Source organism: Vicia villosa, linkage group LG4 (genome assembly GCF_029867415.1).
Source record: "Vicia villosa cultivar HV-30 ecotype Madison, WI linkage group LG4, Vvil1.0, whole genome shotgun sequence".
NCBI lineage: Eukaryota > Viridiplantae > Streptophyta > Magnoliopsida > Fabales > Fabaceae > Vicia > Vicia villosa.
This window is the reverse complement of record NC_081183.1, coordinates 195,152,138-195,224,226: the sequence shown is the minus strand read 5'-3', so window position 1 is coordinate 195,224,226 and position 72,089 is coordinate 195,152,138. Positions and strand designations below refer to the sequence as shown.

At 32.7% G+C, this 72,089-nt stretch overlaps 2 protein-coding genes across 2 annotated transcripts; one reads left to right on the top strand and one right to left on the bottom strand.

The window, feature by feature from the left end:
- Positions 1-39,308: 39,308 nt before the first annotated feature.
- On the top strand, positions 39,309-41,252 carry LOC131596638 (protein EXPRESSION OF TERPENOIDS 1-like). Its single transcript, XM_058869360.1, has 2 exons — positions 39,309-40,161; positions 40,591-41,252. Exons 1-2 carry the CDS (start codon positions 39,519-39,521, stop codon positions 40,950-40,952), a joined length of 1,005 nt encoding a protein of 334 aa, XP_058725343.1. The 5' UTR covers positions 39,309-39,518; the 3' UTR covers positions 40,953-41,252.
- Positions 41,253-64,185: 22,933 nt separating this feature from the next.
- On the bottom strand, positions 64,186-66,791 carry LOC131596637 (cysteine proteinase 15A). The gene is made up of 4 exons (XM_058869359.1): positions 66,282-66,791; positions 66,046-66,165; positions 64,858-65,101; positions 64,186-64,726 (listed from the first exon to the last, which is right to left on the bottom strand). The coding sequence occupies exons 1-4, from the start codon at positions 66,729-66,731 to the stop codon at positions 64,449-64,451; spliced, it is 1,092 nt and encodes a 363-aa protein (XP_058725342.1). The 5' UTR covers positions 66,732-66,791; the 3' UTR covers positions 64,186-64,448.
- Between the last annotated feature and the right edge of the window lie 5,298 nt (positions 66,792-72,089).

Here is a 72,089-nt window from a genome sequence, read left to right as displayed (position 1 = left end):
TTGAGTCAGTGTTGAGTACATTGTATAAGTGTTGCACTTATGTTGATTGTTGTTTGTGTGTTGTTGGATGAGAATGCTACATATGTTTGTGTGAATTTGATCAACGCGTATTTTGTTGTTAAGTGATAATCTACTTCTGCTTGGTTTCACCGTTAATTATTGAAGTGTATTCTCACCCCTTTTCCTATAATGTTGTCCATCATGGACAACTTGTAGATACTCAGAGTAGCATTGCTGAAGTAACTAAAAGATAGCTCTTGGAGTTACTTCTTTAGTTTATCGTTTTGACTAGTAATTCCTTTCTATAATAATATAACATCGGGTTGGGGAAGAACGCTTGATTTGATTCTTATGTCATTTATGTTGGAGTTAAAGACTATTTTGTTTTATTGAGATTTATAAGTTGTTTTGAATTGAGTGTCACAACTCATTTTGCTTATGTTATGAAGTTAATGTTTATTAGACTAAATGTCACGAAGTGAAATATTGTCCTTAATTGCTTTAATAATGATTTTGTTGCGATGATACCCTAAGTGAATGTGAGCATGCGATGCCAGGTTAAATGTTTTATTTTATAAGTATGTATTACATATCATATGAGTTGATATCGTGTAAACATCCTAGGTGCAAATATGTGTATTAAATATTCTGTTGTAGCTCGTGTTACGCAACATGTTACGTTTTGTTGTGTATGAAACCCTAAGTGGTTCCAGTTTATATGATTAAATTCTTCGTTAATTTATGTGATGGATTTACGGTGTTACAAAAGTGATAAGAGGAGGATGATGGTTGTATTAATGGTAGTTTGGTGGTTTAGGCGTGGAAGAGAAAGATGCTTTCACGGTGAAGGAAGTTATAAAATGAAGAGGTGGCATCGAAGTGAGTATTGTGGTGATTTTCTTTGGTGGTTTACATGGTGGAGGCTGAGGGAGTACGTGAAAGTAGTGAGAAACACTAAGAGATAAGAAGAAAATATTTTTTCTTTTTTGGCTTTTTATTTTCTCAAATTTGTGATCCGCTTGGTGATTGGTGCATGGCAAAGTGTGTGTGTGTGTGTGCGTGTGTGTGTGAGAGAGAGAGAGAGAGTAATCAGATTTTTTTAAGCGGCTGTTATTAGTTTATCTCAAATTCTACAACTTGACTTTAAATACTGTAAAAGTAAAACTTAGGGTTTAGGTTCAATGAAAATTTCATTTTTACCCCTAAAGAGTATAGATATTTTGCATGATATTTTCTAATCAACTAAAGACAAAAATAACTATAAATCAAATAAACATTATTTTTTATCTTTTTTTTCTAATTGAATGAAAAATAACTAAAAAAAAACTAACTTGACTATTTAAAACTATTTTTTATTTTGAAAATTATATCGAAAAATTAAAAGCACACATCTTTTATGACATTTTAAAATGCTGAACAAACGTAATAAAAAGCGAATAAATCAAATATCCAAATAAGAATGTGAATGTGTGCAATATGCAAAGACATAAATGAAAGTTAATTTTTTTTGTTGACTTTAATAAAAGTCGATTTTTGAAATATGCAAAATGTGACGATTAAATGGAGAATGCATTAGACTAAAATACGACATGTCCCGATGAATGAAATAACAAAATGTCAGATAATGAATGAAATGCATTAAACAAAATTAGGGTATGACAATATTGTACAAATATCATATGTTCACTTGTATCGTCCATTTTCTTCCTTATGTCCTCAAGTACATGTCTATAGCACAAAGATCTAAACTCTCTCAGATGCTTAAGTGATTGTTTCCTCCTTTTTCAAACCCCCAAGAACATTTTCTAGTTGTTTGATAGGTAATCTATGGAGAAAAAATTTGATGTGGATACAACTTTAACCCATAATGTGCTTGGTAGTTTCTTCTCATTGAGAATACTCCTTGTCATATAAAGAAGAGTTGTTTTTTTAATACAAGTAAATTGTGTTATGGTGTATAAGGAGCAACCACTTCATGCACTATGCCATTTTATTCATTATAGTATTTAAATTTCTTTGAGGTGTATTCATCTCCACCATTTGTTATAAGAATTTTCATAGTTTTGTCACATTGCTTCTCTGCTAGAACTTTGAATTTCTTGATCATTGCAAATGATTCACTCTTAAATTTGATCAAGAACAACCAAATTTTTCTCCTAAACTCATCCACAAATGTGATGTAGTACCAATGTCCATAGAAATAACAAACTTCAAGCGGACCACACACATTTGAATCTATAACATATAGCATGTCAACCAATCTATATGGTATATGTGATTTAAATGCATTCTTAGACCATTTTCCAACCAAACATATTTCACAAGCCTTTTCAGGTATGTTTATTTTAAGAAAGCCAAATGAAAATTCCTTATCAACTTATTGATCAAAATTTATAATATCCCAAAAAACCAATTCTCAGATGCCATAATCAGTTATCCCGAGTGGACATTGTTGTATAGAAACACTTCATGTTGTCTGCTCTCATGGATGTTTAAAAATTTATTTTCTTTGACATTAATGACTTCAATACTAATCTTTTGTTCTTGTTAAACAATTTCAATGCATTATTCTACATTATCACCGAATAGCCTTTTTGCATCAGCTGACAACCATATAGAAAGTTGCATAGCATACTAGGAAAATATATCATATCTTTAATATCAGACCTTAAATATATTAAAGAACTAAAGTGTTGATAAGAAAAATAAAGGCGGAATTAATTGGTAAGGGTAAACACTTTAAATATGATGAAATGTTCAATGTGTTGACAGGTTACTTGAGTACAAGTAACATGGTAAGTTTGGGGTTGTGATGACAGTTAGTATTACGTGTTTTTTTAATAGCAAATTCGGATGAAAGCATTGAAATGATAAGCAAAACTAAAGTCAAAGTGTGAAGAATAGAGCAAAAAACTAAAAAGATTGGAAGAATTGGGACTTAGAGAAATTCTGAAGAAAAAGAGAAGAACAAAGAAACTTTCACTGCTATGGAAAACACCTTTCGTCAAACAATATTACAACGACCTTTCTTTAACCACGGTGGAAACACGTTTTGGACATTTTTTTGGTTTTTACTAAAAGGTATTTCACTGCGACCTTTGTTAAACTCTATAGTAAAATATACCAGGAGTTACGGGATTCGAATCCAAATTCCTTCATCATCTTAGCTCCTTATATACCATTATGGTTATTATTTTCAACCGTGGTGTAAAGTCTAATCATTGCATCACGGTTCTTCTTGTCAACCGTGATGAAAAGTGATATTTTTTTAAATATATATAAGCGTAAGTGATTGTCGCCCAGTACATAACAACAATTTCTCTCTAAAGAAAATCCTAACATATTTTATTCTTCTCTCTCAAAACATAACTCTAACATCCATGTCACTATTCACACAAACTGCAAACTTTAAATTCATTTTCACCTAATGCTACCTTGAGGTTCATTCATTAAAACTATGCTCCAATTTCATTTATGTTTCTTGTTAAAAATGGGTTCTTATTTTTTCATTTGGTGAATGTTCTCACTTTTTTCTGATTCGTCTTCACCACCTTAACAAAGCGTATACTTTGGCTATGGTATGTATGGTTTGTGTTGCTATGAAAAAAAATACAAGTAGCATGAAGCTATTGTGGAAACTTCATCCACCTTGTATTTCTTTTTCATAACATCATAAACTAGATGATCATCATGATTTGTTCGAGTTTCACGATTAGTTTCAATAAAAGATGTGTTCTTGAAACATTTTATTATATCTTGTGTTGTTGTATGTTGTTAGTGTTTTGTTGCAAAAAGGTATGTTTTTTTATTTTGTTGTATGTATTTGTTGCGTTGTTGTTGGTAAATATTTTCAGAACAAGAATAAAATATTGCTAAGTCACAAGAAAGAGGCTTCTTGTGACTTAGCAATGTTTTGTTCTTTAAATTTTTATGCATGTCGACAGTATATGAAGTTGAGTTTATTTTTAGCTATATAGATTGTTTATTTTACTAACCTTTCAGTGAAAATACATTCATTTAAATTGACATATAAACTTATAATCTGAAAAATAGTTGTATTTGAAAACTAACTTATGTCAATCAATGTTTTCCAAATTGCTTGCGTATCATCGTTCATTTCCCTCTATTTAACATATAGAATATGGTTCAATGACATGATTCCTTTATTACATCAATATCTTATCTTATAGTTTTATTTGAAATAAAATCTAATTATTGGCTAAGTCGACCTCATTGTCGTCACTTATCATTGTGATTGTTTTGATGATAACAATCACGATGATAAGCGACGATGATGAGATAGACTTAGCCAATAAATTGATGTTATTCAAATTAAAATAGAATTTAAGGAATCAATTTCATGAAGGACTTAGACCATTGAACCACACTCTATATGTTAAAGAGCGGGAAATGAATGATCAGACACATGCAATTTAAAATATATTGGCTTGTTTAATTTGGTTTTCAAGAATAGTTTAATTTTGAGGTTATATACTTCTTCATCAATTTGAATGGTTATATTTGTTTAGTGAGGTGTATGGAAAAACAAGAAATATACATACTATATAATAGATAATGGGTACTTTCCACAACGATTATCAATTTTAACCGTGATGAAATGTTATTTATGTTCCAAATAAATTGTTGTTGATGGATTTCGAACCAATTACCTAAATGTATATATCACAATGGTTGGTTAGCGTAACGGTTGTGACACGTAGAACGTGTTATGTCTTATTATCACGGTCTCAAGACCGCGGTGGAAAACACCAGACATACATTCACCCCTTACGTCACAACGGTTAGTCAGGCATCATGGTATCCCTTTTCCAATCGTTCTGGTATTGCTTTTCCGTAGTAGTAGTGTTTAGCTTCTGGATTTCACACGCACGCAATGTATCACATTGTGGCGCGATGCAAGCCTCATCGTGGCGTGATGTTTCCCATTGTGACGCGATACTATGACAATTTGTGACACGTTATACAGCTTTAAATGAGAATGTTGACTACCTTTTGAGAGTTCCATTTTTGATAGAGAACGTGATGGCTTGGAGTACCAGAGTGACAATTTTTAGGGTTTTGAAAGTCATTGAAGACCTTTATCTTCCTTGACAAGATGCAAGAGTTAGAAAGTTTGTTTACTTGGGACACAAACAAGGTGTAAAAGGAGTAGTATTACTTGATCTTAATACTAAAATCATGACTTATTGTAACTTGCTGCATAAGTTACAGCAGTGTAGTGTGCCTTTATTGTGACATGATATTCTAGATAAGTTTTTTTATTATAGTTAGTTAGAGCTGTGAACTGCTATATATAGAAATTTAGTTGAGGTTTCATTTTATTTTGATTTTATAATCATGCAACTAGAAGAATCAAAATTTACATTGTTACATTTGTCATATAGTTTACTTATGCTATGTAAGTTATACTTGAGTCCTTTTACCAGGAGAACTTCCTCAATCTTTAAATTTAGGAACTTACCGATGGTGCCAAAACCTAGAAACCTTTCCTTATTATTATCCCCGTAGGAGTCAGATTTCATATGCTTTGAATAACCACTATCGAAATACCATTTGGTGTTTGAGACTACAAAGCATTCCTCATCGTCTTGATGTTTCGTCATTAAACATATGTTGTTCGTTTCTTCTTCATCGTCTAAAGATTCCATATCGTTATCTTCTCATGTGATATAAGTTTTTTTTTCTTTTTTTGAGTTTTTCTGAATTTTTGATTTGCTTTCTTGAGTATGGGAAAATATGGTTTAACTGAACTTGATTTGCTTTCTTGAATAGCAGCAGTAAATCAAGGAAAAACAAAATAGCGGAGCAAGTAAACAAGGATGTGTTGAAGGGATTCAGTGTTCAAATGAAAAACAACTGGTAGATCCATTTACAAATGTTTCCAAGCTTGATACAATTGTGAAGTTTTAAAAAAATGAATTGGTGTGATATCTCTAAATAATTTGAATTAAGGGAGGATGTTGACATTTCTTGTAACTCAAATGAAGTTTGAATTTTTGTTAGTTAGGTAGTTAGAAGAGGTATTTAACTTGTGTTAGTTTGTTGATAACCAATATGAGACTCCGATTGCTCGTATATTTTTTCTTTGCTCGGATAATCTTATACAAAATTTGTTCACTCACTTATTTTGAATCCGTTTGTTTTGACTTTTTTTTAAAATGATTTTTATAGTGTTTTATTTTGTGTAAAATTTCTTATCAATTTTTAAAATAGTTGTGATTTTGATTAGGTTTTGATTTTCGATAATGTATGTTTATGTTATAGAATGTCAAAACTAGCATTTCCTTTTAGAAAAAACGAATATAAAAAAACATATAATATTTTAAAAAACAGTTTTATATAATCTTTTTTTAAAAATATAAAAAAAATTATTTTTTAAAGCTAAAACAAATAGGTCCTTTATTATTTTTCACTTTTAAGAGTACTACTGTTAAGAAGTGTGGTTGGGCCTAACTCATCCCTACAAAAACGGCTGGTAGGGTGAAGATTGCCCCCACTTATAAGAACATGTTCAGGCCATATATTGTCCGATGTGAGACTCTTAACACACCCCCTCACGCCCAGGACTAGACAACTGGAGCATGGAAATAAATGGTGGGTGGCCCGATAGCGGAAACCATAGAAGGTGGCCCACCGGATCTTAAACCAGGCTCTTGATACCATGTTAAGAAATGTGGTTGGGCCTAACTCAACCCTATAAAACTGGCTTGTAAGGTGAGAATTGTCTCCACTTATAAAACCAGGCTCTGATACCATGTTAAGAAGTGTGGTTGGGCCTAACTCATTCCTACAAGCCGGTTTTGTAAGGTTGAGTTAGGCCCAATCACATTTCTTAACATGGTATCAAGAGTCTCGTTTAAAATCCGGTGGGCCACCTTCTATGGTTTCCGCTATCGAACCACCCACCATTTATTTCCACGCTCCAGTTGTCTAGTCCTGGGCGTGAGGAGGTGTGTTAAGAGTCCCACATCGGACAATATATAGCTTGAACATGTCCTTATAAGTGGGGGCAATCCTCACCCTACAAACCGATTTTGTAGGGTTAAATTAGGCCCAATCACATTTCTTAACAACTACTAATACGATTAATCAATATTAATCAATAGTTTCTCCTAATGAAGAGTGGCGAGCATGCAGGGCCGGCCCAAGCCTAAGGCCAGTAAGACAAGGGCCTTAGGCCTCATCTTTTTTACAGTAAAATAGGCCTCAAATATTGAAAAAGTAGGCCTCAAATATTTTTCAAAGTATGTTAAAACAAATTGAATGGTTCAAGCTGCAAAGATTTGTTCCCCTATGGTATTGGACTTCAGTTTGATTCCATCCACTATAATTTCCCCATTTTAAAAATATTTTCATTTCAACAACTAATAGCGTTGGTTTTAAATTCTCTATAATTGTTGACACACCTCAAAATTAACATTAATGATAGTAAAAAATAATTATTTTAAAAGTTTTTTATTTTTAATTAAATATTTTTATTAAAAATATATTAAATCAAGTTCCGCGTTAGGCCTCTAAACGCGTTGGGCCGACCCTGCGAGCATGAGCACGAGCATGAACATGTGAGCACCTAATAATTATTTCAAAATTTAAACTTTAACTATAGATTTGAATACTTTTATTGGGTGTTGCTGCATCATCTTCAAAATTTTAGCAAAGAAATACACACTTAGAATTTCATGTTCAAAGCATTGCGGAAGCTAATCTATGGGATGACATCATATCAAAATGTGGACGTATGTTTTCTAACAACTTTAAAACTTTTATGTTCTCTTTCTAAGTTGGCTTCATCACTAACTAATTTTCATGTCTTTACTTTTACTTTTTCTCTGTTGTTGTACAAACGAGTTTTAATTTATTAATTAAAATAAAATACTAATGTAGAACAATTTTACATCATCATTTAATTTAGAATGACTGATTTTGACACATATGAAATAAAAAATTAAAAAAAAATTATAATTAAATTATTTTAATAACTATTTTTATATGTTAAATTTATTTAGAAATAAGCCAATGAAATTATCCATGCTCTTTCTAAGGTGACTTCATCGCTAATTAATTTTCATGTCTTTACTTTTCTATGTGGTCGTACAAGCGAGTTTTAATTTATTAATTGGAATAAACTATTAGTGTAAGATAATTTTACACCATCATTTAATTAGAGTGTGATTTTGACACATAAGTATAAAATGAAAAATAAAATAAAAAATTATATTTAAATCATTTTAGTAACTACTTTTATGTTAAATTCATTTAAAGATAAGCCAATAAAATTATCCATACTCTTTCTAAGGTGGCCTCATTGCTAACTAATTTCCATGTCTTTATTAATCTTTATTCTCTTATCAATAAAATAAAAAGGAACTTTCAATCATAATATCAAAATCATAAAAAATGACTTAAAAATCAATATTAATATTAATATTAAAGGTGAAACTACAACTTTCAATCAATTTTCAGAATAATATTTGAAAAGACTACCAAAATATGATGATTTTATATTACTAATGGTACTACCTTTTGTTTATCAGATTCTTTAGGGAAGAATGCCAAAACTCAAGTCTAACAGATGATATCTTATTAAAAGTTAAATCCATCACAAACATGATAGAGAATAAAAGGGTAGTTAAAAATTAATAATAAAATAAAAATAAAACAAGAAAATAAATTAAGAAAACAAACCAGTAATAAATTTAATCGATTAAATTGATAATGATGTCTACTTAAATAAGCTATTTCATTGGGCCAGCCCAAACCGACCTTAGAATTAGTCTTCCATTCAATCATGATATGGACCAAATTGGGAAGATGAAATCCTGCATTAGAGAAAATGCCACGACTTCGTCTAACTAATTGAAAAGGAAATTTTCATTTGTTTTTAACCAAAAGGAAGATTTTCTTTTTTACTTCTTTCATTTTTAAATTTATATGTATTAATTAATTTGATAATATGGTTTTAATTGAACCCCATATATATATATATATATATATATATATATATATATATATATATATATATATATATATATATATATATATATATATATATATATATATATATATATATATATATATATATATATATATAGGGATGTATCAAGTAGGAGGAATTTTAAATAAGAGATAGGAGGATTCATTAATAACTATTGGATTTGATATATATATATATATATATATATATATATATATATATATATATATATATATATATATATATATATATATATATATATATATATATATATATACATATATATATATATATACATATATATATATATATACATATATATATATATATACATATATATATATATACATATATATATATATATATATATATATATATATATATATATATATATATATATATATATATATATATATATATATATAAAAGAATGCTTAGATACAATTTTTTAGAGCACTTGCAATGGGCGTGTTAAAAATGTTTTTCAATAATTGAATATTTGCATGGATGGTTGAAAGAGGTGTTGAAAGTGACATAAATTAATTTGTGTTGAAAATATTCAACATGTTGAATGAGAAATGAGTCGAGGCCACTTATGATCTTTGCAAAATCTTATTGGTTGTTGTGATTGTTTATATTTTTATCTCACCTTAATTATTTGGAGTCAATTATTTTATAGAAAATCAGTTATTTATTTATTTTTATTTTCACCAAAATTCATCATTTTTTTGTCTATAAATAGAGCCTTGGTTCATTAGATTTGGACAAAGGAAAAAAAATTCATTTTTTCTCTCTAATTTTTCTATTTTTCAATAAATTCTTATTTGTGAGATGAGTCTATTGTACTAATTATGTTATGTGTTTCATTTTAGGTGTGTTGTGTGTTTAGTGTATTGTATTGTATTTTAAATTTTATGTAATTTTAATAATGACTATCCTATATCTCGTCTTTATTACTTGCAAAAAAAAATTAAGAATATAAAATTAGAAAAATAAAATAATAAATTAGAAAATTAGAAAATAATTAAAATAAAATATTTAAGTCTTAATTATTTTAATTTATATTCAATCGATAATTGTTATTAATATATATAATCACAAAAACATAAAAGAAAATAAAAATATGAAATAAAAGTGATGGGGTAGAGTGTTGAATTTTATTAAACAAAAATTATTGTAGTGAGTAAAAGTTGAATGAGTGTTGAATTATTAAGGAAAAGAGAGATAATATGATGTGGAGTGTAAAAAGTAAAAAAAGGAAAATGTTGAATATGTAAAACATTGTAGATAGTCTTAGGTGTGATTTGTACTATTTTCTAATGAAAATATGACAAGTGTATAATTTTCTTTTACACATATGCAATTTTCTTCTATTTTCACTCATTAAATGATGTTAAAATACATTTGTCATATTTTATTTGAAAACTTAAGAAATTATAGGTAAGTTTTCTCATATATATATATATATATATATATATATATATATATATATATATATATATATATATATATATATATATATATATATATATATATATATATATATATACACACTAAAGTCATTTATTTTATTTGTTTTTTTGTAAATGATGAATTAGATCAAAGTAAGTTGAATTTATAAAATTATTAAGAACATAAATATATTAAATTTGATACTATTTAATGTCCAACCCATAATCAACCGTGGTACAACAGTACCTCAAATGAAATAGCCATCAGCCTATGATTCTCATGTGCTTCACCATTGGTTCTGATTAATTTAGTCTAATCATCATTTGCGTCTAGGTCTTCATCTAAACTATTTTTGTCTATTTAAAAAAGAATACACTTGAAAATATTTTGTTGTCATTCTTAAAAGGTAATGTTGACCTTCTTCACACTTCATCATGCTACGAAAACGCACACAATCATAGATTCAGAGGAGTATCACTTTCACTTGAGCCACTTGGTCTTTTCATATTTTTATTGATTTGAGTCTTGGACAGCATCTAAATCACATAGAGAACAGACAATAACATGCGGCCAAAAGTTACTAAAAGAAAAATTATAGGAACATGTTAATAATGCCTCTCTCTATTTACAAAAGTGTTGATTTAAAAGATCAAATATAGTTAATCTAATGAATTATATATATGATGTCTAGGGTTTGACCTCTCTTATTAATGACATTTATTTTTTGATTGAAAATATTATAACATTAATACATAAAAGTTAAATTATTATTTTTGTATAAATAAAAGAACTTGACGGTGATGATTATATGAGATAGTGGAAAATAAGGGGCGGTCAAATAATAATAATGCATAGTCATAATAATATAGTTGTTGAAAGAGAGATGATTTGGTTTCTCGGGCCCCTAATACTCAAAATACTTTAGGAATGATATATAAATTAATACTAGTAATGGTTGAGGAAAAAAGCTTAAGCATTCCAAGACAGATTATGAGAACGTGCACTTTTGACTCCTGTTACATGGTCTACTTATATTATTGAAATCAATTATTAAACTGGCTTTAATTAATTGCTACTACATTTTTGGGGCGGATCACGTGCTACTCGATAATTAACTATAGACTTTTTAATTTCATTTTGAGTCTTCTGGAAAGTGATTACTCACTGTTTTCTTCCAACACTACCGAATGCTTTTTATTTGAAGATTAATTTATTTGATAATAACTTCTTTTCTTCTTCCATAAATAAAATTTATTTGAAGATGTGTCATTTCTTAGGCTTGTTTGGAGGTTTGGAACTCCAACTAGGCATCGGTTAAATGGTTTTTTTCTTTCAAGGGATAAGTTGAAAGTGTTTAAACTATTTAAAGAATTTTGAATTCTTTCAATTGATTTCGTATATTGTTCTTCATTTTTCATTGCAAGATAATTCTGATGCACAATGATTATGTGAGAAGAAAAAAAATGATTGGAGAAGAAAAGAGAAATTAGGGTCTGAGAGAAAAAAGGAAGAAGAAGAATATTTCTGCAGAGTTTCTCTCCGTTCTCAATTGATATTTTAATATTTTTTCTATGCAATTGCACTATTCCAATGATAGGGTACCTCACTATTTATAGGCGGAGATTGCTTGCACACCAAGAAATCTCCAACTAACCTAACTCAGCTAAAACACCATAAAACTAAGTTTAAATTTCTGTCGAGATACACTTCTTTGACATTTTGACAACTATATAATTTCGACACATAAACCATTTTGACAACAACAGACTTTGTCGAAATGATATTTTGACACAAAGAAATACTTTCTCAACAAACCATCTAATTCATTGTGTCTAAACTATCTACATTCATCATTATTCTTAGTCTTCTGAACACTTCGACCTGCACTACCTTCGTCATGATGTCTGCAATTAGATTCCCAGTTCTGCATTGTTTTAAGTTTCACTTTCCTCTGGATACTTGCTCTCGAAGATAAAAGAACCTCATCTCGATGTGTTTGTTTCTTCCAGATTCTTCGCCAGATTGATAGCTGACATGTTGTCGATCTTCATGGTAATTGCTCCATGATTCTTCCATGTAATCTCTTCGACCAAATTCACCATCCATGTTGTTTGACATGCACAAAGAGAAGCAACTATGTACTCTGCTTCACACAACGAAAATGCTACTATTGGTTCTTTTCTATAGATCCAATCAACTGGTGCACCACCTAGCATAAACACATAATAAACTTTGAATTTTCTATCCTCAGCATCATGATACCAACTCGTGTCAGTGTAACCCACTAGCTTGCATTCTTTCCCTTCATCAGTTGTAGGAAATAAAATGCCATTGTCGAGAGTTCCTTTGAGATACCTTAGTATCCTCTTCGTCGTTGTTAGATGTGATACCTTTGGCTTCTACATGAATCTATTTACCATAACTACAATGTATGCTATATCATGCCTTGTGTGACAAAGTGTCATACCCCAAAATTTGCCTCATATATTTGCAAACGTCATTTTATTTCGAATAATTGACATAGCACAGTCGGTAAGGATTTGAGGTTAAAAGGTACAAGAGTGAGAGGTCCTCGATTCGAATCCCACTTCTGACATTTTTTATTTAGTTTGTCACTAACTTTATTTCTGTTTTAAATCATTTTTAAAAATCACAAAATTGTCTTTTTCTTATTATTTTAAAATTCTTATTTTATTAAATAGAGTAGTTATTTTCAGTTTTTTATACATACTAAAAAATAACCAAAAACTCATAATTAAAAAATTTTAGGTGTTAGTTTTTAATTTCATTTAGTTACGTCATTGTTATAGTATTACCATAAATAAAAAAATAAAAAAATGGAAAGGAAAGTTGTTTTTCACGTAAAGCCAAATACCCATCCTTAGCATAGAATCAAGAACAAATTTCTCTCAATATTGCTTCAAATCTCCAGAACCAATCAAATCTCAATCATAAGATTTATATGGATTTGTTTCAGTTTTGTTAACCTAAACCAATCTCTTATAAATACATGATATTCTCAAAAGCCAGAGGGGGATTTTGGCCGCAAGAGAACTCTGTAAAAAACTCAAAAAAACCGTGACATCCAAGTGAAGCGTCAGTCGAAGTTTGAAGCGATTCAAGGGCTTTTGAAGGATCAACCGTGTTGTTGGAGTCTTGTTGATCGTATCCCAATCAGAATCAAAGCTTGCCGCACCCTGGATCGAAGCCTATTAACTCACGGTTTAGCCAATTTTCTTTAAATTCGATTATCGTCATATAAGCATTATAAATATCAATTGATTGCATATTATGGTTTGTATCAATGTTTAGAACATGTCTGGATAGTTGGATTTGAGTTTTAACGCAGGTGTCATCGTGTGCCATGGCTAGGGTTTCGGTTTCTTGAAATTGGGAACCATGGATATAGGCCAAATTAACCCAAATTGATTGCGTTTTCCTGTTCAGGGGCTCGATTAGGGTCGATCTGGGTTATCGTTTTGTGTTTGGTTGATGAGTGTTTGCAGGTTTCTGATTTGAGTCTACGGCCACGCTCGAAAAACCGTTGCCTAAAGTTGTTGAGTTTCTGAAAATTAACGATGAAGAAGAAGGGACCAAGGGCGGCGCGTATTCAGTTTAAAATCCCAGTAATGTTTTTTTATATATTATGTTTGTCGATTGCATTTCTAACAGCGAACAAATAATGGTCCAGTGGAAGGCACGCACTCTTCCTTTCCCTATAGGCGCAGGTTCGATCCCTGCTGGGGACATTTTGTTCCATAATATTTCTTTAACAATTGTTGTCCACCGATCCAGCGTAGCTTGCCAAGAAACACCTACGATGCACCCTCAGCCTCAACCACAGGATCTTCATGGAATCAGATCCTACGCCCCTGAAGATGCAGACATACCATGGTCCTTCCCAAGCTTGTCACACTGAAACATAAGCTGAGTTTCCTAAATTCATTATTTTTCTAATTGTTATTTATTTTAAGCTATTTAATAAAATCTCTTTTGTACTTTAAAATAAACTTCTTGTAAATTTCTTTTGTTATATATAAAATCTTTATTTTAATAATATTAACTTAATCAATTTAATTTAGTTATTAACATTTTTTAATTTATTTGATTAAATTAATTTAGTTGTTTAATTATTTAGTTAATTACAAATATTCATTAATCAATAAAAATACATATTAGGATTGAGATATTTAATCAAAACCCTATTTTCATCGATTTAATTAATTAGGTTGAAAAACCAATAATTAATTAATTCGAATTTATTTATTCTATTAACCACGATTAACTGGTGCCCTAATCAGGGTTTACGAAGATCATGCCCTACACTGAATACATTTCCTTTTTTTCTGTGCCTTTCCAGGTTTGGCTTTACAAATACCTTCCGACTACGCGCCACGCCCTTCACAAAGCTATGTATTTAATTCATTTTAAAAGTCTATTTTGTTTCCTTTGATTTTAGGGTTTGCCCTTATATTTCTTGAACTATGCATACATTCACCTATTATCTGCCTTTGCCATTTTTAGGGTTACCTTTGAGGCTTCCTCTGACCGCCAACCATATCAGATCAAATTCGAAGCTAAGTGTCCTTTCTCTATTTTACTTTTAATTTCATTAGTCTATTTTTTATGATTAATAAAGTTCGCCTTCGAACCTGATAATGCACTCACCCTCCTTTATTCTTTCTTTTCCAATTTTCAGGGTTTGTCGACTGCCAAAGCTACGTGTATTGGTAACCCTAAACCTTAACTCTAATATTTTCTGTTTTAATTTTTAATTATATCCCGCTGGTTTCAATTCCCCTCTCCTCCGCTGGTTACAATTTCCCTTCCCCATTATTATTTTATATTATTGTGTGGTTAGTAATCTTAGGGAGTGCAAGCCTTAAATCAATGTAGATAATTAATTATAAGATAATTTTCTGAATATAATCACGTGATTGTTGCACACACGCACGCTTTTGGGGTAACCTCTCTGTTGCCTTGTTGCCTGTTGCCTTGTTGCCTGTTGCCTTGTGTTTTTTTGCAGAATAAGCCAAGTCCCTCGAATACGAGGATACCTCAGCCATGTTGCCTCGGTCACGACCCTAAATGATGCTGCCTTCGATACACAAATGACCTCGACCCTCGGAAGTTGCCTACGGAAAAAGGCTGAGGTATCCTCTGGTTGCCTACGAATAAGGCTTATTCTGATCCTTGCCTTAGACTACCTGCCTTCCTATGGCATGGGACAGTCTTATGGCAAAGGATATTTCGATGACCCTTCAACCTCCAAACGAAAGGCTTCCTGCCCTCTTATGGCAAGGATAGACCCTTTCATTCTGAAAGGCTAAAAAGAGACCTATCATCTGAGTTTAAGGTAATTGCCCCTAATTGCCTTGCAATGCTCAAACCTTTTTATTATATTCTTTCTCACAATTTTTCAAAAGGGCAACGCTTATTCACAAGCTAAAGTCCCTATCTCTTTCATCTACATTTTCTAAACAAACGAGCAAGCAAAGCAATTAAGAGCCCATGGAAAACCATGGATGCAAAGGGTGCCTTACACCTTCCCTTTGCATAAATTACCCCCCGAACTCAGATTTCTTAAAAGGTTTTTTTCTGTTTCTTTTTGCCTTTCCGAATATAGTTTGGATAAAATAAAAGTCGGTGGCGACTCTTGCTTACCGCGACATTTCGATAAAAAAGTCAGTTCACCGTGTTACAGAACTGGCGACTCTGCTGGGGAGTCTTTAAGAGGGGTTTACCTTAGGGCTTAGATCACTAATCTGTTTGTTTGATTGTTTTAATTATCATGGTTGCTTGGGTTTTGTGGAAGATGAATCCTATACCCGGATTCGAGTGCACTTTAAGATAGGAGCGGCATAGTCATGGAGACCTCCCTTGTGCATGCTTGGGGTTGGTCAAAATGAAGTTCGCACTTGAGTTAGGCCTCCACTGGTTATTGTGTACCTCTTTTGCATGAGAGAGGTTTATGCATGTATCTTTGGGTGCGTCGGAGCTCAAGGACCTTTAGTCACCTTTAACCCATCTTGGCCTTTAGGAACGTAGTGGGGGGACTACTCTTGATGCATGTTAAGAGCATAGTCGCTACCCGATACTACAACTCAGATAGGTTCTCTCTCAAAGTATCATTGCGTGGTATGCATGTACCATGTTCGAGGGTGCTTTAGAGGGGCTAACAATTCTGAGTAACTTGGTAGAACCCGTTGCTGATATCATCCTTATCCCAAAAAGTACCTTTGGGGAAGGGTAGTCACCTGGTCATACTTCATGCAAGCCTTTAAACTTAAGGACTCTTGTGTGACTTGCTTGTTATCTAACTTTTCTATTTCCTTGCAGGATTTTCTTGTAGGACATCTCGTCCTCATTACCTTATGCTTTAACCTTTTATTTCCTCGCAGGATTTGCCTATAGGACATCTCGTCCTTATTACCTCACGTTTCGTCAAATGCATTGCATCCGCATAACATCATGACATCATGACATCATAACATTGCATGTTCACTAACCCTTTCAAGGATCTTAGGAATTTAGGGCGCACAATTTCAGGTGCTCTTATCAAGAACTGAATTCCTATCTAGGGGCAGAGGATTTATTTTCCTCTGGCCACGTACTTTCCAATCCAGAGACTCGATACCTATCAAGGGGCAAGAGGATTTATTTTCCTCTAGCCATGTACCTTCAAATTCAGAAGTATCCCGAATCAAAGGCGATGACCCACTCGATATGGTGAGCTTGATTCTCAAAGAAGGATGTTCAAAGACAAGAGTCAGAATTCTTCAAACAAATATGCGACCAAATCACTTTCCAATGTTGCTAACTTAACTCCTAAAGATCCTTGAAAATATTGCATTTTCATTCATGACATCGCATATTTCTAACTTTGTTTTCAGGTTCTGCCTCGACAATCATTCCTCTCAGGTATAATCGAGCTGGAGATTCATTCTGACAAGCCCTCTTACATTCCAAAACTTCGTAAAATAACTCATCGACTCTAACAAGCAAGCATTCTCTATCAGATATGGTCTAATGTGCGACCCGTTCCGGTATTCCCTATCAGATATGGTTCAATGTATGACCCGTTCCGGTATCTTCAGTCAGATATGGTCTAATGTATGACTCGTTCTGGCATTATTCATCAGATATGGTCTAATGTATGACTCGGTCTGACATTCCCCTTCAGATATGGTTCAATGAATAACTCGTTCTGATATCCTTCAACAGATATAGTCCAATGTATGACTCGTTCTGACATTCCAACAGATATGGTCTAACGTACGACTCGTTCTGCTATTCCTCAACAGATATAGTCTGATGTATGGCTCGTTCTGATATTCCTCCTCAGATATGGTCTAATGTATGACTCGTTCTGACGCTCCTCTACAGATATGGTCTAAAGCATGACCCGTTCTGGTCTTCTCAATCAGATACACATTCTGGAAGCTCGAACCCCGGATACTCTGAATCTCTACACCAAGTCCCACAACAACGAAGAAAGCCAGATGCACCTAAGCGTCAATTCACCAAAATCCAGAGCCTTCCGCTCAAACATTACGACATTTGTTGAAGATCAGATTAATTACTCGGAGGGATGCCCCTAAGAATTCTAACACCTATGGCTATAAACTCAATGCGAGGTGCGCGTACCGTTCCAACATTCCTGGACATCACAAAAACAATTGCTGGACATTGAGGAATAAGATTCAAGATCTGATCAATGATGGGGAAGTCAAATCCAATCCTCCTGAAACTCCGGTGGTGATCACTTCTCATATGCCTAGTCATGACAAGACTGACTAACGTCTAGACGGACAAACTTTTGGATCATTAGATCTACTTTCATTTGCAAGTTTCTCTTCTGTTTGTTTAAACATTTGACTCATGATAGACATTATTTGTTTTAATAATCATCATCAGTGCATTGCATATGTTTGTCTTGAACGAATTATTTCGCTATCACTCATCTAAATTGCATCTTTACTTTGTATATGTTTTATGATACTCAACTCCTGCTAAAGTTGTACACCTTTTGAGGGAGGATGACGAAAACGATACCGCAACCTCATACAGTATGCTTTTGAACGGACTATGTTGACGATGTACAGGCATTGTTTCAATTCCTAAACAGTGGAGATATAAGGATGATAATCCCTCGTTAACCCCTTTGAGCCTAAGAAGTAGAAGTTCTTTCTTGTACTAATTGAAAACCCTTGATTATAACCTGGGGCAGGGTAGTTCTCAGTTAATTTGGCTGTGCATTCTATTTTAAGAGAACCATTCAGTACACCTTTCAACAAAGGTTTCAATCACAAACGTTCAACCGCACGCATCAAAGAAGTGTTGGAAATGTCAATCAAAAGACAATGACGGTTCATCAATCAAACAAGGCAGTCAATATCTTTCAAAAAAAATGAAAAAACATATATACAAAGAAAAGCCTGCTAAGTCAAAAATCAAAAAGATGACTTAGGCAAAAATCAAGGCATCCCGCTGATTGTAAGCTCAAAAGAGACAGTTCAGGCAAAAGTTAGGGATATCAAAAAGAAGAAAACAAAAAGTCAATAAATTCATGAACAACACAATGTGGTGACTATCAAAAGGAAGAAGTGACTGCCATCTCGAAAGTTCTCTCTACTTGTGAACCATCTCTTGGAACCTGAATGCATAAGTTGAATTAACTGAGCTTAGGACTGAAGAACATCACGAAGAAGGGGATGGGTATAAATAAATTTTGAGCCTTTATCCTTTGTTTCTTAAACCGTGAATCGAGCCACGTTACAACCCTTGAAAGTCCTAACTGAAGCATGGTTAGTTCGAAAACACACTGTCACAACAAAGGTATCCTGACTCCTTAAGGTTTACCATAAATGCCAAGTTGATGTCACGTTTTTACAAACGGTATGTTGTTATAAATATCATGTTCTTACAAATGTCATGTTTTTACATCTCATGCTTTAATGTTTTTCGAAAACTCAAGACAAACGTATGCACTGCATCTCATGAATTCATTATTAAACAAATTTTGCTACATAATTTCAAATGTTAGCAACAGAGAGAATTTGCACAGGATACAACTAATGACTGAAAGTTATCCCGACAGACAATATTACTCCAAGAAGCAATGTCTCCTACGTATACAAGGGGGCATGACACGTTTTTCCCAATCAATCTGGGGCAATCAAGTCAAGATTCCAAGAATCTCTCAAAAAGCCAAAAAGTCAGGGGCATCATCCTAAGTGTACGATTACTAGGGGCATGTCACTTACAATATACACTTCATAAAGTCCTCGCGAGGCGAATCTTTCCAAAGTTCCTGATAACTGGGGCAAATCTATGCAAGTCCAGTTCAACATCTTGATCAATACTCAGTGGCGTGTCCTGAATCAAGTAGTAAGTTACTATGATATTGGGGGCAACTTTCAAGACACTCACATCTCCCCACAGAGCCAGGTTCATAAGATCATATCCCTACAGAGTAATCATTAAAGAAGATATCTTCAAAAGTTCTCGACAAAGATATGGATCCCCAACAGAGTTTACATCTTCAACACTGTCGTTTCTCCAACACTTTGCTCTTCGCCAACATGGTTTATTAATGTCTTTATTCCCAATCAGGGTACATCAAGTTACTGATCATCCCCAAGCAAGAATCATAAATCCCCAGCATAACTCATGACAAGATCGAACGTCAAAATCACAATGATACAGAGATTTATTTTCTCAAGATACTCCAAATAGCATAACTCATGTTCATACATCATATATCATAGTTAATTCATAACATACATACGTCTCATGACATATGCATAACACTCTCATTCTTTTAAAAAAAAAAAAATTACATACATCACGACATTGCATAAAGCTGATGTTTCTTTTGCAGTCTACTTATACATCTTCTAGATATAGTGCAGATATAATCAATTCAACGATTAAATTCTGACACTCATTCAAGACAGAGATTTAGTTCTGACACCTAATTTTGGATACCTTCCAAAAATGGTTCAGATATAATCAAGACAGAGATTTACTTCTGACACTTAATTTTGGATATCTTCCAAAGATAGCTCAGGGATAATCAATACAGAGATTTAATTCTGATACTTAATTCCGGGTATTCTCCAGAGATAGTTCAGAGATAATCAATACAGAGATTTAATTTTGATACTTAATTTTGGGTATTCTCCAGAGATAGTTCAGAGATAATCAAGACAAAGATTTAGTTCTGATACTTAATTCCGGGTATTCTCCAAAGATAGTTCAGAGATAATCAAGACGAAGATTTAATTTTGACACTTACTTTTGGGTATCCTCCAAAGATAGTTCAGAGATAATCAAGACAGAGATTTAATTCTGATACCTAACAGTTCAGAGATAATCAAGATAGTTATTTAATTCTGACACTTACTTTTGGGTATCCTCCAAAGATAGTTCAGAGATAATCAAGATAGAGATTTAATTGTGACAATTATTTCGAAAATAGTTCAGAGATAATCAAGACGACGATTTAGTTCTGATACTTAGTTTCGAGCATCCTCCATGAATATTTCAAAGGATTTAGATCTAATTCAGGCACTACGAACAGTGCTGACACGATCAATCTCCAATAAACTTCCTCTCAAGGCTTCGATGGCATCTTTAATTCCATCTCCGATAAAAGTCTCTACTTCAGCTAGGGCAAATTTCTTGGTATTCTAGTGTTCAATCCTCTTCTACCTTCAGATTCCGACTGGCATACAAACCACTCTACATCTTCAGGTATAAGAAAATTGAACAGGGGCAGCTGTCATACCCCAAAATTTGCCTCATATATTTGCAAACGTCATTTTATTTCGAATAATTGACATAGCACAGTCGGTAAGGATTTGAGGTTAAAAGGTACAAGAGTGAGAGGTCCTCGATTCGAATCCCACTTCTGACATTTTTTATTTAGTTTGTCACTAACTTTATTTCTGTTTTAAATCATTTTTAAAAATCACAAAATTGTCTTTTTCTTATTATTTTAAAATTCTTATTTTATTAAATAGAGTAGTTATTTTCAGTTTTTTATACATACTAAAAAATAACCAAAAACTCATAATTAAAAAATTTTAGGTGTTAGTTTTTAATTTCATTTAGTTACGTCATTGTTATAGTATTACCATAAATAAAAAAATAAAAAAATGGAAAGGAAAGTTGTTTTTCACGTAAAGCCAAATACCCATCCTTAGCATAGAATCAAGAACAAATTTCTCTCAATATTGCTTCAAATCTCCAGAACCAATCAAATCTCAATCATAAGATTTATATGGATTTGTTTCAGTTTTGTTAACCTAAACCAATCTCTTATAAATACATGATATTCTCAAAAGCCAGAGGGGGATTTTGGCCGCAAGAGAACTCTGTAAAAAACTCAAAAAAACCGTGACATCCAAGTGAAGCGTCAGTCGAAGTTTGAAGCGATTCAAGGGCTTTTGAAGGATCAACCGTGTTGTTGGAGTCTTGTTGATCGTATCCCAATCAGAATCAAAGCTTGCCGCACCCTGGATCGAAGCCTATTAACTCACGGTTTAGCCAATTTTCTTTAAATTCGATTATCGTCATATAAGCATTATAAATATCAATTGATTGCATATTATGGTTTGTATCAATGTTTAGAACATGTCTGGATAGTTGGATTTGAGTTTTAACGCAGGTGTCATCGTGTGCCATGGCTAGGGTTTCGGTTTCTTGAAATTGGGAACCATGGATATAGGCCAAATTAACCCAAATTGATTGCGTTTTCCTGTTCAGGGGCTCGATTAGGGTCGATCTGGGTTATCGTTTTGTGTTTGGTTGATGAGTGTTTGCAGGTTTCTGATTTGAGTCTACGGCCACGCTCGAAAAAACCGTTGCCTAAAGTTGTTGAGTTTCTGAAAATTAACGATGAAGAAGAAGGGACCAAGGGCGGCGCGTATTCAGTTTAAAATCCCAGTAATGTTTTTTTATATATTATGTTTGTCGATTGCATTTCTAACAGCGAACAAATAATGGTCCAGTGGAAGGCACGCACTCTTCCTTTCCCTATAGGCGCAGGTTCGATCCCTGCTGGGGACATTTTGTTCCATAATATTTCTTTAACAATTGTTGTCCACCGATCCAGCGTAGCTTGCCAAGAAACACCTACGATGCACCCTCAGCCTCAACCACAGGATCTTCATGGAATCAGATCCTACGCCCCTGAAGATGCAGACATACCATGGTCCTTCCCAAGCTTGTCACACTGAAACATAAGCTGAGTTTCCTAAATTCATTATTTTTCTAATTGTTATTTATTTTAAGCTATTTAATAAAATCTCTTTTGTACTTTAAAATAAACTTCTTGTAAATTTCTTTTGTTATATATAAAATCTTTATTTTAATAATATTAACTTAATCAATTTAATTTAGTTATTAACATTTTTTAATTTATTTGATTAAATTAATTTAGTTGTTTAATTATTTAGTTAATTACAAATATTCATTAATCAATAAAAATACATATTAGGATTGAGATATTTAATCAAAACCCTATTTTCATCGATTTAATTAATTAGGTTGAAAAACCAATAATTAATTAATTCGAATTTATTTATTCTATTAACCACGATTAACTGGTGCCCTAATCAGGGTTTACGAAGATCATGCCCTACACTGAATACATTTCCTTTTTTTCTGTGCCTTTCCAGGTTTGGCTTTACAAATACCTTCCGACTACGCGCCACGCCCTTCACAAAGCTATGTATTTAATTCATTTTAAAAGTCTATTTTGTTTCCTTTGATTTTAGGGTTTGCCCTTATATTTCTTGAACTATGCATACATTCACCTATTATCTGCCTTTGCCATTTTTAGGGTTACCTTTGAGGCTTCCTCTGACCGCCAACCATATCAGATCAAATTCGAAGCTAAGTGTCCTTTCTCTATTTTACTTTTAATTTCATTAGTCTATTTTTTATGATTAATAAAGTTCGCCTTCGAACCTGATAATGCACTCACCCTCCTTTATTCTTTCTTTTCCAATTTTCAGGGTTTGTCGACTGCCAAAGCTACGTGTATTGGTAACCCTAAACCTTAACTCTAATATTTTCTGTTTTAATTTTTAATTATATCCCGCTGGTTTCAATTCCCCTCTCCTCCGCTGGTTACAATTTCCCTTCCCCATTATTATTTTATATTATTGTGTGGTTAGTAATCTTAGGGAGTGCAAGCCTTAAATCAATGTAGATAATTAATTATAAGATAATTTTCTGAATATAATCACGTGATTGTTGCACACACGCACGCTTTTGGGGTAACCTCTCTGTTGCCTTGTTGCCTGTTGCCTTGTTGCCTGTTGCCTTGTGTTTTTTTGCAGAATAAGCCAAGTCCCTCGAATACGAGGATACCTCAGCCATGTTGCCTCGGTCACGACCCTAAATGATGCTGCCTTCGATACACAAATGACCTCGACCCTCGGAAGTTGCCTACGGAAAAAGGCTGAGGTATCCTCTGGTTGCCTACGAATAAGGCTTATTCTGATCCTTGCCTTAGACTACCTGCCTTCCTATGGCATGGGACAGTCTTATGGCAAAGGATATTTCGATGACCCTTCAACCTCCAAACGAAAGGCTTCCTGCCCTCTTATGGCAAGGATAGACCCTTTCATTCTGAAAGGCTAAAAAGAGACCTATCATCTGAGTTTAAGGTAATTGCCCCTAATTGCCTTGCAATGCTCAAACCTTTTTATTATATTCTTTCTCACAATTTTTCAAAAGGGCAACGCTTATTCACAAGCTAAAGTCCCTATCTCTTTCATCTACATTTTCTAAACAAACGAGCAAGCAAAGCAATTAAGAGCCCATGGAAAACCATGGATGCAAAGGGTGCCTTACACCTTCCCTTTGCATAAATTACCCCCCGAACTCAGATTTCTTAAAAGGTTTTTTTCTGTTTCTTTTTGCCTTTCCGAATATAGTTTGGATAAAATAAAAGTCGGTGGCGACTCTTGCTTACCGCGACATTTCGATAAAAAAGTCAGTTCACCGTGTTACACAAAGGTATCTTAATGACCTAATAAATCTTTTGTACTATGTTGGTTCGATATCATCTTCATCTAAGTCTTTCAATAGTTACAGTCTTGGTTCAGCAGGTATCGAAGTTGCATTGCAGTCTTCCATCTCAAATCTTTTGAGTATTTCTCTTTCATATCTTTTTTTATGCATCATTAGACCTCTACTACTTTTGTAGAATTCGATACCAGGGAAGTATGAAATGTTGCCTAGAACCGACATTTTGAATTCCTTGCTAGGATCACCTTTGAAGTCTTTGATCTCTTTCATACAACTACCTGTTATCAATAAGCCATCGACATAGAGACACATTATAAGCAATTCACTCTTGCTTCTTCTTACATATACTCCATACTCTTGGAGCTTGTTTGAGTCCATACATGGCTTTATCCAGCCTCTATGACATGCTTTCTTGGCCTTGTTTCACAAACCAAATTGGTTGTGCAACATAAAATTCTTCATCTAAGAGGCCATTTAGGAATGCACATTTCACAACCATCTGACACATGTGCCAGTTGTTCATGTTTGCTAGACCAACAACCAACCTGATTGTTTTGGTCCTAGAAATAGGAACAAAAACTTCTTGGAAGTTAATTCCTTCTTTTTGAAGAAATCCTTTTGCCACAAGTATTGCCTTATGTCGAGTTACTTCTCCTTTTAAATTCAACTTCACCTTGTATACCCACTTCACATCGATTTCCTTTTTGTCTTCAGGAAATTCGATAAGTGACTAAGTGTGGTTGACTTCGATGGACTTCAGTTCCTCATTCATCGCTTTTATCCACTTCGAATCCTTCAATGTCTCAGCCTCATTGACTTGTTCGACATCTGCATAGAAATCATAGTATATCAGCTCACCTTCATTGTCGACCACATCATCTAACTTAATTACACATTCTTGAAACCTTGCATGCATGTTTCTTGTTATTTGAGGCCTGCTTGTGCTTGCTTGACCTCTAGTTCTTCACATAAGATTCTCACTGAATCCTTCTTTACATTTTTATTCCAGTCTCATTCCTTAAGCTCATCTATGATCACGTTCCTGCTGATCACAACTTGCTTCATCACTGGGTCAGAAAATTTGTATCCACTAGTCGAATGATATCTTATTAGGATCATTTGACTCGACTTGTCATCAAGTTTTCTTCTCAGTTGATCAAGCGCATGTCTATGTGTTATAGATCCAAATACCTTCATATGACTTAAGCTAGGCTTGACACTAGACCAACATTCTTTTGGCGTGATTCCTTCTAGCTTCTTCGTCAGACATCTGTTCAAAATGTATGTTGCAGTCAACACAACTTCTCCCTAATATTCTTTAGATAAGTGCTTGCCTTTCAACATACTTCTCACCATGTTCATGATGGTTCTATTCTTTCTTTATGTAGATCCATTTTACCGTGGAGTGTATGGTGGCCCCATCTCATGCACAAACCCTTCTTTTTTACAAAATGCGTCAAAATCTTTTGACGCATATTCTCCACTACCATCACTCCTCAGAGTCTTGAGCTTTCGATCACTTTGTCTTACAACCATATATTTAAACTTGACAAATACCTCGATCACTTCACTTTTCTTGTTGATCAGGTAAGTCCATGGTTTATGACTGAAATCATCAATGAATGTGGCAAATTATTTGTTACCTCTAGTCGAATCCACATGAATAGGACCACACACATCAGAATATATGATTTCAAGAATTGCCTTCGACTTACTTCATGCATCCTTGCTGAAGTTATTCTTGTGTTGTTTTGCCTGCATTATTCTTCACACACTTAATTTGAAATGTTGATTTCTGGTAATCCTAAAACCATATTTCTTATTTTCAAATCTCTGATGTCCTTGAAGTTGAGAAGGCAAAGTCTATAGTATCATATCCATTCTTCTCTGCTAGCTGCACTTGCAAGGCACTTGTTCTCCATCACACTAAGTTCAATCTTAAAGGTTTTATTCTAAGACACAGGGCCTTCAAAATTAACCTTCCACCTGAGTCGAGAATTCTCACCATCTTATCTTCAATTGACACTTTATAATTCTCTTCAACAAACTGCCATATGCTGAGCAAATTACTTTTCATGTCGGGTATATATAATACATTAGAAATTACTGACCTTTTGCCATCTTTCCTCATAATCAGAACATCACAAATACCTTCAACTATTAGAGTATTGTCATTTGCAAATTTCATCACGTTATTCATCGAGAGTTTTATGTTGACAAACCAATCTTTTCTACCAATCATGTTGTGATCATCAACAACATCTCTTCTTCTTCATGCTTTGCAAGCTTTGCATCATTTCTTTATTCTTTTGTTTTTCAAGACAATCACTAGAATAGTAACCATACTTCTGACAATTGAAACATTGAATGTGACTTTTGTCAGGTTTTTCGTCAACCGTACTCCAATGTGGTTGCTTCGGTATGCGGTTCTTCTTTGATTCGACGAATTTCCTTCTTGATGGTTTCCTCTACCATTAGAATTATTGTAGCCTTCTCTACCTTTGTTGTCGAACCATTTTCCTTTTCTGTTCTTTTCTTTGGCTGATTGCGACGGCAGAGCCACATTACTCTTTGACTTGACTACAACTCTTTCCGACATTCTATGTTCACGAGATTCAAGTGTCCCTTGAAGCTCTTCATTTGTCAATGTTGACAAATATTTCAATTCTTCTATGGCTACTACCACGTGATCAAATTTTGAATTCAATGACCTCAAAATAATTGCAACAAATGATCTTGATGTCAACACTTCTCCACATACCTTAATTTGATTCATCAATTTCGTAAACCTATCTTAAAAATTTTAGGTTAGAAAAACTTCTTTATTTTTAGCCATACGTGCACAGGAAAGAAAGGAGAAAAAAAAATAGTGCGAATGACAAGAGAGGTTTATGTATTTAATTTATTTTAAGATAATTATTTTGAAATAAGTTAATTGCTTTGAGATGAAGAGAGGTTGGAATTTTTCAAGTCAACCTACAAGGTACTACTAGTTGACACGTGAAATAATATTCTGGCATGCAGCTAAACTCTTGGACCATTATTTGAATTTTTGAACAAATAATTAATAAGGCTTGGGACCAGTCAATATATAGGAATAGTTTTCTTGAATGAAACGACAACATGACAATGCGAAACTTTTGATTTTAGAGGCCATTTAAGTAACTTATGCTAAACACACTTATTTTAAGAAAAACAAATGCAACACTTATGTTATTTTATACTGCTTCCGTAATGACTATCGTTTTAAGAAGAAAAAAATTGTTTTAAAATAAATGTTATTTTTACTTTTTAATTTAAAAATAATAATTATTTTTTTAATTACTTTTTTAATTATTATTGTTATACTATTTTTAATATATTGATAAGATTAATCTAATAAAAATATATTATAAGATTTTTTAATCTGTGTAAAAATTTTAAAAGACAATCATATTAAAATTGAAGGAGTTTAAAGTATTTAGATTGACCTCATATCCGCGTCAATGCGACTACGAGATATTGTCTGTTTTTTATATGAGAATATTTAAAACTATTTATTTTAAAAAATGTGTTTCATTAGATTGAAGTGTATGATTTGTGTATATAAATTATTCTACTTGAATTATTTTGACTAGTATAGTACATAAAGTATATATATTAATTTTATAAGTTGATTTTATAAAATTGAGTTGGATCTAACTTAATTCAAAAAATTGTAGAAAAAAAATATTTAATTAAAAAAATAGCTTATGTTAATATATTGGTGACATATAAGTGTGGCAATCAGACATGTCTGATTTGTTTAAAGAAAATTATGATAGCTTCTCATTTGATTTCATTAGGTGTTGATCTATGTACATCTTTTATAGATTACAAATCATCAGGTGCTGCTCTATGCACTAGTCAAGGAAAGCTTAATTTTCTAACTAACGTCCTTTTCCAGTCAACCAAAGTTACAAGTTTTAACAATTTAAAAAGGATTCAATTCTAGTTTCAAACAGATTGAAATATAAAATACTCTTTTTTCTTTCCTTAAACGCGTCAAGTATTTTATTTTTTCTTAAAACGCGTAAGTATCAACTGTTTTACTCGTGATCAAGATCAACTCTCAACCTATCATTTTCATGTTGATACATAGTGATAACATCTGTGACATATTCTTTTGTGAGACAAAAATCCGATTAATTTATTCAGAAAAACCATGAAAGTTAACGGATTTCTGGAAATGATTTAGGCAAGTATGAGTTGGAATAAATTTTTTAAGAAATACTCCTTGCATTATAAAACAGATCACGGGTTCAATTGTCCCAAGTTTATGGCTTCACTTGTTCGTCATGATAGTTTAACTCTTACACACTTAATTGTTGGACATAATAATAAGTGACAATAGATCGAAACAATTGGGATACTAGAGAAGGGTCAACACAATTTGTCCAACTGCAAATCAACGAATGAAATTAAATGACAAATTGTAACAATTGGAAATAGTTTTAGAAAGATTTATGGTCAGATTGTAGGCCCCGATTAAATACTTTTTGCAATTGTTTTGAACTCAAACTATAAATAAGTGGAGATCAAAATGAAACCGAGTTTTGATACGGTATAATGAGTTTTTTGTTCTGCAGAGTGGGGTGGACCTATAAGGGCAACACTCCAACGCCTAAATTAATGAATCAGTGAAAAATAGTATGAGTGCATGAATGAAAGAGTATTTGAAATGGTGTATGTTGAGCGTTATATAATGCTAGCGGTTAGAACCATCTTCGTGAAATCTTACACATCATGTGGATTGTTGTTCGATTAGATTCAATTGTGAAAAATGTGTTGTAGGCCGGAGTCACGTGTCCTCGGCTGAGGAGAAGTTGTTCCACGCGTATTTTTGAGTGATGCCTGTTGTTGGATCTTTCATTGTGGGCCTTGCAAACGACCCTAAACAGTTGTCCCACAGGTTTGTTATGCATGCCTTCAGTTCGGCTTCTAGAAGAAGGAAGTGGAAGAGCCTTAATGGGACATCAATGACATTGGGAACATGCAATTACAAATCTCCCTCATGATTAGCGAATTTTTCGTAGGGGAACTTCCACGCTAGTCCCTATGTTTAACAACAATGATGTCTTCTTGTAATAGGGCATTCAAGTGTTCTAAATAGTTTGAGGTAAGATCTTGACTATTGGGGTTATTGTTTGTGCTTTCCAACATATACTAATGTGGATCTTGTTGAATATGTAATTCTGTGTCAAAGAAATATTCGACGGAGTCTGTATTAACTGTATTCCACAGAGACTCGAGTACAACAAGTAGTTGTCAAAGAAGTGTACTTTAACAGAGTTGGACTTAACAGCTGTTTGCTGAGAAGAAAAAAGATGAATATAAAATTTCTAGTTTAAATCAGAGAGAAAATCTACATACTCTATTTCATCTTCTTCCCCTTTCTCCCAAAATCTTAATTTTCATCTTTCTCCTTTATCTATCAAATTATCTTCCCTCATAATCTTTGCGCATCTAAATCACCTTGCAATAAAGGAATGATTGAAACACTCGAGGGAAGAGTGAAGAACAAGAAGAGTGATCAATAAGAAATATTGATTCTTGTTCATCAAGATTAATTCGGATAATCTCCACGTATGGGGTTAATTCAAGCATCTGGTATCGGAGACTGGATGTGATCCTTGGGAAGCATAGTACGATGAATCATCTGAACATACACTTTTCAGCTAATCTTTCAATCATGAAAGATAAGAATTATGAGAGTTGGTGTAAAAAGATGAATGATGTCTTCTGCTATCAAGATATTTAAGATCTTGTGAAGAATGGAGTAACAACAATTGATGAGAATGCTACATATGAACAAAATTCTACACAAAAAATATTTGAGGAAGAAATATTATAAAGCTCTCTTTATAATTCCTCAATGTGTTGATTCGGACAACTTTGAGAAAGTTGGTAATGTAGACTCGGCGAATGAAGCACGGGGCATTATGGTAAAATTGTTTGGAGGTGCAGAGAAGGTGGAATAGGTGAGCTTACAAAATCGTAAAAGATTGTATGAGTTTGCTTCAGATGAAAGAAATTGAAAGCGTGGCTGATTTCTTCACAAGGGGTATGAAACTAGTAAATCAAATCAAGACGTATGGAGAAGTGTTGACATCAAGATCAATATTTTAAAATATCTTGAGGTCATTGACTCCAAAATTTTATCATGTGGTAGTAGCTATAAAAGAATTGAATATTTGTCAAGTGTGACAAAGGAAGAGCTTCAAAGAATGGTTGAAGATCTCCAAGCAAGACAAAAAGTGATGAAGCTCTACATGGGAAATCAACAAAAGAAAATAAATATAAAGGAAGATAAAATGGCAATAAAGGAAGATGAGGTTACAACAACTCAAATAATAGAGGTAACCAACAAGAAGGAAATCAGTTGAATAAGATAAGAACCTCGAATCCAAGCGATCACAGAGGTGGTGTTGCAGGTAGAGGAAGAGGTGGTAGAAGAAAACCCGATGAGAGTCATATTCAATGTTAAAATTTTCAGAAGTATGGTCACTATTCTAGTGATTGTCCTAAAAACAAAAAGAAATAATCAAGAAAATGATGCAAGGCTTGCAAAACATGAAGAAGAAGAAGAAGAAGAAGAAGAAGAAGAAGAAGAAGAAGAAGAAGAGATGTTCCTAATGGTCACAACGAGATATGAAGAATATTCAAGGACCAATGGTACTTGGGCTCAGGAAGCTCATCACACATGATTGAAAGGAAAGATCGGTTTGTTAGAATGAGTCCCTCAAAGAAGAACACTATGAAATTCGTAAATGACTATACCCTAGTTGTTGAAAGTATTGGTAATCTTTTGATTATGAGGAAAGATGACAAAAAGTTAGTAATTTCCATTGTATTGCACATACCAGGTGTGAAATGTAATTTTCCCACCATAAGGAAACAGACTGAGAATAATTAAAAAATGTTAATAAAAGATAAGATGATGAGATTTCTCGACCCATGTGGTAGATTAATCTTGAAGGCACCAATGTCTCAAAATAGAACCTTCAAGATTAAACTTAATGTGATTGAACACAAGTGTTTGGAAACTGCAGCTAGTGGGGATGAATGGATATGTCACAAGAGACTTGGCCATCTCAACTTCAAAATCATCAGAGATTTGAAGAGAAAAAACATGGTTTCAGGTTTACCCTAAATCGACATTCCAAATGAAGCGTGTGAAGAATGTGTTCAGGCAAAGCAAAAGAAGAATAACTTCAGTAAAAATGCGGGAAGTAAGTAGAAGGCAATCCTTAAAGTGATATACTCTGATGTGTGTGGTCATATCCAGTTATATTCGATTGGAGGTAACATATATATTGTCACGTTCATATATTATTATAGTAAAAAATTATGGACATACCTAATCAAGTAGAAAAGTCATGTGTTTGAGGTATTCACAAAATTTAAATCTATCATGGAGAGATAAAGTGGTCAAAAGCTCAAGACTCTAATAACTTATGGTGGTGGAGAATATGTTCCAAAATATTTTGATGCATTATGTGAGAAAGAAGGGATTGTGCATAAGGTGGTGCCACCCTACACTCCATAACAAAATGGAACTGCAGAGAGGAAGAATAGAACCATCACGAACATGGTGAAAAGTATGTTAAAAGGCAAGCATTTACCTAATGAGTTATGAGGCGTGGTTGTGTCGACTACAACATACACCCTGAATAGATGTCAGACTAAGAAGCTAGAAAGAATAAAACGAAAATAATGTTGGTATGGTGTCAAGCCTAGCTTAAGTCATATGAAGGTGTTTGGAGCCATAACACATAGACATATGCCTGATCAGTATAGAAGAAAACTTGATAACAATTCAAGCCAGATGATTGTTATAGGATATCATCCGGCTGGTGGGTACAATCCCTTGAACAAGCAAGTTGTGATCAATAGAGATGTGATTATAGAGGAGTTGAATGAGTGATATTGAAAAGACAACGTCAAGAAGGATTCAGTGAAAGTCCTGTGTGATGAACCATCTAGTGAAGTTGAAAGAGAAGTTTGACAAGAAGAAGTCAGAGGTCAAGCAGCTACAAGCATACCTTAAAGAACAACAAATATGCCTGCAAGATTGCAAAAATGTGTGATTACATCAAATGATGTGTTCGATGATGAAGGTTGGCTGGTACACTATATTTTCTATGCAGATATTGAATAATTTATTTTCAATCCGTAAACCTATCATTTTCATGTCGATACATAGTGATACTATCTATGATATATTCTTTAGAGAGACAAAAATTGATTAATTTATTTAAAAAAACCATGAAAATTAACGAACTTCTAGAAATAATTTAAGCAAGTATGAGTTGGAACAATTGTCTACAAATTGTGGCTTCACTTGTTCTTCTTGATATTTGTAACCCTTACACACTTAAACTTGTTGGATATAATAAAAAGTGACAATAGATTGTAACAATTGGAATACTATAGTAGGGTTGACACAATTTGTCAAATTGTAAATTAACGAATGAAACAAATGACGAAATTGTAATTAAGAAGGATCTATGGGAAGATATGATAGGCCCCGAGTAAATAGTTTCAGTAATTGTTTTGAACTAAAATTAAAAATATGTAAAGGTCGAATCAGTGAGCTTTTAGTAAGACATAGCGAGAGTAGACCTGCAAGGTAAACATTCTAACATTCAAGTTAGTGAATGAGTAAAAAAGTTGCATGAATGTGTGAATGATATAATACCTAAAATGGGGCATGTTGAGTGTTATATAATGCTAGGGGTTAAACTAATCTTCATGAGATCCAACGCCTTGTGCGGGTTGTCGTCTGATTAGATTCAATGGTGGAAAATATGTTAGAGGTAGAAATCACGTGTCCTCGATTGAGATGAGGTCTCACTTACTCCACGTGTCTTTCTATGTGAGAAACTTGTTGTTGGGTGTTTCATTGTGGGCCTTATGAATGACCCCGAATAGTTACCTCCACAAGCCCTTGTTCTTAATCATAGAGCAATGGCTTGTTACACATTCTTTCAGTATGACTTCTAGTTAAAGGAATTAGAGGATCATTGATGGGAAATCAATGGATTTGGGAACATGCAATTAAATATTTCCCTTGTTATTAGCGATGTTTAACAAAAATGATGTCTTCCCGAACTAGGGAATTCAAGTGTTCTAAAAAATTTAAGGCAAGATATTTACTATTGGGGGTTTATTTCATGTTTCCCAAGAGATATTAATGTGGATCATACAGTCGTCTTCATTGGAGAATATATGAGGAGTCTTGAGGTTACCATGTCACTTTTTACCAATACTGGAACTTGAAAACTTATCTTCTATATTTGTGACTTCTTTCAACTTCGTCAATATCCTCTTACTGATCATCATTTTGATACATGTGCCCTTTCCTGTGGTGGAACAAATAATGTGTGAGTTAGTAAGTTCACATTATTCAAGGAAACACCTAAAAACCTTTCTTTTTTCTATATTTGTTTCAGTTTCTAAGAATTTTGGAGAAGCGATTCACAGAAGGTTTGGAGGAGAATATTGCCATCGATGGTGGAATGTTTGGTGTCGATATTTACTATGAAAATATGATAGGGATTAGATCTTTCTTGTCTTGAACGTTTGAAAAATTCCTTCTCAAAGATTAATTTCGACAAGGATGTGAATCTTAAATTTATATCAATCCTTTTAAAATGGATAACTCTTGTCCCGGAGCGTAAAATATGACACAAGATAACTCAAAAGTGTGGGTAGATAAAGAGATATTGAATATCATTTTTTCCTTCGACAATAAGTGTTGTTTGGATCATGCCTTTATTAAGGCGGTCCTAGTAAACATGCCTTTATAGAGGTTTGAAAAATAATAGTTTAAAACAAAATTTATTTTCCAAATCAGAGTTCAAAGACATTATAACCAAAAAAATTGAATAATAATGCAAATAAAAGGTAAAGAAATTGAGCGGAAAATAAAAGAGATAAGGGTAAAGATAAAACACTAGAGATTTATAGAGGTTAGTTCTTAAAAAAGTGGCCTACTCCTCTCCTCAAGAATTGATCTTAAAAGTATACATTAATTTTTAATAGCTTTTAGAAGGTTAAACCCATGAACCCCCTTATTCAAGAAAAGTAAGTTTCAGGGTGACTTCTAACCAAACTACGAACAAATTTTGAAGTGCTTAGTCTCCAAACAAAAAACTTGTTTGAAGTGGTTAGTCTTCTCGCAAAATAGCAAATAGGCTTGAACTAGTTAGTCTACATACTTTGTCAATGTTGATCTCGAACCAAGATGGAGTTTCGAATTAGCTATCCTTAGAACAGAATCGAGGATTTACACGGACTGGCCACTGACTGAACTAAGATTTTTATCGAGATGATCTCAAACCACTGAGCTTTATATATGCTGAACTCATAAACCAAGTGAAAATTTACACCAGGATTGAGCTCAAAAACTATTGTGAATATTTTTTTTGGTTATTCTTTACGAACCCAAAAGGAGAGCTTTTCTCCAATGGCGAAGCTCGCGAACCAAACATAGATTTATATTTATTCCTAAAACCAAACCAAGAGCTTTTTAAAAATGGTTTAAATCTAAACCAAAATAATTACTTCCAAGGATAAATGATTTACTTAAGAGAAAACTACTCTTGGTAAAGTTACAATAAAACCCTCACCCAAAACAAATTCATCACTTAAACTCTAGAACACTCTTAAAGCACTATGGTTTAAATATGTGAAAAACTGGAATTAATTTAGAGAGTGCGAGAAAGGAAAAGTGAGGTTTTCACCTTTTCTAGATGATTTGACTTGTAGACGATCTCTCTATTTATTGGACAAGAAATAGTGTAAAAAGGAAAACAATCTATGGGCCTTTTAATTGTCCTAATCGATTAAGCCCCAAATTTAATCGATTAGGTACTTTAAATAATCGATTATTATTGTCCAAAATAGAAGGCCTGGATAGAGAGTTGTTACCACTCATTAAGAGACTGTCATAATCAATAATGGACTTGATTTTCACTTATCTAATTGATTAGGTATTTGTTGTAATTGATTAGATAGTTCAAAACCTTGTCATAATCAATTTGACAATTTCCAAGTCAATTGGCTAGGTTCCAAAAACTTTTTCTCGATGTTTTAATAAAAAAAATTGAGAGGCTTCTCTATATTTTAAGTGTGTTGGATTTAGCCACATTACTTACGAAAATGCTTGTGTCTTTACAACACAATGTGCATCTTTGACCATTTGAGTTATCTTTAGTAACTTCTTGACGTTATTCCTTATTATCATCAAAACCACTTCAAGTGTTGTTACTACTTTAGGGGTTGTCATCATTACAACCATCTAGGTTAAAATGTTGCTTCTTAAATATTTGATATCCTTGAGTTTTAACAACTTAGATCACTTCTTGATTATACCCGCAAGCACATGGTTCTACATGTCCTTCTTTATATTATGGGGTATTTCCCTTGAAATAAATAAAATTATATGCAACAAGTATGATGGGTGCGTCATCCCGCTTCATGAATGCTTGTTTTCCTTTACTGGTTTTCATATCCTTTTAATGACTTCGAGGTGGACATTCTAAATCATCTTGAAATTTCTCATTCAAAACTTCACACAGAGAGTTGAGCTTACATAAAAGTCTTCAAGTATTGATGTGAGAACAAGAGAAGTGTATCGAACTTGACACTATTTTCATCTCTTTAGATCCCAATGCAGTTTCACCAATTTGGTGTGGTATTAGAGTATGATTTCCTTAAGGAAGAGTAACAAGATGTTCGAGGTTTATTCTTATAGTGTGAAGAACTTCAAGGAGTGGTATTACCTGGTTACCCCCTTTACAAGGTGTTTCATGCTAACATATGTGACATAGAGTTTAAGTCACCTTTATGATGCTAACTAGTTCAATTGCTCAAAGATGAAGAAACAAAAAATGAAGAATCATTTTCCTATCAAATAAATCTGGTGGAATCCTTCGAAAGAACATACTTGGTAGTTGAACGATATTCGAAAGATTCAACATCAAATGAAGGAACCACATGTTCAAAAAACTATGAAAAGTATGTTCAAGCAATATATTTGAAAGAAGAAAAGGACAAGAGACATCAACCTTCGAGAGAAACATAGAAGAACCTTCTTCCAATGAAGAAGATGGAGTTTGCTTAAAGGCAACCTACGAGGTAGGTAATGTTCAGGTAACTAAACCACCTTATGAACAACTGAGAGAATGTAGCTTAGGTCATAAGGAGTCTTTAAGGTGTCTTGAAATAATAAATAAATCATTCATGATAGAAATAACTAAGATAAATAATTCACGAAAAGAATGTAGGAGTCGTGTCTCCCTGAAAAAGAAAGCACTTGATTTACATGAGACCCTAGGTAAGTTTACCCAAGGGAAAGAAAAACTTTGATCTTATCAAGTGAAATGTCTTTCTTAAACAAAAGTAGACTAGGATTCAAAAAGGATAGAAAACCTAGTAAAGTTATAGATTACCAAAAAAAAGAGCGTCTGGTTTATAAATTCACATTGTAAAATAGTTGGTCATTTAGAGCCATTTTGTTTCGACAAATTCAAAAGATCTAAAGGCAACAACCTTAGATCTTCTAGAATTAATGCTCTAGGGTCCAAGAAGGTATGTGTACCAAAAGTGAAATCTTAGTATTTTGCAGGTGTTCTTTGTAGTTCGAAGGCAGCGAAGAAACAATGACCTTTCTCCATCCTCCTCAAATACCTTCAATCAATATGACACCTTTAAAGTTATATAAGTCTCACATCACCACGTTTCAAAGCATATTTCATTCTTGACTTATCTTCTACCTCAATCACATACTAATCACATACTAACTTGATCGTCCAAATACTTGGATACACTCTCTCAATTATAACTAAAGAAGAGGTTTCTGATCAAATATTACAATTGAAAGATAATTATCATCAACTGACCCATAGTCACGAATATGAACTTGAATTTAAGATGAGAACCATTGTTATTATAAGAATTTTGATACTATCACATAAACTTGATTTGTAAATAAAAATCAAAATCTTAATTTTTATTGAACCACCTTACAATCTAGTATACACACAATGTCCAACTTATTTTCTATTATTACATCTTAAATTGTTTGGGACATTTCCTTTCTATTTTAGTTTAATTAGACACAAAGCTTAATTTAATATATTTTTATCCACCTATGATTATGAATTATAAAAGAGATGGATTGTATAAGTGTGAGCCGTTGGATATAAAGAAGTGTGAGATTTGACGAATGATAGAGACGTAAGAGATAGAATGAGGGACGCAGGTGCATGTGGTGTGAGTGACGCATTTGCTCACTCGGCTACTACTATTGTCAATTACTCCATTTCATAAAAAACCGGAACAAGAAATCAATCTTAATTATAGAGACTTCGCTCAGAAAAAGTACCACCGAGTTTTCCGGTGTAAAGACGAATAAGCAAAAGCCACTGACACGACACGTGGAACAATCTTATCCATTAACAATCAAATCACCAAAGTGATTTATCATCAAACGGCTGTAATTAACTCTAACTCATAGAGATCACTGTAGCGTTACAGGTTTTCATGTTCCCTCACACGAACGCATACGACCAATAATAATAAACACTGTGTGAGTTTGAGTTTGAACTCGAATTCGAATCTCAGCAATAATAGTAGCCACTAGCCAGTGTTTAGAGAGAGAGAAATGGGTTCAGTTATTGTGATTTCAATTCATAAATGGTTTTCTACAGTATAGTAGATGGGTGCAGTTATCATGGCGGCGTAGCAGAGAAAACTAATTCCGTGCCATAATTGCGCCGAGGGAAGGACTTCAACACACAAACCACAGCATAATTACACAAACACAAACATAACACATGCACTTTTATTTTTCTCATTAACTATTCTTAAATTTTATGAGACATTAGCATAACATTGGTACATTTTAAATAATTTTTATGAGCGTATAGTTTTGAATTCCTAACATCACTTAGATAAAATCTTAATCAGATAAAAAAAATGTCTATCTCAAAATTTTAAAAATATCATATTAATTAATTGAGTTCTATTTAGTTACGATTTAATTAAAAATCATATTTAACTATAATTTTATTATGATAGATTATAATTTACTATAATAGTATGTCTTACACTTTTTCAAAGACGGTTTTATTATGATATATTTTGTACACCTTGCATTTTTTCAACTATGGTCTTATGATATAAAATATCAATAACTAATACTTCTTGTGTTTCCAAAATCAATGTCATTTAACACAAGAACATAAGAGCACTGAATTAAAAAGGTAACAGATCTCTTCTAACATCAAATTTGAGGGATTAGTCTTTATAATTCACGCAGAGCATATTGAATTTCAATAAAATATAATAAATTTGTTTAAGATTTTTCATCTAAATTAAAAAATACAATAATATTAACATAAGACATTTTACTTTAATTAAACTAATTTTATTAATTTATTAAAATTGATTACGAGATAATTGTTAAAAATACCGTTGAAAAAAATTTATTTTTACATTAAAAGGTAAAAATTACTTTTATGGATGAAATATTTAAATTAATATTAATTCTTGCCTCTCCTTTTCTTTTACTTTTTGTGATTAAGAAATAGTTTTTCCTCCTCAAAAGCTGAAAAAATAAAAGAAAAGAAAAAGAAAAATCCCCTGACCAGAACTTCACTTACCCCCACACGAACTAGCCACAGTAACAAAGTGAGTGAGAGTCAACAAAAAAAAAAATCTCTCTATTTTAACACAAGAACGAGTGGGTGAAAATTAATAACCAAACCTAAACTAAACAACTTACTTAATTTGGACTTGAAACCAAAGAAAATTACGGTTATAGTCTCTGATCACACACAGAAAACTTTATCAAACACATACTCTCTCTCTCTTGAAAACTAATTTAAGATTCTCGAAGCTTCTTCTTTTCTACTGATATGGATGTTATTGTTATTGTTATAATAATTATAACTGAATTGGTGAACAAGATCATTTCACTTTTCTGTTACAATTCAACATGGCAGGTTTCTTCTCTCTAAGCAGTGGAAGAGGAAAAGAAGAAGCTAGAGAGCAAGAAGAAAATAATAATAACAGTGGAAACACTAATAATAATCAGTTTCTCTTCCGAAACGAAGAGATCTACAACAAAGGATTCGAGATATGGCCGCAACCACAACCACATCAAACTTCTTTTCATCATCAACAAAATCTTAACAACTTTTACTCCTTCGGTGTCGGAGGTGGAGGTAGTACTAGTCGAAGAAACGAAAACAATTTAAACGACGACGTTTCCGTTTCGTTTTCTGATGAATCAACTAGATTTGGATTAACAGTGATGAGGTCTTCCGGCAGTGGTTTAAGCGGCGGCGGAATGAACTGTCAAGATTGCGGCAACCAAGCGAAGAAAGACTGTCCTCATCTTAGATGCAGAACTTGTTGCAAGAGTCGAGGGTTTCAGTGTCAAACTCATGTGAAAAGTACTTGGGTTCCCGCCGCGAAACGCCGTGAACGGCAGCATCAGCTTTCATCTTTGCAGCAACAAAATCAGCAACAGCAACAGTTTCATTCTTCAAGACGACACAGAGAAAATCCAAACGAATCTTCTGCAGCAGGAGCTTCTGGTTCTCTTGCTTGTACTCCAATACCTATCACTACAACAGGTATATATATAAAATATATATAACTGAAAGAGAAAGAGAGAGTTTAGAAAATGAAAATAAAAAAATAATCACGAGTGTTTGAATTTTAGTGTTTAGTTTTATGATATATAGCTAGGTCAGTGAAATTTTTTCAAACTATATAGCTTGTTGATAGAGATCTCGAAGAGAGGAATTCTAGTCTTCTATGATAAATAGGATACCTAATTGGTCTATATAATCTATATATCCATTCCTTTCTTCAGACTCTAATCTATTTTTTTTTTTCATCTTCTTTTTCTCTCTCTATTTTTTTTTAATCATCTGTGAAGATGAAATTGTTAGGTAAATGGTTCTTTCTTTCTTTGATTCCTGAAAATGATAGCTGTATAGAATATTTAGGTTTAATTTTTTGTGATTTTGATGCATAGATTATGATTGTTTTGAAATTAGGGTTGGAGCTGGGGAATTTTCCACCGGAGCTGAATTCACCGGCGGTGTTCCGGTGTGTGAAGGTGAGTGCAATGGATGCACAAGACGAGCGTTACGCTTATCAAACTGCTGTGAACATAGGCGGACGAGTTTTCAAGGGAATTCTCTATGATCAAGGACTTGAAGTTAATTACACTAGTGCAAATGCCGGTGGTGAGGGTTCTTCTGGCGGTGGTGGCGGCGGCGGTGAAGGAAATCAACAGAATCTGATAACAACCACCGCAACAAATGTTAACAATCCATTTGAATACTCATCTCTTTATCCAGCTCCTCTTAATGCTTTCATGGCTGGTACGCAATTCTTCCCACCTCCGAGATCCTAAAGACGTAACGTAATCCTTCTATCTATAATCTATTTCAATAATTATTTGAATTCAAACCATTAAGTATATGTTAATTTTATGTATCAATGTTAATTTCTATGCTTTAATTTTGATCAACATTATGAGCTGTGAAGTAGCAGTATACTAAGCTACTAGCTATATAGAGTACTATAGTTATGTGTTCTTACAAATGATTATAACGATGATGATTATTCAGTGTGCACGAAATTAAAGGGTGCTAGAAGAATGTTTAGTTTGTTTTGTCCAATCCAAAATCTCAGTTCAGATTTTCATGTTATATTTTCTTCTTGATTACGCGGCGCAGACAGCATTTGGATATGTGCAAGTGCAGTTTATATAAAAATTTCTCTGATTTGATTTGTTTATAAAAATTAAAATTAAATTTAGTGCTGAACTCGAAGCTGCTTTTTCCTGATAATCAGTTCCTTTGCCATATGAAAATAGAACTAAATAGGTTTCGTGTTTGGTTGAACAAAGAATTTGAAAAGCACTTTTATTTTTTGCAACTTATCTTTTGCATGATTTCTGGGGATATGGATATGGATTGGAACAGAGGTAACAAAAATAAATAAAAAAGTGTATTATTGTGTAAAAATGGAGAATTAGAAGAAGCACTTACACCAACTACTAGTCTGAAAAACAATGAAAAAAGAGGCATGAGAATAGACAACCATAAACAAAGGATGTCTAAATCTAAATGCTAGAGATGGAAAAGTTATTCTTGTTTGGTTGATAATGTTTAAATGCATCCTCAAAGTATGTGCATGTGAGAGTTGTATTATGTTGCATACAAGTGGGTTACTGGCACATATGATATAGGTCAAGGTACATATGCATATGATATAGGGTTAATGATACTTTCATAGACTTCTGGTTTTAGTTCATGAGCAACAATCACTAACTTTACAAAAATTTCCTTTGTTTTGTAATTAACTGACGCATTACATGTGCTGAGAAATACAACGCCCAACCCTTTCTTTTGATTGAGACATATATAGCTACCAGTCTCTTTCTCTCTTCTTCTTCATTAATTTTCTTTTTTTTTTTATTATCCTTTTTTCTGTCTATGTGTGCCTTTTTCTTGATTCATTTTTACAAGTGTTTGTTTATCATGTTTATGTATCATTAGCAGAAAGGTTGTTTTGTTTTTCATTACTTTGTATCTAGGAAATGAAAAAGAAAAAAAAATTGAAATCCTGTGATCTTCTGCTAACTAAGAATTGATAAATACAGTTGCATGAATGCAAAATCTTATTGGTGAACTTATATATATAATTGAACATAAGATTATGTTTGAAAAGCTGTTCATAGAAAATTAGGAAAAAAAAACATAAATAGTTAGGTTATTGAATAATTAATTGGATTGATGTTACTATGTTTAAGTTCTGTAAGCATTCTCATTTTGAGAAAGGTTAGATGTAGTAGGAATGTTTGTCATGTTCTTAACTTGAGTGTTATGAGAGTTAAGAAATTTTTAATATTAGGATTCATATTGTGAAGTTAGGCATGGTTTGGTTTGTATAACTTTGTTCATTTTAGAAATAATCCACCATATTAATTTTAGTCTACTGCCAATGGCGGAGCTAGCATTCTAATATAGACCTCTAAAGAATGGGCTAAACGTAAACACTTATCATTTTTAGCAAGTTTATAGAAAAATATTACTCCATTTTTATTTTTAAATATATGATAATATTTAATATTTTGTTATGAATGATAAGTATTTCACTTTGACTTTTTTTAAACTTTCAAAAATTTAAACTTAAACAAAAATGAAGTGATGATTTGAATCGAGATTTTACACGACTTGTACTTTGTTCTCATGTGTATTTTTATCTAAATTTCTAACTTTGTGAGAAGATTCAATTACAACACATAAATCAACATATTATATTGACAAGAAACAAAATATAAATTAGAGCAAATTTTAGAAGTCAGAGCAACTTCATCAAGTTTATTCTATAGGTTAACAAACAAAATTTTCTTTCATAAAATAACATTATTACGATTTTTTTAGATAATTCGAAATCATCGTATTCAAAATCATAGTTGTACTTAAGAATACATTCTTACCCTCTTCAAAACCCCAATACACTCAAACAATGCTAACTATTTATTAATAGTTACAAATCTACCAATTTCACCTAAACTAACTACTAATTAGCAGACGCAAACCCATAAAAGACAAACAAATGATCGACTAATAAATCTACATTTCACATCAAATTATAGACTAAATAGTGAATGTAAACCCATAAAAGACAAACTGATCGCAAACTCATAAAAGACAAACAAATGATCGACTAATAAATCTAGCATTTCACATAATTATAGACTAAATAGTGAATGTAAACCCATAAAAGACAAACTGATCGACGAATTCAATCTAATCTGTGCACAAGGCACCCCACCCACTCCATTATGATAAACAAAAATACTATGACTAAAAAGATTCATTCTAGATGTGAGATCTTATTATGCATTTTTGAGAAACTGAATCACCCCATTCGAACTACAATCATCTTCACAAAAAATAGATTAATGAGAAGACTTTAGACAAACTTCACCCAAAAATCACACTTGTTTTCACAACAAACATCTTTATGCATTCGATCAACTAGACTTACCTTGGAAAAGAAAAAGTCTCATTAATTTTCATTTCTCTAAAATGGTAATTAAAACAATATAACTACATACTTAGAGTGGCTTGTAAAATCAAACTACATACTTAGAACTTGAGTTCAATCCAAAAGCTATTAATGGGTAGGTTGTTTCTTAAATTATACAAGTACTTGTATTTGTTTTTGAATGCTTAATCACAATAACCATGATCATGACATGGCGTGCTAGTTTATTAGCAAATAACAATAAGATATCATTGTCAAAATAAATTAGTAAAAGTAATAACATATAAAAAACTTACTTTTATTAGGAATTTTTTTGATGATTAATACGAAAGAAGTTATTCTTCTAACACACTAGCTAGGGTTTTTGCATATAAATAGATAGGAGCCTCTTAGGGCTAGATAAGACTTATGTCTAATCAAATGCACAGTCATACAATTGCATATTCTTTTTCTTTTTATGCTAGCGACATTTTATTCCCTAAATTATGGCTGCACACACTTCGAGATTTCATTTGGATTTTCCAAATTACAAAAATATATATTTTAATTTCATTATTTACCATTGCTTTGTTTTTATTTTACCATTTAAAAAAACATGTATTGATACATGGGTTTTTTTTTACACTTATATGTATGGATATTCGATTAGATGGACACTTTGAAGTCACTCTTACTACTACTCTACTAGTCACTTTGAAATCAAGAAACATCAATAATTGTAGGTTTAATTGTATAAAAGTAACCAAAAAAATAAATAAATTTGTTACATATATTATTATTGCAACAACTTTTTATTAATATCTATAAAATTTATAGACTTTTATAATAAGAGATGGAAGGGTCATTAAAGTTTTGGGGACTATTTAATGAAATAACTATAATTGTAAGCACTAGTGTAGTTTGAGGTAAAATATAGGATACATTTTGTTCAATATATTAAATAGTTGTTATTTGCTCAATTCATTAGTCATTTAGTTGACCGAAAGTTTGTCTAATATAAAATCTCTAAAATAGTTTGAATGTAAATTTATTAATTTTTTTAAGTAAAAATGTGAATTTTAAACCAAATAAAAGGATGTGATATTTTTTTAAAATTGTAAAAAAAAAAAAAAAACTCATCTTTGCATAACAATTTTTGTATTGATCAAATTAGAAGTAAATAGAAATTTTAATTTAATTTAATCGAAAGACGAAATTTAATAACCACGATAAATTCAGACATTATCATAAAACTTTAAATTTGAATCCGAAACATTGTATTTTATTTATTTCTTGACTCAACACTGTATCCAACTTATCAATGTTAACATTTATTAGTTGAGTAAATTAAACAAGTGCTTCCCTTCCAACCAAGATTCACACATTTAGTTTGTCCAGTTGTCTTACAATTGAATTGTTTGTTGTTATATGTCCTATTGAATCTGTGAATATGATGAAATTGACTTCGGTCACGCCAAAATTAATGGTACAGGCAAATATTGATATCAGCCGGACACTTAATTAGGCAGCAATGACAGGAATTTTTTATTTATAGGTCCAAAGATTGCCCAACCTACTTCATATTCAAATCAACATGTACTATTAAAAAACAAAACAATTTTACTCAATCTACATTTCAATAGTAGTACATCACAACAATGAATTCCACGAATCATAGAGATTAGTTTTTACAGTCGCGCGTATTTATCTGATGTATAGAAATAGGGTTGTTGATATTTGAAGGTGAATTGTGATGAATAGTTAAAAGATTTTCCAGATTCTTTGAAGAAAAGAAAAGTGAAGGAAACTAGGGTTTGATATGATGGTCACAGAGAGAGAAAGAGGCTAGGTAGGGTTTGTGCAAAGAATAGATGGGAATATAGGTGTTGGCCCTTAGTATGCCAGCAAGCTGTTTTTTTCCATTGCTTGTTACCTGCTCAGCTACACAGTGGTCCTAAAATAAACAAAGCCAGTCACAGGACTTGTTACTGCAGCTATAGCTTTAAAAACTGCATGTGAGTTGCGCAAATAAGAGACACATAATTTGTGTATTTTGCATAAAATATAATATTTACTATTGTATATATACACTACCTATATATACAGCTTTTAATAAGTAACTATTCATATAGTTTTATTTCACAATTAAATTGTAAATAGATAAGAAGATAGATAGAGGGAGATAGAGTTAAGTGGGATCACTTTTAAGGTAGCATTTGTGGCAGGATTTCAGTGTAAAATTATGCAAATTGGGAGACATTTTGTTTTGTGGAAATCTTGGTTCTTCTTTTAGAAAAATACTTTATCTCACTTTATCCTTGATTTGAGTAATGTACTAACAATATTTTCACAAGATACACAATTTTTTAAGGATGATTTAATATGTAACTAATCGAAAGAGGATTTTATTATTTTTAATTAATTTTAATTAATATTATATCTGTATTTAATTTTTAAGGCGAATTTAATATGAAATTGAATAAAATGTAGATTTTATTATTTTTAATATTTTAATTAATAATCATTTATTTTTTATTGTTATATAATATTTACTCTTTATTAAAAATACTAAGAGACCACCATTTTTAAAGTATTTGTTAGAGAAAACCAGAATGTCTAGATACTAGGGATATAATCGGATCGGATTGAATCGATTTTTAGTAAAAAAAAAAATATATTCGAACCAATTGTTCCTAGTGTGATCTAGGAAACTTTGATATAATTTCTTGTACAATGAAAGGATTGTTTCTCAGGGTGCTATATGTATAGGTCAGTCTAATGTGTATTTAGTTTTCAAGAAATTCGTAACCAGTATGTATATCTTGAATCTTTCCCTTCTTGGTAAGAGCTTTACTTGGTTCCAGTCAAATGGTAGCACAACTAGTCTTATTGACATGATTTTGGTGATAAATGGTTAATAGGATCAGTGGTCAGTGGGCCTACCAAAATGTTGTGTTTGATCAATGTCCTATTATCCTTCGTTATTCAAATGATTTATGGGCCCTAAAACCCTTTAGGTTAAACAACCATTAGCTAGACCTTTATAGTTTTTCGGAGGAGGTTGTATCTTATTGGGAATCATATGTCCTTTGAATAGAAAGAGAAACTTAAAATCCTTACCAAAAAAACCTTGAGTAAAGAGGTTTTTGATAATTTGGTATTTAAGACTGAAGTGATTATGGGAAGGTGAAAGCCTTGGAGCTGCTTGTGGATCAAGGTGGTCTTTCTCAAGATGACATTGATTCGCGATCAAGGGTCAATTCTAGCCTCTGATCCTAACTTAGAGCCCATGTGGCTTTTAGGCGCCACACCCCCTGGGTTTCTTTATGGAAGAAACCTTTTTTTTTTTTTTTTAAATTTTGTTTTGGGACAATCTCATTTTTGTCTTTCCTTTTACACATCCCTTTGCATTTTCACCCTTCTTTATTTTTATTTTTATTTTTTATTAATAAATTTTGGTTTAATTAATTTAGCTTAATTAGATAAAAAGTAATTAGTAGAAATAAATGGAAATAAACTTTTTTAACAAATCAAAAATATTTTTAATTAAATCAATCAAATCACATGATCAACATCAAGTATTTTTTCAATTTAAGTAAAAATACTTCAAAAATATTTTTCACAATAAAACCGGATGAAAAATGATTAGTTGGACATAATATACATCCTAGTCCTTGAGTACTTGGATACAAGCTTTAATAGCTTGTCGTTTGAGTATTCGTCTTATGTTCAAAAATATAATAATTTACCGAACTTAGTCCATTTTTTCATGGATGAAAAAGGAATAGTTGGACGTAATATACATCCTAGTCCTCGAGCATTTGGATAAATCCGTAATAGGTTGTCCTTCGAACGCTTGTCTTCCAATAAAGAATCATGACTTATTTCCTCTCACAAACTTCATAAATAACTTGGACGAAAAATGATTAGTTGGACGTAATATCCATCTTATTTCCCGAGTATTTGGATACAAGCCGTAATAGCTTGTCCTTCGAATATTCGTCTTCTGCCTAAAAAAACTCAACTAATCAAACTATCTTTTCTCGCCTTAGCGCAAGGAAAACCTTTTCACAAACGAGTGATGCTTTGTCAATTTCGACGCAAAACAAACAAACATTTTAGCGTTCAAGTGCGAGCAAGCAATGTTTAACCGCTCAATGCGACCTAAGTCTCACTCTTTAAAAGTAACCAACACACAATTATTTTTTACTAAGAACTACGTAGCTTTGAATTCTCCATCGCATTTGAGGATACATAGGAGCAAGACTCGCAATCTTGTCAAGCACCCTATTAAAAATATAAATTTTTAGTCTCTTTACTCATTTATATAAATATCCTGCATAATAATTAGAAGAAACAAATAACATGAGCTAACGTTCATATTCACAAAATTAACTAATTGGTTCCAGTTAAGTACAATGGATGTGAGGGGTGTTAATATCTTCCCCTCGTATAATCGACTCCTGAATCCTAATTTGGTTGCGACAACTATATTTTTGTTCTTGTATGGTTTTATTGATGTTTTTCCTTATTAAACAAACTTCAGTGGCGACTCTATTGTATTTCGAGCATTCGTTACACTCAGGTATTTTTTGCATTGTGACAATATCCATTCTTTTTGCACCCCTTTTCATTAGTTTGCACCCATTTCTTTAAAAGTACTTAAATCTAAACTATTTTGTTAGTAATAATAATTGTTAATAATAAGCAATTAATAAAGCACTTATTTAGTGACTTAATCATAATTTTCTAATTATTCAACCTCTAAATAGTGTACTACCTCAAGCATTAAGAAACCTTGATAAGACATCCTCCTTTCGAGGGAACTAAAACACAATTTTTTACGCCTTTCTCTATGTGTTTGATACACGAGTTGGTTAAATACATATGATAGATGAATCCATTACAATTTTATCTTCTCAACTTACTAAGAAGTCGGTATATCGTCACAGATCATAAATGTTGGGACCACCCTCAACACTTGTTTTGATCACGATCGTTGATACACACCATCAATGAACATCTTGATCTGCATATGATATGTGAGAAGTCAAAATATTGTAGGATAAATTAAAATGAAAATTTTCTATTTATTTTTAACTCTTAGATGAGTTAAATATATTTTTAGGTTTTATAAAATATTCAGTTTATAACTTTAATCTTTGAAATATTTTTACCAACTTCTAGGCTTATCATTTATAAAAACGAATGGTTTTTCTTCTTAAAATATATAAGGATAACTTAGTTTTGCTTGGTATTTTAGGAAATAGTTCATTGGTATATTCAAGGGATTGTGGGTTAGAAGAAAATGTTATTCATCTTTTCTCTGTATGCGATTTCTTTAAAAATGTATCATTGGCTAAAATTAAATTGTTAGATGTTTCACACGTTCTTCATAATAATACTTGCAATAATGTATGTAAATTTTGTGGGTATCACTTATTCAATAAAGATACTGAAAAATATATTCACATGATTTGGTTGGCACGCAACTGGTGTATTTGGAAGGAAAGAAATAACATGTTGCTTGGAACAAAGATGGGTTGATTGAACATTTGTCCGATAAAATAATGTGCTTGTTTGGGGTGGTTAAAATATAAGAAAAGATATTTGGAAGATGAACCTTAATAGGAATAATTGGTTCTAACTTGGATTCCACGTGAAGTCGAATCGGACACGACAGAAATTTTTTAACTCTATTAAAGAGAAATTGATGGATACGACAAATGAGATATGTTTTGAAAAGTAAAGGGACCTTATTGGCATTTTTAAATTATGGGATCAAAATGAACCTTGAGTATAAGATAAAGGACGCAAAATAGTATTTATATAAATAAATGGAACACTTTAAAACACATAAAGACTTTGTGGCCCAATGGATAATATTTTCTCATGAAACTAGAGATTTTGGGTTCGATCCCCAGCAGAGTTATTTATTTAATTTCCAATATCTTTTACATTAAAGAACTTAATACATTTGAAATGAAAAATAGTATATATTTTCCCATATCTTTATTATTATAGTATAAAATTTAGAGAGTAAAAAAAAAATTTTAAAAAAAAGTAAAATTTAGAGAGTCAATTATTCACCTCATTGTTAATTTTGGTTCTATACATTGGTAATTGAGTTTCATTTTGGTTGTAAATGCAAATTGGAAACTAGATAGCTTCTAAATCATCAACTAAAAAAAAAAGACCTAAATTGGTTAAGGATGAGATACCCAACTTTTGAAGAAACATGACAACTTTTTGAGAAACTTAGAGACGAAGGATACTACGAAGAGGAAGTCTAAGAATAATGAAACAATATGAGGATGTAAAAAAAATATGAGGAAGACGTAGAAGAATGAGTTGTGATCTATTGATCATAAGTCCATCTATTTCTCTTCATTTTAATTTTGGATTTTTGGGAATTTCTGAATGTATAGTATTAAAATGTGTATGATTTATGAATGAATAATTTATGAATGTAGGGTTTATTTTGTTGAACAAGATGTAAGAATCCTTTAATAGTATCATTATTGATACTAGATCTAATCCAGTAGTTACTATGACTGAGGAAATCAGAACATACATGATGAAAAGGCGGGCGTCAAATATGATGAGATTTTCTAACTATGATAATGAAGACATTATGCCCAACATTAAAATGAGGTGATGCATGTTATTTGTTTAAGTTGTATGATGTTTGTTTAATATGTATATTATTTACTAATTCACATCATGTCATTTACTTAGGATAAAGAGAATCATCAACTACACCAATATGTGAACGATAAGGTATTAATATGTGCTTTTATATTGTTCACTAACATGTTTATATATGTTGATTAAGTATTCACTATACACTGACTTGTTTTATATATGTATGTTGATTCATGTTGTAGAATATTCGCTGACTATATTTTTGATGTTACACATTAGAAAAACTCTAAAGACATGTTAAATGTCACCATGCAAACACAAGATTTCTCATGGACGAAACATAAACTTTTAGGTTTTCTTTACCTTCACTAAATTGCTGATGTGAAGAGCAAGAACTACATAATAGAAGATTAAATTCTTGTGATCAACAAAATGGCTAACTTCAGCTAGTCTACAATCCTGTTGTTATACATCATATTAAAGGTTCTAACCTATGGGTCAAGATAATTTATTTATGAGATCCGCCAATATACAAGAAGATTCCATATAAACCAAAATAAAAAAGGAATTTAAAACATGATATTGATGGATCTAATCATAAAATGAGGAAGATTGAATTACATGATCGATGTGTAAGATAAATGTGAGATATTGGATCGAACTCTAGTATTGTCGAAGGGTAGCTTCTTGGTTCGACAGTTCGACAGAGTTAAGCATGAAGTCGAAGGATTGTTCACATGCTGGTGTCGAAGTGTGCATGCTGTAGTCGAAGATGGGTCTAGCATGCAGATGTCGAAGATGCTAGAGTTGTTAGCATGTTAAATTAGGTTTTAGTGTTTAAACCCTAATTTGTTAAGTTAGCTTGTTTATTAAGTTGGCTTGTGTAATGGGTCTTGCTGAAAAAGCCCATTAGTTAGTATGTTAGGTTTTATTATAAATAGCATACTAGTCTCTCATCATTGCTAAGCCGCAAATCCTAATTTAGGGTGAGAGAGGTTATTTGTTATTCTTGTAAACTTGTAATCTTGTTTTAAGAGAAAGTGAAAGAATAGCAGTTATAACCAATTCTTGTGTTCTTCTTATCTTCCCTAATTCTTATTATATTTTGTTTTTGACATCGTTTTTCACAACAAATTGGTGCGGTGAGCGTGGAGAAGATGCCTTCAACAAAGTATGAGATTGAAAAGTTCACCGGAGTGAATGATTTCGGTCTGTGGCGCTTGAAGATGAAAGCCCTACTGGTTCAGCAGGGTTGTTTGGAAGCGTTGAAGGGAGAGGCAGCCATGAATGCAGAATTGACGGCAGCGGAGAAGACAAATATGATCGAGAAAGCACACAGCGCAATTTTGTTGAGCCTTGGTGATAAGGTTCTCCGGCAGGTATCAAAGGAGACGACTGCAACAGGGTTATGGGTGAAACTTGAAAGTTTGTATATGACTAAATCGCTGGTAAATCGACTCTACCTGAAGCAAGCTTTGTATTCATTCAAGATGATTGAAGACAAAGTATTGGCTGAGCAGTTGGATATGTTCAACAAGCTGATTCTTGATCTTGAAAATATTGATGTGAAGATCGATGATGAAGATCAAGCGCTGTTACTATTGTGTTCTTTGCCTCGATCACATGCTCACTTCAAAGAAACTCTCTTGTATGGAAGGGAGTCCCTGACGTTTGAAGAAGTTCAATCAGCCTTGTACTCTAAGGACTTGAATGAACGAAAGGAGCATAAACCTTCGACTGTTGGCGAAGGTTTGGCCGTTAAAGGAAAACTCTTACGAAAGGATGGTAAGTTCGACAAGAAGAAAGACAAAAGTCAGTGGCGAAGCATCTGGCATTCGATGCTACCATTGTAAGAAGGAGTGGATTATGGATTCAGGTTGCACTTGGCACATGACTCCAAACAAAGACTTGTTCGAGGAATTATGTGATCAAGATGGTGGATCAGTATTGCTGGGAAACAACAAGGCTTGCAAGATTGCAGGTGTTGGATCTGTGAGATTCAAGCTCCATGATGAGTCAATAAGGTTGTTGACTGAAGTCAGGTATGTTCCTAATTTGAAGAGAAATCTGCTTTCTCTTGGTGAATTCGACAAGAAAGGATATGTTTTCCAAGGAGAGAAAAGTATCCTAAGAGTCATGAAGGGTTCGAAGGAAGTCTTGAGAGGCGTGAAGAAACAAGGCTTGTATACCCTTGAGGCTGAAGTTGTAAGTGGTTCGACAAATGTTGCATCCACGAAACCTTTGTCGAAAACAGAAATCTGGCACATGAGATTGGGCCATGTCAGTGAAAGGGGTCTGGTCGAATTAGGGAAACAAAATCTGCTTGGTGGAGACAAAATCGAAAAGCTGAAGTTTTGTGAACCCTGTGTACTTGGAAAATCTTGCAGAGTGAAGTTCAACAAAGGCAAACAAAGAACACATGGATCCCTTGATTACATCCATGCTGATCTTTGGGGGCCTGCAAGGTGTCCATCACATTCAGGAGCAAGGTATTTTCTATCCATAGTAGATGATTATTCCAGAAAATTATGGGTATTCATCCAGAAGACTAAGGATGAAACTTTTGAGAATTTCAAAAGTTGGAAGACTCTGGTTGAAAATCAGACTAGCAGAAAGGTCAAGAGGTTGAGAACCGACAATGGCCTTGAATTTTGCAATGAGGCATTCGACAGCAACATATTTTGGAGAGAGTCAGATGCATGTTGACTAGTGCGGGGTTAACAAAGGTGTTCTGGGCTGAGGCTGTTTCGACAGCAACATATCTGATAAACAGATGTCCTTCGACAGCGTTAGATATGAAGTCACCTGAAGAAGTTTGGTCGGGACATCCACCAGATCTCGACAAACTAAGAGTATTTGGCTGCGTAGCCTATGCTCACATTAGGCAAGACAAGGTCGAACCTAGAGCTCTGAAATGCATGTTCATGGGATACCCTGAAGGAGTCAAAGCTTATAGGCTATGGTGCCTAGAGCCAGGTCACAGGAGGTGTATCACCAGTCGAGATGTAGTTTTCAATGAAGCTGAAATGACTTTTAAGAAAACTGATGATGTTGGTCGAAGTACAGAAACATCTGACGAAGAGCTGGAACAGGTAGAGATTCCTGTTGAGGTGGAGCATGTTGATGCTGAATTGCATATCCCAGATGAAGTCGAAGAAGCAGCAGAAGATGCTGAAGTTGAGGAAACTGACGATGACTACCTATTGTCGAGAGATAGGTCGAGAAGAGTCATCAAGCCACCTCAAAGACTTGGATATGCAGATCTTATAGCTTATGCCTTAATATCTGCAAGTGAGGTTCTAGACGAAGAACCTAGAGACTATAAGGAAGTTATGAGGAGTCGAAACAAGACTGAATGGCTGAAGGCCATGGATGATGAGATGAAATCTCTTCATGATAATCATACTTGGGAACTGATCAAGAAACCTGTTGGGGCAAGGTTAGTCAGCTGTAAATGGATTTTCAAAGTTAAGGAAGGAATTGAAGGAGTGACGTCGAAAAGATACAAGGCAAGGTTAGTTGCAAGGGGTTTCACTCAGAAAGAAGGTGTCGACTTCAATGATGTGTTTTCTCCTGTTGTGAAGCATAGGTCCATTCGAATGTTGCTTGCCATGGTGGCACAGTTCGATCTTGAACTGGAACAGATGGATGTGATGACTGCGTTCTTGTATGGTGATCTAGATGAAACGATCCTGATGAGGCAACCTGAAGGGTATGTCGAAAAGGGGAAGGAAGATTATGTGTGCAAGTTAAAGAGATCTTTGTATGGGCTGAAACAATCTCCTCGACAGTGGAATAGGAGATTCGACAAGTTCATGGCACGCATAAGTTTCATTAGAAGTCAGTTCGACCACTGCGTTTACTTCAGATTTCGACCTGGTAATTCATTTGTTATTTTGTTGCTTTATGTGGATGATATTCTCATAGCAAGCAACAGTGTTGAAGATGTGATGAGGGTGAAGGCTGAACTCAATAAGGAGTTCGATATGAAGGATCTGGGAGCTGCTTCCAGGATTCTTGGAATTGACATTCGAAGAGATAGAAAGAAGTCGAAGTTATGCCTATCTCAAGAGGCATATCTACGGAAGATTCTTGAAAAGTTTGGTATGTCGAATTCGAAGCCAGTTGTGACTCCAACAAACCCTCAATTCAAGCTGAGTATTGATCAGTGTCCCAGTACTGATGTCGAAAGAGCCTATATGAATAGCATCCCATATACTAATATAGTTGGTTCTTTGATGTATGCTATGGTCTGTACTAGACCCGACATAGTATACGCAGTAAGTCTTGTAAGCAGTTACATGGCGAATCCTGGAAAGGCTCACTGGCAAGCATTGAAGTGGATTTTAAGGTACATAAATGGATCTCTAAACAGAGTCTTAATTTATGGTGGAGCCTTGGGTGAAGATAGTAAAGCAGCAATAGAAGGATATGTCGACTCTGATTATGCAGGTTGTATGGATTCTAGAAAGCCTATTTCTGGATATGTTTTCACTATCTTTGGCACAGCAATTAGTTGGAAAGCAACTCTTTAGAAGGTTGTTGCTCTATCAACCACTGAAGCGGAATATATTGCTCTCACTGAAGCTGTGAAAGAAGCATTGTGGCTTGAAGGTTTTGCGAAGGAGCTGAAACTTCAAGGTCGAGGTATCACTGTTAAATGTGATAGTCAAAGTGCAATACACCTGTCGAAGAATTCAGCCTATCATGAGCGAACTAAGCACATTGATGTGAGGCTGCATTTCGTCAGAGGAGTAATCGAGCGTGGAGAAGTCCAAGTGCTGAAGGTTTCGACTGAAGACAATGCTGCTGATATGATCACCAAGACATTGCCGAGTTGCAAGTTTTTCCACTGTATGCAGTTGATAAAGCTGCATGAAGAAAGCTAGTTTGTTCCTTGACGTTGTAGAGTTAGGTCCAAGGTGGAGATTTGTGAGATATTGGATCGAACTCTAGTATTGTCGAAGGGTAGCTTCTTGGTTCGACAGTTCGACAGAGTTAAGCATGAAGTCGAAGGATTGTTCACATGCTGGTGTCGAAGTGTGCATGCTATAGTCGAAGATGGGTCTAGCATGCAGATGTCGAAGATGCTAGAGTTGTTAGCATGTTAAATTAGGTTTTAGTGTTTAAACCCTAATTTGTTAAGTTAGCTTGTTTATTAAGTTGGCTTGTGTAATGTGTCTTGCTGAAAAAGCCCATTAGTTAGTATGTTAGGTTTTATTATAAATAGCATACTAGTCTCTCATCATTGCTAAGCTGCAAATCTTAATTTAGGGTGAGAGAGGTTATTTGTTATTCTTGTAAACTTGTAATCTTGTTTTAAGAGAAAGTGAAAGAATAGCAGTTATAACCAATTCTTGTATTCTTATTCTCTTCCCTAATTCCCTATTATACTTTGTTATTGGTATCGTTTTTCACAACAATAAAAAATGGTAATAATAATAAGTCAACATGAAAAGATACACCTCCATCTCATCCAACTGATGGGACACAATCTTGAGGGAATAATGAGCCTACATATGGATTACAAACACAAGGCCATACTCAAGTTTCAAACTCTGTAAAATGATAGACTTTCAGAAGCAATGACAAAGGTGGAAAAAATGAATATTAGGAGAGCAATAACAAGTGTTAGACCCCTAAGGCCTACAACAAGACTAATAAAGCAACATTAAGTTGGATAAATTCATAACCTATATCCAGACTCAATGCATCACACTTATCTCAACAAACTACAACCATTAAGCAAACAATAATTAAGAGGAAATCTCTAACCAAGAAGAAAACTCCAAAAAATAAGATCATTTCAATCAAGAAGAAAATTTTATTTTCTGTTAGTTTGTTGTTTGTGATAAACTAAATGTGTACTAAGGATCAATTAATTATGTATTTTTTTTATTTTGAAATTTGCAAAGTGCAATTTAAGAAATTTTATTTTGAATCACTTTGAGTGTCTTGAATAAATGGGTACATGATGTTGTTGTGAATTCTAGTTTATGGATGTTGCAAATTAATGATATTGTTTTAATTGTTATTTGTAAGTATATTGTACAACATATATAACTAGTTCTACAAAAGGTGTATTGCATCGGCATTCACAAGGTATATATTGGTGTCAATTATAAAATGTATCAATAAACATATGATACACATTGGTGTCGATTATTAAATTTACACAATAGTGTCAATTATCAATTAGTGTCAATATTATAATTATTTAAAGTGTATTGGTAAACACATGGTACACATTGGTGTCAAGTATATTGTACGAAGTACAAAAGTTTGAATATATGGTCGATGCAATGTTGTATATATATTGTAACAAATTTATCAATTATAATCTATAAATTAAATATGGGCGAAGCAATAATGTCAGTAAAAATAAGCCACACGATTTTTGTTAAATCCATTACAAATTGTATCAGTACATTATATTTTTTTATAGCTTTCATTGCATCAGTACATTACATTTTTTTTCTATAAAAAATTGTAAACAATTTCAATAAAAAAAATACATTATAAATTGAATCACTACAATACACTACATAATCAACTTACACATTAACATTACACAATCAACTTGTATATTAAAACCCTAAAAACTACAAAACATAAATTCATCAAGAATTCCATCCACTTAATTGTAATTTTGAGAGTCACCTCAATTTTTCATACCTTTTGGTTTTTTTTTTATCAATAGAGTATTATCTTGCTTCAATTGTGTGTCCTTGTGCTTCAAATTTTTCCTCCATGCTCAATCTCTTTTTTTCATTATTCTTCATTAGATTTTGAAAAAACTTCAACCTTCTTTTATTGCTTAATGTAAAACCTCATTTAATCTTTAACTTCACCATAAAACGAACAAAAATAGTCACACCAGGTTTGATAGAAACGAACAAAAATAGTCACACCAAGTTTGATAGAAACCCTGGAGAAATTCAAAAAAAAAATATCACCACTGTCCAAAGTTACAAAACACTCCCATGTGTGAATTACCGAAGGATTATGAGTTTATCACCCTATAGTTTGGATATCTCCTGAATTATTTCCCAAAATTTCTAAGTATTGTATCTCTTCGAAGTACACAAAAAGTATCACACCAACATTTAGGTCTTCATCTCTGTTTTGAGCTTGAATAAACATTTGAATCATAATATTAATATTGTCACTACAATTATCATGTGATTTAGGAATGGGAAAGGATGGGAAAAATGAATTCTAATTCTTCAATTTTGAATTAGGAGAAGAAAAATAAGCAACACATTATGAATTTAGGTAAGATGAAGATTGAACCATGTTCGATTTGGTTTAAGATAAAAATAAAATCACTATCAATTTTGGAAAGGTGAAGAAGAATGTTATACCATGAACTAATTTGATAGAAGTTGAAGGCGATGATCTAATTTCACGATTCGTTAAGCACAGATCTGATCCAATTTGCTTGACAAGTAACATAGGATCCTACTATATATTCAGCCTCACATAATGACATTGCCATCATATGTTACTTTCTCAAGCAACATCAAATTGGGGCATCAAATACTTGAAAGAAATAATCAGCTGTGCTTCTTTGAGGTGATTAACTAGTAATCGAAGCTTCTTTAATTTCAGAGTCTCATCGATATAGAATTTCATAGTTTATCGATCCTTTTAAGTATCAGGATTCTCCTTGCAGCCTTCACGTGTGACACCCTTGGTTCACTCATGTATCTGCTCACTAATCCGAATGCAAAACCTATATCAGGTCAACTGTTGCACACATACCTTAGAGATCCAACAATTTGTTTGAATAGAGTAACATCGACTTTGTCTTCCTCTCCATGCTTCTCCAACTTCAAATTTGGTTCGACGAATTAGGATGTAGGATTCGAGTATTCCATCAGAAATCTCTTGATTATCTCTTAGACATACTTCCTTTGATGTAGCACCATACCTTGCTTCGACATTTGAAATTCCATGCCTAGGAAATACGACAAGTTTCCCATATCTGACATTTCAAATTCCCTCTTCATCAGCTCTTTGAACTTCGACAGGTTCTCCAAGCTATTTTCAGTTACCTCCAAGTCATCGACATATAAGCACATGATTTGACATTTTACTTAGATTTGCATATGATAAATTCCAATTTGACCAAGTATGAGTCGATATTCTTGTTTCATGCCTTAGGTGCCTACTTAAAGCCATAGAGCACTTTGTGCAACTTATACACCTTTCTCACTTCCTCCTAGATCACAAACCTGGAGGTTGTGTGTGTGAAGTCAAGTCTCTCCAAATATTAGTTTTGATGAAGACAAATTTAGAAGCAAATGATCATAGCAAAAGAATGGAAAAATCCTCAAGTAAAAGTTAAAGCATCATGTTTCAAGGCTTTGGATTCAAGCTATTGCATTTCAAGAAGGTATAATGATAATACTTACCTTCACTAAAGTCTTAGATGCTCAAGTAATCAATCTATCATTGCATAAAACATTCATGTTCATGGCAAATGTTTTAAAACTATTTTTTTTTTCAATTTTCTACTGGGTAAATCGATTGACCAGATAAGTAAATTGATTTACCACTGAAGCAAAACATTTTCAGAAGCGAAAAATCACATTTTGCACTGAGTAAATCGATTTACTCCTTAGGGAAATCGATTTACCATTATTTTTGGTAAATTATGCCAGTTTGACCGGCCGTAACAGCACTAATAACCGCCATAATTTGCACCGGTCTGAAGCAGTATTTTTATTTTTCAAATTTTATTAAAGTTGCTAGAATGAAATGGATTTACCTATAAAGGAAATTGATTTACCACTGTGCGAAATTGAAAAATCAGCATCTTTATCAACACCTCTTCATGCACCACTTCATGGAACCATTTCATTTCAACTTGACAATTGTTCATGATATTTTTGCATAACTTTACCTTGTTTCATAGATGTGTTATGCACTTATAAATACATGATTTTTTTTCATATTCAAAAAACACATCTTCCAATCAATTTTTGTATTTTTCAGAAATTCACATTTTAAACACTTAACTTTCTTTCTAAGAATTTTCTGCATAACTTTCATATCACTCATAACAGAAAATTCTTGAGCATTCTATACTTTTGTAAGTGTGAATCATTGTCATTGGAAGAGAGGATCAATCTTATTAATTGATACATGTTCATCAATTTTATCTTGCTCAAATAAATTTCCAAATTTTGATTATTATTGACTTGCTATCCAGGATTGTTGGAAGCAAGGGTTTTTGATTAGTGAGAGGATTGTTCTCATAATCAAGTTAGTAAATCCAAGAGGATTGTTCTTGGTGATTGAAATCTTGTTGCCCATGATAGTTGGAAAAAAGTGAGTCATTAAGGGAGGATTATTCTTTTAGTGTCCAGGATTATCGAACTTTTGCTGGCAACTCTATTTCTTCGAGGTCTTTGGCCTGTACCAGCCACACCATATTCGACTTCGACTATGTCAGGAATGTCAGCAACTGCTTCGACTGGAATATTTACAATTTCTTCTACTTCGAATTCATCAGTTTCTTCGTTGAAGCCATAGCTCATTAATGGCTTGTTAATTGCATTACCAGAATTTCAATCCCAGGCAGAATTTTCATCAATCACAATATTTCAACTCATCACGATCTTTTCATTAATTGGATTGAATAACTTGTATGATCCAGTTTTATGATATCCTACTAGAATCATAGGTTCACTCTTGGCATCAAGCTTCCTTCGTCTCGCATCTGGAACATGCTTATAACAAATAGAGTCAAACACCTTTAGATGACTCACTGATGGTCGTTTGTCACTTAACACTTCTTCAAGAACCTTGTTCTTCAATTTCTTGGTAGGGCACATGTTCAGAATATAAATAGTAGTGGAAACAGCTTCACCTCATAAGGATTTTGGCAAATTCTTCAGTTTCCATCTGAATTTTAGGTCACTCCATCAGCTGATTACTCAAGAGATGGTAAATGAAATACCAAGTCTTGTGATGCCCGACAAACTTTGTGAAGGTTGTTTAGTCGGAAAGCAATTTAGAAATTCCTTCGTTTCAACTATGCCAATGTGATCATCCAACATACTCGAAGTTGTACATTCAGATGTGTGTGGAGCGTTTGAAGAGCAAACCATTGGTGAAAACATGTATTTTGTTTTATTTTTTGATGAGTTTCGTTGAAGCCATAGCTCATTAATGGCTTGTTAATTGCATTACCAGAATTTCAATCCCAGGCAGAATTTTCATCAATCACAATATTTCAACTCATCACGATCTTTTCATTAATTGGATTGAATAGCTTGTATGATCCAGTTTTATGATATCCTACTAGAATCATAGGTTCACTTTTGTCATCAAGCTTCCTTCGTCTCGCATCTGGAACATGCTTATAACAAATAGAGTCAAACACCTTTAAATGACTCACTGATGGTCGTTTGTCACTTAACACTTCTTCAAGAACCTTGTTCTTCAATTTCTCGGTAGGGCACATGTTCAGAATATAAATAGTAGTGGAAACAGCTTCACCCCATAAGGATTTTGGCAAATTCTTCTGCTTCAGCATGCATCTCTCCATATCCAATATGGTTATGTTTCTTCTTTATGCAATTCCATTATGTTGAGGCGTATATGGAGCAGTCACCTCATAATCGACTCTATGTTCTGGACAGAATTCTTCAAACATCTTGGATGTGTATTCGCCACCTCCATCTATTCGCAGAACTTTAATCTTCATCTCACTCTGGTTTTTGACAAGTATCTTGAATCTTTTAAAAATTTCCAATACTTCGTCCTTTCTCTTGATCACATAGATCCAAAGCTTTATACTAAACTCATCAAAAAATAAAACAAAATACATGTTTTCACCAATGGTTTGCTCTTCAAACGCTCCACACACATCTGAATGTACAACTTCGAGTATGTTGGATGATCATATTGGCATAGTTGAAACGAAGGAATTTCTAAATTGCTTTCCGACTAAACAACCTTCACAAAGTTTGTCGGGCATCACAAGACTTGGTATTTCATTTACCATCTCTTGAGTAATCAGCTGATGGAGTGACCTAAAATTCAGATGGCCAAACCTCAAATGCCACAACCAACTATCCTTATGGTTGGCAATTGTTTTTAAGCATTGTGCCTCTGTCAAACTGATTAGAAGTTCTTAAAAATGAATATTTTATGTTAGAAGTTGTAATTCAATTTTGTGTAAAAAGGATTGTATTCAACATAGGTGTGTTCAATTTAGTTGAAGTAGTAGAAGTCAGTTATATTCGACAAAGTCTAATACAACATATTGCTGTTAAGTCGAAATATAATTTGTATTTTTTGAACTTGGTTTGTATGTTTCAAGCTTGAGTCTTGGTTGCCTATAAATAGACATGTTGTTGTAATTTCAATATACTGTCTTCGTAGTTAACTGTTTTTAGTTGACAAAAATATTTTTCCTTTACAATGTTCTCTTTTTTCTCTTCTTCTTTTTCATTTTTCTTGAAAATCTTAATTGTTCCAACATTTACCTGTTATCAATATGTGACTACGGAAAAAAATATAATCAACAACTTTAAAGATATATAGCTCAACTTCAAGTTCTAAGAAGGAAATTTTAAATGCTTCAAATAAGAGAAGGAGAAAGAACGGATTAGTATTTTTTTTTTCAGACAATAAAGATAGAAAATAATAGGAAAAATAATGAGAAAAGGTGGGATAAATTGTCATTATTTAAAATATTTTACATCCAAATTTAATCATGTGGTATGTTTAGTAGAAGATTCAAACTACCTTGATAAGACAATAATGTATTACTCCCTCCGTTCCTTTTTAAGTGTCATTTTAGAAGATTTTTTTTGTTCCTATTTAAGTGTCGTTTTATAATTTATTGTCATAATTTGTCAATTATACCCTTATTTTCACAATAACTCCACCTCACATTTTTCAATTAGTTATTGGATAAAGAGAGTATATGATTGAATTTATTTGGAAAGAGAAAAATAAATAAGGGTATAATAGAAAAAGTAACTCTAACAATCCACTATCTTGGTTGAAGAGCTTTTTGCTAGAATAACACTTAAAAAGGAACGGAGGGAGTAACTTTAAAGTATCTTATTGTTTCATGAGAAGAGAATTGTCACATTAGATAAGATGAACAAACCTTAAAAATTACTCATGAATAAAGGACAAGAGATTGAGGTGCTTGAGATGCATTTTGTGATTGTAGAAGAAGCTCAGACATTAACCCCATCAACAAAGCAACTATAGAGTACTATAAGTGCCGCAAGCTAGGACATTTTAATACGAGTGTCCAAGTTAAGAAAAGGTTGCTCGTTATGAAGAAATGGATGAATAACGAGATGTTGTAGATAGCTCACGTAGATTTTCAAAATTTCAAGATAGAAGCAATATAGTAACTAGACTCAAGTTGTAGTAATCACATGATCGAAAATAAGAACATGTCTCTTCATTGAGATGAGATCTTTGAAGAAGTTGTGAAGCTTAAAAACTACTCCAAAATGACAGTCATGGAGAAAAAAGACATCAGATTGCATGCCAATAGAATGAATATGTAATTTATGAATAGTTTTAGCACTTCTTTAATCTTAAATTTTATTGAAAGGATTTTCAAGTTTCGAGAGTAAAAATTATACATGTAAAAAAAAGTGGTTCAAAATGATAGGACCAATATATAAGTTTTGAAAATTTATAAAGATCTATTCGCAAGTTTTGTAAATTTTTTTACTTTTTAATTTGTTTAATTTCATTTTTTGATCCTTTTTTTTTTCTAAAACTTATCACCCTTGCAATTTTTTTAAAGGAAAATATATAATGTACAAATATAAAAAAAAAATTAAGTAAAAACAAAATTCGTGATACATCATAAATTTAATAGAGACGTGTTCAATCCCCACAAAGGGGAACACGAGAGAAACAAAAATAAAAGATTAATAACCAACGCCTCTAAAGCGGACACCAAACTAGAACTTAGAAAATGTGAACCACTATTGACAAACATCTACCAAAAACACACGAAAAGGAAAGGAACACAACCTCAAAGATCTCGATCATGGACTCTCAAACTACTATTAGCTCGGATAAAGAATAAAATTCTCATATCAAATAGAAAAAGTACGCTGAAAATTTACCAAAATATCATTTCCAAACAAGAGAAATACTCTTATTTTCCATGTCCTCCTCATTATTTAGAGGTGTTACTTAAAAAATAGTTATTATGGGATTTGAAAATTATGTAAGGTGGGGGAAAGAAATAAATTATCTTAACTCTTGTTGTGGATGGGCCTTAAGAGTTGTGTCTAACATGTTTGGAAAATTGGAATCCTACTTTTTACCTCCCTTAGTTTCTAAAAAATCAGATATCATTTTAAGGTTGATTGGGAAGACATGAAGTGCACTTTCGAACAATACAAATTATTTTATCGACGTGTATATCCAAACTTATGTTAGTTGTTGCAAAAATTACCCCTGACATTTTTCTTGGTAGCTTAGAGAATCAGAAGTTTCAAGTGTATTTTAGTAGGGTTTTATTTCTGGCCTGATGAGTTCTCTGTGTTATGATGTGGTAATAACAGGAGGTATATTTTAAGATACCAAAACCCTAGTTACTTTGTGAAAACAATTTATAATTTTGATTTTGTACAACGTAAGCAGGGTGTAAATTCCCCTTCTAGGCTTGTATGAAGTATGAACTGAACTAGGTTTAACATTCTTTGATGCTTAAATGGTGAGAGTTCCGGAAAGATTTCATTGAGGTTAAGATGCTATCTATCCCTTTATGTCACTCCAGCTTGTAGCTGCACAATGCAACTTTGGGTTGAAAAATTACTTACTCTTGTACAGTAATGTTTATTTAAAGTTCTCAGATATGAATTTTTGGTATATTGAAAAGTACACTGTTTATTTCTAGCATGATGATCAATATAACCTAATAATATATATTACATATGTTGTTCCATAAACTCAAAGGATAATAAAGTTCATAATTATTTTCCAGTTCATTTACCTGCTATTCTGCCATGGCTAAGGATAAACACCACCACGGTAACAGGAAGGGAGACATAATTACCAACTACTGAAATAACATGATCGTGGCAATCTCTTGATACTACTTAGAGATAGTTTTGCCCTGACCAGTAGAAACATTCACAACTTCATGATAATATATTTACACAAATTCAACTAACTTAGTGTCACATGAGATGAAGACAGACTAGAATCAGCATCCCTGTATTCAATGGTTGGGTTGAGCTGCAGCTACAGTTGAAACCATTGAGTCGACACCACAGACATTTCTACCTCTGCAGATCTTGTAATATCCCTGTTCTCCCCAATTCTCTCCCCAAGAGTTCTTAATGATCCAGTAAGGCTTTTCCTTCAATCGAATGGGAGCATAAGCACCTTTTCCAAAGCCAACTAGAAGAACACCATGGTCCAAACGCGCTTTTGCACAGACGTATGGGCATGAGACGCCACTCATGTATGTCTGCATCCATGCTGCATTAATAGCAACTGCACCAAATAGAGTATAAGTCAGTACTACTACAATATGCCTTTGAATCTGTATCTTCAGAACAAAAAATAAGATGATCAAACAAATACATGATATATCTAAAATTCTTTTGTTAAGAACAATTACTTACTTGCAAGAGGGCCATTCTTTACTAGATTTGCAGCAATTTGGTCTTCGTCTAGGGAAACCACACTGAAATTAGATACAGATGCAACAACTTTGCTTTTGTCAAATTTGCATGAGCCATCTCTTCCGGTGTAAGCATAGTCCTTTTCTGGAACCACTCCCCCAGACTCGAGTAAATATTCAAATGCATTGTTCATCAATCCACCATTACAGCCCGAGTCACATGCACCAGCTTCCTCTGGATCACACTGCAAGATTTTTACCATAAATTCATAATTAATATACATTATACGAAGGACAGCACATGGGAATACAGGAAGCAAGGGACTTGAAAAGCAAGGACACCCATGTTAAAACTTACATTACAAAATTGTGCTTATAACTTGTTTTTCTTTGAAAAATATAAACTTTGCAGGTGGTACAGCTCTGCCTTCCAAGAAGCAGGACAGTATCCATATAAATTACTTACTTTAGAATGAAATACAAACAAAAATGATATGTGAAAATTCTGTATTTGGTCAAAAATGAAGACCAAATACATCTACTTCTCACAAAATCTTTAAATTTACATTTTATTCTAGTAGAGGGTGCATAGTTTATAATCATATAATTTTCAGCACTTAGACAAGAACACATTACTATCCATGTAAATTACTCAATCCAAAATGAAACATAACTAATATATGAAAAGTTGATTTATTTGGTTAAAAGCTAAGACCCCATAAATGCAATCATAAATCTCTCGGCACATAGAAAACTTTCGTTCCAAAAAAAATCACTTTCTACCAAGCTAAAGAAAATTATGCTTACCATTTCCAAATCAATAAAGTTATTAGGTTTGATCTTCTTTGAATTATAAAATTTATTTCATCACATCCAAACAACAACCAACTCAATATAGAGGTTGGTTCAATTGAGTTCACACCGGGTTTGTAATCCATAAACACATAATATCCTTGTACAACATATTAAATATAAAAATAAATAATAATCAGTGAGAAAAGTTAGAGCAAAACATCTAAAAAAAGAGTCTAAACCAATTATTGGTTTAATTTTAATTCAGATTCATAAGTTAGGTTTAATCAAACAAACAATCCCCACAAATCATATACAACAAAATGAAAAGAAGCTTAAAAACAATTACAATTAAATAAATAAAAAAACGATAAATCATCAAGAGAAAGAAACTAACCACATGATCACAATCCACAAGCTGTTGTTCGCTAAGGCTTACTAGCTTCCCAGTAGCCAGATAGTGTGCTCCTTCTAAAGCTCCAGTTGTGCTAAACGCCCAACATGAACCGCATGAACCCTAGTCAAACCAAATCAAATCAATTAGTTAAAAAATATTATAATTATTTCTAATTAATCATTAATTAATTATTAATTAATTATAATTAAGATTTAAGTATAACAAGTTGAACATACCTGGTTCTTGACGGGAGTAACGGCGCCTTTCTCACGCCAATCGAAATCCTCCGGGAGGTTGTTGGTAGGGAGGATCGGAGCCTTCTGAGCGTGAGCCGGCAAACGGAGACGTTTCTTGAGTCCGAGAAACTGACGGCGAAACTCCGACGCCGTTAAATCGGAGAATTTAGTTATCCCGTGCTCCGCGGTAGGATCGAGCTTCTGGTGGAGCTTCGCTTTGATGAGATTCGACTTGAACACGCCGAATCGGTAATCGTGTTCCTCTCTCGTCGCGTAGGTTTTGCTGAACTTTGACTTGAAGGAAGTGAAGTGATGTTCGGCGTTTAGTAGGTGATCTTCTTCTTTGTCGACGATTTGACGGATGATGAAGTCGTCGTTGTTGGTATTATCGGTTGCGGCGGTTGCTGCGGCGGCGAAGAGGAAGAGGGCGAAGATGAAACGGCGGTCCATGGTGGGGGAGTGAGGGTTTGTTGGGAGAGAAGGGAAAGTGGATTGGGTTGAGATGATGGTGGAAATGAATTGGTTGATTTAATGAAAAAAATATCCGTTGCGATTGAGGCACGTGTCGTTATGTAAATGGTGGATGTTTTCTGCAACTTGTGAGTGCACTCCTCAAAATACCTACCATGTGGCCTTGATATTGCCATCCAAATTTCTTTTTCAACTTACCCAAAAATATGGGAAATATAATTCCACTTTATAATTATCGGATTTATTTATTTGTGGAAAAGTTAATAGGAGCTATACAGATATATTTCAAAAATATAAACAATTTAAGATATATAAATATTGATAGAATGAAACTTGTAGTAAGACAAAGGAAGTGCACATTGAAAGCATCACTCCTATTTTTATTGCATCAAGAACTCAAATTATGATGAGTGACATTCATGTTCATTTATAGTTTCATTATTTATTTATAGTCTATTTTTTATTAAGGCTTTCTAAGTCAAAACTTTATTAATAAATTAGAAACATGCATGAGAAATTTTATTTTAAGGGTGTTATATGAGATTAGTTACACTTACTTTACATAAATTGTATACTCGTGTACTCTATTATTGAGTGTTGAGGAACGTTTAGAGATCAAACTTCTTTTTAAAATGAACATAGATACTAACCTATAAAACAGTATTGGTACCTAATTCAATCTAATATTTCATAGGCTCATTTTCTTATCAATAAAGTCATTTGAAACCATTAAACCATAAGATATCATTATTTTCTAAATGATTTGGGATTATAATTTTGTTTGAGATCATCTTAGATAATTTTAGTTGGCTGCTAAGAAACAACAACTTTATCTACATTTAGATTAACTCCTAGTTAAGTAATCCAATTACAAATATCTTGAACATGCGTCATGAGATTCAACATTCTCTTCAAGTAAAAGTTAAGGAGTTCATCATAAGATCTAGTTAGAATGTCTCTCATTAGTTAGCTTAACTCATTCCAGGTATGATTCAACTATTTCAAGATGTCACCATTCCTTTTGAAGAAAGAAACAACTCTTTTATTTAGAAACACACCATTGTTGGCAAGACAACATACAAAGATGCTTATAATTTTCATTGCCCAACTAGACAATATTTAAATGGGTCAAGCTCATATGGTTAAAAGACGTTCATCCATCAAAGTCTTTGTTAGTTTAAAGAATTATGCATAACAAGGTAACCATAAATAACAACATGATCAAATAGGTTTTAATCTTCCATGTATGTATGATCTAAATGAGATGACCGAAATAACCAACCATTTGTTTTTGTCCTAAAAGTTTACTTTTCAAATTTGGCATTGGTTATTTGATGTCGCAAAGTGTTTTCCTATCATTCATAGAGATTATGAATATAACTCAAAGAGTTTGGTTCAAGCTATGCTAAATAGTTATCATGTCTGTAATTGTGAATATTCTGAACATCATTTGATTTTGCAAAAATCAACATAGATTTAATAGAAAAATTATTCATTGGAAGAATGCTTTAAACTCAATTATTTCAAATGTTTCTTTATCTGGAAATGGACCAAAAATAGTTTTATTCAACTCCATCAAAGACTTCTCAATTCTTAAAACATTTGATGAAACTCTCAAACCCCCTATGCCCATTTCCAATGTTGACATGATAAAAAAGATGATATAGCAACCTCCTTTCTCCTATGGGTGAAATGCAACACAAATAGTGTTGCCCTTAGACCACTACTCAAGGCTCAAGCGGAAGAAGTTTTAGAATTGATTCTGGCACTTTTAAATTGATACTTTTTATTAGAATATTATGTTGAATAAACGACTCTAAACACAAGAAAGGGGTGTGAATTGTGATATTTGAATTTCAAAAACTTTTTAGGAGAGGGTAGAAGCAGAGATTAAGCAACAGAAAAAGATAAAAGATGGTAGGAAATAAAGAGATAGAATATAGAGAGACTACACCAATAAATTATTCTTGTTCGACTTTAAATTATGTGGTCTTTAAGTCTATTACAACATCACAAAAGGGCTAAACTCTTGAATTAAAAATCAGTACAATAACAAAAAAACACATCTCTCGGATGAGGTTTTTCACTTTCTCAATATTAAGATAATTTTTAGTGAATAAAACTTATAACATAAGGAGAATGAGTGAGATAGTAGAGTAGATAGTTCAAAAAATCCTTAATTTGAAAGTGAATGAAACATTCCATTATATTTTAGATGCTTTTAATTTGTTTTATACTATTAAAACAAGTTTCTTATTCTATCGAAAATAAAATAAAATATTATATAAATGTATAAATATTGTATATTCTATGAAAATAAAATATAGATAAAATATATAAAATATTGCATCAACACTTAATTTTTAACTAGATATATTAATCTATTACATAATATTTTTGGAAGAATTTGAGTAAAAAATATATTGTTTGAATGACCAAATAATACACATTAAGATTTTTTATCAATAAAAAAATTGACAAACATCAGCTAACACTTACATGTTGAGATTCTAAAATTAAAATAAAATAAAAGTATTCAATTGGTAATATTTAATATTTACAATCTTATATGAACTTAAAAAATACAATTTATTCTCGACGATTTATTGAATGCTCATATCTGACATGAGACAATATAAAACATTTGTCCTACATTAGTCCATGTCATCAACATTACTATTTAAAATATTATTTATATATTAAATGTTATCCTTAAAATATTTTATTAATTTACCTAATGTTGAGTATCTATATTCAACCATAGTGTTCACACTTGATTATTATATTAAAAAATAAAGCACATTTTGAATCCGCAAAGTGTAACTCGTTGATGGGCCATAGTGATTGCTTTCTTCCAAGTAACAAATACCTTTATTTGTTTTGTTTTGCATCTGACAATAAAGTTATCAAGATGAGAAAAAAATATCTTCTTTATTTTAATTTGTTTGTACGTTTCTCTCCTTCGATATTTTTCTCACGTTGTCCCTATCATCCATTTATTCAATATTGTTGTCAATTTTAAGAAAGAAGCATCAACAAGCAACTTATATCTATTTTTCTCACCAGTAGTTGATTATTTAAATATATATATATATATATATATATATATATATATATATATATATATATTGATTTTGAAACTTTAAAACAAAATTACGTTTTTGACAATTTAAGTAATGGAGTATATATCTTGTCAAAAAAAAAAAAGTAATGGAGTATATAAGTTTTGAATAAAAATTCGAAATTTCAATATTAAACGAAATTATGATAAAAAATAGATGAGTGTTTGCAACACTCTCTTTTGAACACTCTCTCAAGTACTCATTTTTTTATTGGTTTAATTATATGTGGGCCCCTCACTTTAAAAATAGGTCCCACATAAAATAGTAGAACCCACACATGTTTCAACTAATAAAAAATGAAATGTTTGAGAGAGTGTTCAAAAGAGAGTGTTGCTAGCATTTCTCTAAAAAATAATTTGTTTTTGATGTTTAGAAAAATTAAACTCTTCATAAATTTAAAATTCCTACTAAGTACTTTGAATGTATAACTTAATAAAAATTTATAAACGTTAGAAGCTTTGTTACGAGCAGGCCGGAAGAGAGTAGTAACCCAAAATAATGAAATGCCGTTAGTGGGCCTAGTTGCAGCACGAGGCCCAAAAGGATAACCTTCCAGCCTTGGGAATTATCTCTGTTATTATTTACAAGTGAGAGCTTCTAGAGTGATTTATACCTCGCACCCCTGCCATTGAATATGACACTCCCTACATATTTATAAAATGTCAATAATTATCCTCTCATAATGTATATCTAAAAAAATTTACAGTTTTTTTAACAAAAGTATTCTAAAAAAAGTTAGTTAAAAAAAAATCTAATGGTTATAAGTAATTATTCGATAGATATATTGAAAAAAAAGTTCCACTTTATATCGGATTTATATTGTGATATATAAATCTGGTATGCGTTTATATTGTAGATATATATATATACCGGTATAATTGTATTGGACCATATGCAAAGACAAGTTACCAAGTTTAGAAGGAAATGACTCAGCAATATGAAATTCACTAAAGGTAGGCGAATATTGTTGGTGTAGAAGGTGATGAAATCAAAGAGGAATAAAGAGAGAAAGTAAATGGCGGTTGCTATTCATTAAAGAAAGAATGAAATGATTGGTACATTTATGACTACTACCACTAGTCTATTTATATACAAACAAAGCTCCAGGAGAATAAACTTAACAACTAAGTTATCACTAGAATAGTAAATACTAAATTACCCTCTAATACCATCCTTTAATTTAGAATTTCTATAAAAAAAAAAAACTAACTACACCAATTTCATTCCTTAGGCGAAGAAATTGATCTGTCTTGATTGCCTTCGTCAGAACATCTGCTAGTTGCTTCTGGGTGCTACAGTGCACAACTTCTAATACTCCCTTCTGTACTTGACTTCTGAGAAAATGATACTTTGTCTTAATATGCTTGCTTCTCCTATGCAGCACTGGGTTCTTGGCAAGATTGATTGCGGACTTGTTATCAATCATCAGCTTCAGCAGTTTATCTATCTTAACCTTCAGATCTTCTAATAGGTTCAAAAGCCAAACAACTTGACATGCAGCTACAATGCATACAATGTACTCAGCTTCACATGTTGACAAAGCAACAACAGGTTGCTTTTTGGAACTCCAACAACAGGTTTATCTATCTTAACTTTCAGATCTTCTATTTATATATACAAACAAAAGTGCCACATAGACCCTAGTAGAATAAACTTAACAACTAAGTAATCACTAGAATAATAGATACTAAATTACCCTCTAATAAATATAACACGCCGCCTAAAGGAGAGTTTTTAGATACCTATTGATCTCTAAACACATTTAGTGGATGTAACACTCGTCCATTGATCATATTACTCGCCCCGTGTTGAACTTGGATTAACGGTTTGAGGTTTTTGTTTGGTTTATTGCTTAACGGGCCTTTCACTATTTTTTAATTAAAATATATTTCCTAACAAATTCATTATTTTCAAGCCACCTCCTCCACAGTAGAATACTACTTACTCATTTCTAACGTTTTTCAAAACACATGGATGAACTTTTGAATTTATCCGAGAAAGCGATAGCTTTGGTGAAGCACAAATGCTCACACCATCATGGCCTTTCTACTTATGTAATTGATGATCCTAAATAATCTACAACATGGAATCTTCTTTTTTAGCTTTGTAAGATTTTTGCCTCAACTTTTCCTCTCACTCCAAAGATTCCAATACACCTGATTGAAAATAGATGATGTTGCTGCTGAGTAGTACAACGTTTTGGAACATTAATAAT

Excerpts from the sequence above, each read along its gene's own strand:
- LOC131596637 (XM_058869359.1), bottom strand. The coding sequence starts at position 66,731 with ATGGACCGCCGTTTCATCTTCGCCCTCTTCCTCTTCGCCGCCGCAGCA. Across the intron at positions 66,166-66,281 it reads TTACTCCCGTCAAGAACCAG|GGTTCATGCGGTTCATGTTG; the intron begins GTATGTTCAACT and ends TGGTTTGACTAG. Across the intron at positions 65,102-66,045 it reads TTGTGGATTGTGATCATGTG|TGTGATCCAGAGGAAGCTGG; the intron begins GTTAGTTTCTTT and ends AAAATCTTGCAG.
- LOC131596638 (XM_058869360.1), top strand. The coding sequence starts at position 39,519 with ATGGCAGGTTTCTTCTCTCTAAGCAGTGGAAGAGGAAAAGAAGAAGCT. Across the intron at positions 40,162-40,590 it reads AATACCTATCACTACAACAG|GGTTGGAGCTGGGGAATTTT; the intron begins GTATATATATAA and ends TTTTGAAATTAG.